Source organism: Paroedura picta, chromosome 6 (genome assembly GCF_049243985.1).
Source record: "Paroedura picta isolate Pp20150507F chromosome 6, Ppicta_v3.0, whole genome shotgun sequence".
Taxonomy (NCBI): Eukaryota; Metazoa; Chordata; class Lepidosauria; order Squamata; family Gekkonidae; genus Paroedura; species Paroedura picta.
The window spans coordinates 50,967,922-51,040,010 of NC_135374.1; the positions used below are offsets into that span (position 1 = coordinate 50,967,922).

Genomic DNA, 72,089 nt, shown 5'->3' on the forward strand with positions numbered 1-72,089 from the left:
GACCTGTTCCTTTCGAGCCATAGCTGCAGGACAATGTCGCTAGGCACTAACCATGTGCTCCCTTTTAATTGTTGAGAGTCCTGCTGTGAAAGTAGGCAAAAGTAAAAGCACACCATGGGCAAACAAACAATAGCCATGTGCTCGCCGGGGATTGTTTAAATTCTTGGCAGGAAAACACGGGGACAAAAAAGAACACCATGTCCACCATGGTGTGTTTTGACTTTATTGATGTTACTAACAGTTTTGTTTCTCATTTTTTGCCAACAGAGGTTCTTTCAGATGAGGAGGAGGAACCACCCCTGGCTCCAGGCAGCCCACCACCTAGAGGTGCGCTCCCAGCAGAGGAGAGGCTTACGAGGGAACGCGGCAGGCTGAGGCGCGTCTCCGTCTTGACAAGCGTGGGAGAGAGGCTCCTTGAGCACTGCTATGAGGAGTCACGGCGTGCCGCTGCCGCTGACCAAGCCATGCTCACACTCATTGCCCAGGAGGGGAGAAAATTGAGGGCAGTCCTTAGAGAGACAAACCAAATCCTACGCGAAGGCGTGGAGGAGGTGCGACTGATAAGGAGACTCATGGAGAGGGCTGTAGTGGTCATGGAAAGGGCCTACCCTCCACAAATCGCCCCCGCCCCCCCACCACCACCCCCACCACCACCCCCACCACCACCCACACCAACACCACCACTTCCAGCACCCACCCCACCGACTCCCTCTCAGAATGCCTCCACCCAAACACGAAGGAGGACTATTCTCGGAAAGAGAAAAATAAAACCAGCAGACAAGTACTCCCCCTCCTAGTTTTGCCCACTTTTTCTATTTCATGTTATCTGTGTTTTGTTGTTTGTTGAATAAAGTTTATATTTTTGACTCTGTCTCTGTGTACCCTACTGTAGAATCTGCAAGGCCGAAAGCGGCCTCTCTAGTGATTGTCTATATTGTGGTACTGCTGTGTGGGTTGGAGGTTGGAGGGGTGTTAGTTCAAGGAGTTTTAGGAGTGTGGTGTGGGGTTAAATATGTGCGAGTTTAAGAAGTCACACTGGAGTCTTGTTATAAAATTTGCAATAACATTTTATTTTAAAAAACATTTTAACAGGGGAAAAACATTAGGGAATGAAACTTGGAGCCCCACCAGCACCACCACCCCCCACCCCCCTGGAAAACCTATTTTTTTTAACAAAAGTATACATTTAACAGGGGAAAAACATTAGGGAATGAAACTTGGAGCCCCCCCCCCAACCCCTACCCCAAAACACAAACAGGAAACAAAACTCAGGTCCCACTGCTCCCCTGCCCAGCCCCTTCCATCTCCCTCACTCTCCTGCTCAACCTTCCCACGGACCCCCGGACTTTGCGGCGGAAGAGGTCCTCATCCTCCTTCTTCTTAACTGTGTGGGGAGGGAGAAAAAGTACACATTAGTGCCACACATATTTTCAAATTTCTTTAGTTTACATGCATACACTTTTAAGTGGCCTTAGCCACAGTGTGAGAAGAGTTGGGCAGTGGGGAACATAACCTACGTTCTTCCGCCTCCCTCTGTTGCCTTTGCTGCTCAATCTCCCCTTTCAGCTCTGCCACTTGAGCCTCCAGGGAAGTAACTCTGGCCTCCATCGCACGCAGCCTTGCCTCCACAGTTTCAGCTATAGGAATCAAACAAAGAATTTGATCACACTCCAAAAGGAAGCATCACATCAGGCTCCCATATGGCTCCATGGGGGTACACACACATGGGTCTCCCTCACAGACATAAAACTCTCACCTGCAGCCTGTCCCGAGGTGGAAGGTCCCTCTTCCTCCCCCTCCTCACGCTCAGGTGCTGTTGCCAGCTTGGATGGTGATTGTGTGGCTGGGCAAAGAAAAAGACAAATCATAATTAAAAGCACACAAAACAGAGATGAAACACAGCTGGTGGACACACCACAGTTAGAGTCTAAGCGCATAACCAAAGTGGTTCTACAGTACTGGCTGGCTAAGTCTGAGGGGGTTGACAGCATCTAAATACTTTCTCGAATTTCATTGGGGACAGTAGGGGAAAGAGGCAGCTAGTCATTCCATGCATGTTTAAGGGTAAAACACCAAAGTGGTTCTACAGTACTGGAGGGCTAAGTCAGAGGGGGTTGACAGCATCTAAATACTTTCTCGAATTTCATTGGGGACAGTAGGGGAAAGAGGCAGCTAGTCATTCCATGCATGTTTAAGGGCAAAACACAACGAGGGCAGCACTCACCCATATGCCTCCTCATGTCCAGGGGGGGCTTCCCAGCCTTCTCCCATATTTTTACCATCTGGTCGTGGAAGACCGTCCTCCCACTTGGCTGCGGGATCCCCCCCCACTGTTCCAGACTGTTTAGGAAGTCCAGCTTAAGGCGCTTGAATTTTGTCCGGACCTGCTCCCAGGTCCGGACGTAGCCCCTCTCCCTCAGCTTTGAAGCCAACACCAGGTAAGCACCCTTGGTGTGGCAGTGGGTGCTGGCCATAAGGCGGCCAACACTTTTCGATTGGAGCACAAGCTCCAGAAGTGCCTCAGCCTCGGCGCGCTGCCAGAAGGAGCCCTTCCGTGGCTTCGGCATCTTCGGAATGACGGTTAGGGAACGAACGTGCGTTGCTCCGATAGACCACCCCGTTTTTTAAATGTATCAAAGCTGCCCACCAATAAAATTATTCATTGGAACATAAGTGGATTGATCCTCCGGTTTGACAGGGGTCGCCAATACTTCCTGGCTACCCGCCTCCCCGAACTTTCCCCATTCAGCGCTTCCGTATTGTGTTTGTCAATTTCAGTTGGGAGTTAGCATTTAGGGCTGTCAAAGTGCTTTTGGACCAGAGAATCCCCGTTTTTTTGCTGGCAAAGTACACAAACCGCACAAGACAAGGTTAAACAAATAACACAAAACTTTATTCACCAACAAGAGAGTGGGAAAAACAATTAAACACGCCTCCTGTTTCTGTAGATGTGGGTGGCTATGGCGTCCCGAACCTTGCACCCCTCTGCATAGATTCTTCTTCTCCTTGCTTCAGGGATGTCTTGTGTGTCCTCAAGGACAACAGGATCAGGTTCATCCACAGGGAAGGGGATGTTATGTCCCTTGTCCTCGCATATGTTGTGCAAAATGACACACGCGATGATCAGCGGAGTCACATTGTCTATATGCACGTGTAGTCGGGACATCAGGCAACGGAACCGGGACTTCAAACGTCCAAAGGCACGCTCCACTACATTCCTTGCCCGGGAGTGAGTGAGGTTGTAGTGGCTATGCACGTCTGTCCTTGGCCGCTTTGTAGGGAGTCATGAGCCAGCGTCGTATTGGGTAGGCTCCGTCCCCGAGCACCAACGGCGGCACACGCACGCCCTCAATGGTGGCGGTGGGGTTTCCTGGAACAAAGACCCCTTCGTCCATGGCTTTCCTGAGGTTGGATTCCCTGAAAACAAGGGCATCATGCCTCCTGCCACTCCACCCCACCTCGGCATCGATAAACCGGCCGGAGAAGTCCACTGTTCCTTGCAGGAGAACAGAGCAAAAGTCCTTCCTGTTCCCGTACTCTTTTATGCTTCCCCCGGGGGCACGGATAGGGATGTGGCTTCCATCGACGGCCGCAAAACAATGCGGGAATCCAAGCCTGGCAAACCCGTCCATACTCTGGAATAAGGGAAAGAAAAGAATATAAGCCATTGCATGTCAGCGTGGGGTGTATCGCGTCTTCGTTGCTGACCTGTCAAACAAGAAAAAAAATTTAAAGGGCAAAGGGGATAGAATGACACTCACCGCTCCAAGCCGGTCTCCGAGGCACACGACTTTGCTGAACAATTCCGCCTCCATGGCGAGGCAGAACTCCTTAAGGATATCGCCAACCGTAGTGACTCCGAGTCCGAATTGCTGGGCTACTGTCCGGAAGTACTGAGGGGTGGCCAAGTACCACAATGCGGCAGCCACCCTTTTTTCAACTGGAACGGGGCGCCGCATGCCAGTGACTTGCCTCTCCATGCGTCCACGTAGAGCCTCCACGAGTTCAAAAAATGTCCCCCTCGACATCCTGAAGTTGGCAATCCAGTGGTCATCATCCCAGCGAGTCCACACAAAATTCTCCCACCAGTCAGAGGATCGTTCGTCCACCCAGAACTGTCTGGGGAACCGGACCTCTGCCAGAGCTTGCCAGCGTTTCTTGGCCGCCATGGTTACCCTTACAGAACGTCTTCTGCTGCTGGTCAGCGTTCCGGGCACCCGTTCTCGGTACTCCGCGATAGCAGACGTCCGACGCGACAAGGCGGTATTCATGCGCTGGAGCACCGCGAGCATGTGAGCCAGCAATTGAAAAATAAGCCTCACCATTGCAACGTTGACCTGTGCTGCGGGCAGTAGGCTACGCAAACAAAAGAGTGAGGCCGACCGCGTGTCTGCCCAGGTGCATATAAGCAGGTAACCTGTGGGCGTGTACTGTGGGCGGGGATTAACCAATCAAACATGTCAATGCATCTGGTTCCTAGAAAACAATAGAAAACACGTTCCAAGGGCGCCAATGATCGGACGATAACGCGTTGCTACGGGGTTTCCTGGGTTTTTTTAAAAAAAAGGGAACCCCGACAAGTTCGGCTTTAGGGTCGAGGTCAAAGGTGTGCCTGCAGTTTGATTGACGGGCACGGGAGGCCAGAAGCGCTAAAAAGGGACCTCCTTTGTAGCGATAAGACGGAGAACCGGAAGCCTGTGGGTTACGAAAGTGGCGAGAAGTGAAAGTGCCAAATTCCGCAAAAACCGCAGCTGTGCGTTACGGGCACGGCTAGTTACATTTCGCTACTTGAAGTAGCGCTTTCACAAACGGCAACCAAATAGCAACTTTGAGCTCTGTGCGAAATGGCCCTCAGTTCTTCATACCCTCCCAAACTTTTTGATAATCTTTAAGGTGTCACTGAACTCTTGTTCTTTTCTTCTGCTAAAGACAGACTAACATGGCTGCCCATCTTGATCTGTCAACCTGTGTGAATTAGACTTTCTTAAGTGCTGGCTTTTGAACAACAGGACACTGGTCATTATTTTGCATAGTGATTAATCCACCAGGGTTTTATTTAAACAGGAAAATATAAAAGAGAAAGATGAAGATTTTCATGAAGAACAAAAAATCTCCTGAGCAATCCCTTATTATGAGGGCCTCTTCTTTTGCCTGGCTGTTGACTTCGTATTGGATCCATGGCATGGCATTACCGCCCCCAATACCGCCCCCAATATAACATGAAAAATGGGCAAAGGAGAACAAGATGCAATTTAATAAAGTTCTACATCTGGGTCAGAAAAATGAAAAGCATGCCTACTGGATGGGGGATACGCTTCTAGGTAACACTGTGTGTGAACGAGACCTTGGGGTACTTGTGGATTGTAAACTAAACATGAGCAGGCAGTGTGATGCAGCGGTAAAAAAGGCAAATGCCATTTTGGGCTGTATCAACAGGGGCATCACACCAAAATCACAAGTTGTCATAGTCCCATTGCATACGGCGCTGGTCAGACCACACCTGGAGTACTGTCTGCAGTTCTGGAGGCCTCACTTCAAGAAGGACGTAGATAAAATTGAAAGGGTACAGAGGAGAGCAACGAGGATGATCTGGGGCCAAGGGACCAAGCCCTATGAAGATAGGTTGAGAGTGTTCAGCCTGGAGAAAAGGAGGTTGAGAGGGGACATGATAGCCTTCTTTAAGTATTTGAAAGGTTGTCACTTGAAGGAGGGCAGGATGCTGTTCCTGTTGGCTGCAGAGGAGAGGACACGCGGTGTGGGGTAAACTACAAGCACAACAATATAAACTAGATGTCAGGAAAAAAAATTTCACAGTCAAGAATAGTTCAGCAGTGGAATAGGCTGCCTAAGGAGGTGGTGAGCTCCCCCTCACTGGCAGTCTTCAAGCAAAGGTTGGATACACACTTTTCTTGGATCCTTTAGGATGCTTTGGGCTGATCCTGCGTTGAGCAGGGGGTTGGACTAGATGGCCTGTATTGCCCTTTCCAACTCTATGATTCTATTATTCTAATTCCCTGTTCCTGGGAGGTTCCTCTCTCCCAATGACAAGATCTTAGAGGTCAGTTTGGCCTGCTACTGGAAAGGAAATTATTTGTACACCCTGTGGTGAGAAACCTTTGTACCTTCAGAAACATCTAGTCTGCATCCAAGCCTTTGCTTTGTGACAAACCATAACATAATGCAGGATATACTGACATGATTAAGTCATTGAGAATAAGTTTAAGTTTAAATAAGTTTAAAAGAATGATTTGGCATACTACTTACCTGCCATATATCTATGCTAGATAAAATGCTTTTTGTGTCATCATTTACATAAGAATGTCATGGCAGCCTGCTGAAGAGTCCCTCCAAACAGTAAATGCAATCTCTGCCTGGTCAAAAGTCATCAGGAGGTTTGATTTTCTGTCAGCCTCATGCTGTTTTATGAAGGCCCACTGAGGTTATTAGAGAGCAATTTACCATATCAGGTAGTCACATCATGCAAATAAATAAATAAGCATTAAGAAATATACTGGAGGTTTCCAAGAGAAGAACATATGTGAGTAGCAATGGCTGCAAATGCCTGATATGTTTATTGAATGTATATTTCTAAGTTTCCAATTTATGCACTAAGGTTCACGTTATTTGCCAATCACTGTATGTTGAACACCATGTTTTTCTCAGTTATTAACTCTGTTCTCACAAACTAGCCTAGAAGAGTCTCTGTGAACAGCTTGTTTTGAATATATAAAGTCCCCCTTCCCCAGGCAGTCACTCTATCATACAAGCCTCTACCTACAATCTAAATTAGTAAGTTCCACATAGATTCCACTGTCTTATCGATTGACTAGTAAATAAGCCCGCTGCAGTCTGAATACAGCGGGCGCTAGCGGGGCTCGGGAGCGTCAGGGGCCAGCTCTGCAGGCATGCTGGGGCAGGGGCCAGAGCCGAGGGCGGTCATGGGGCGGTTTATGCGGCGGATCTGGCTTGTCCGCCCTCCCCCCGCCAGGTGTGGCCTGGCCTACCAAAGTGTGAACGTTGCCGGTGGAGCTGAGGCCACTGGCGCCGCAATGTCAGGTGCGGCAGGGGCTGCAGCCCTGCAGAGAGGTGGCGATAGTCGTCCAGTGATCGGGTGGCTGGTCGGTGTGGCGTGTGAGGAGTTCAGTGAGGGAGTGAGTGGGGGGTGGCTTCGGCGTCACCCGCATTCGCCGCCGACACGGCCTCCCTCGGTGAGTGGCATTGTGGGGCGCTGCTGGCTGTGCAGGGCGGGGGACGAGTTCTTGAGGTGCCGGCGGGGGCTGGAGGCGGCAGCGGGGCCAGGGCTGGGGGCGGCGGGCCATCCGGGGAAAGAGATTGCAGTACCTGGAGGCATCATGTGAAGAGTGAAGAAGTCAGTTTGGCAGGAACCGTGCCTCGGCGAGTGGAGTTGCGGGCTGCTGGTGGCTGTGCAGGCTGGGGGGCCATCCGGGTGGTGTGGCAAGGGGGTGGTCTCATTGTGGCGGCGGCTCTCTTGGGTGGCAGCTGTCAGAGGTGGCGGCCTGACGCGGTGAGAGGCACGAAGCACCTCTCACCATGTCAGGCCGCCGGGGGTTCCCTCGGGCGGCGGCCTAACGCAGTGAGAGGCGCGAAGCGACTCTCGCCGCATCAGGCCGGGATGCCTCATCCCAGACACATCCCGCCCCAGAAGCCCTTATCACTTTATTTAGTCCGTGGCGCCCGCGGCATCACGGGCGGTGTTAAGATAAGATTGTGAGATCTAAACTAATAACTAAACTGGCTGAAATTGCACTCAATGCAAACCTTTACTTGACTCACCATACTCTGAATGGACAGTGAAACAAGTAAAGGACATCAGCATAAATTCAGCAGCAGCATGCATTGGCTTGATTCAGCAGTTGCAGAGCTGGTTCCAAGTTTTATTTTATTTGTTTGTTTATTTATGCTTGTATTTATCAACTGCCACTCCTGAATAGTCAGCTCGTGGTTTCACAATGAGACCCACAAAAACCATAATAATAAGATGCTCGGGGCAGAGAGAACTCAAGAGAGAACCCTATGGCCACCACTAGGTCCCCCTTCTGGCTCACCCACCCATGTACCCCCACTTGCATGTCCTTCATATGCCCACTCACAAGCTCTCCTGACACTTCTGGTCACATCTGCCCCCCCACACACACACTTTCCTTGATGGTTCTAGGCACCATATGCAGCTGAGAGCCCTGGTGACCAAGCACTAACCAAACAAGCAGTGGAAGGGGGTCTGAATTCAGAGGAGATACATGAATAGGGAAAAGCAGCAGTGGGTTCCATCATAAGTCATTGATTCTGAAATTGATCCTCAGCTATTGTGATGTTCATATGCAAAAGATCATCTGACCATCACTTCAAACCAGGCCCCTTACAACCTGGGAAAATGAAACTGTTTGTTATTTGAAGCTTTGTTAGAATCTTTACTGATAGCATCACTTATTGTTGTGCAGAAGCATCTAACTACATTGTGTGTTAGCTTCATCAGTATTGCTGTTCAGTCAAATAGATTCAGGTGGGTAGCCATGTTAGTTGGAAGCAGCAGGAGAAAGTGAATACAATGGCAACTTTATGACCAAGAACCTTTTATTTAAGGTATAAGCTTTCATGTGCAAATGCACTGAAGAACATATGTTTTGGTCCAGTGTCACCTTTAGGACCAACACCTTTAACTCTGTGGACTATTGTTTTGTTTTCCATATTTATTGGTATATTTTTGTTGATGGACTCTATTCCAGTAGTTTGGAATAGCTTTATTGATATCCCATCCTGTCCTGGTGGTTTGCTTCTCCCTATTACTCTCAGTGCAACTTTCACTTCACTTTCTAGGTTCTTCTTCAAAAGTTTCTTCACTGAAGAAATCTGATATCCTTTTACCTTTTAGTTCTTCAGTCCCTATCTTGTCTTTATTTTTCCTGTTCAGTTATAGTAGTCTCATGTTGATCTTTCAGTATGCCTAACTGTGCTCTAAAATTCCCTTTGATTTTTTGGATCTTGTGGCACAGATCTCTTGTACTTCCTTTTTGTTATTCTCTTCTGTTTCTTTACACTAGTTATCGCAATAGTTTTTTTTTTTTTTGCTCTGGAAAACTGCATTTAGACTTCTGATTCTGTCCCCATTTATTTTTGCTTCTTATCTATCTTTAGAAAAAGAGTACCTATCTTGCCAACCCCCTCCCCCAAGAATTATTAATTTGTTTCTTTGTTTAATAAATCAATCAATGCTCTAGCAGTGTAACCATGATACCTGGCTGTATTATGCAGGATCTGGACAAAACGTAACACCGTTTTGATAAGGCTGTCAAAACACCTAGAAACAGCTGTATTTCTTTATTCAATGAACGTGACAAACAACTAAAAATATTATTTTAGCTCATTGCTACTGATGTAAGACTAATCCTGCCAGATCAGACCAATAGTTGATGTATTTCACTGTTCATATTGCTCAGAAGCCAGTCAGCAACCCTGAAATCCTTTCCCTGTTGTTCTGCCATGCAACAGCTTTCTGCCTCAACTTGTTTCTATATCAATTCAGGTGGTAGCCAGGTTGGTCTGAAGCAGCAGAACAAAGTCTGAGTCAATTTAAGAACAGTTTTATTCAAGGTATAGGCTTCTTCAGACAGAATGAAGTATGTATGCACATAGAAGCTTATCCTTTGAATAAAACTTTGTAGGTCTTAAATGTGCCATGGGACTCAAACTGTCTTTTGGTGTTATCTAGTAATCAAAGCTCCCTTCAAGGATCGCTGCCTTGTTGTGGCAAGGGGGCTTGCGTAGTTCAGTGAAGCTATGAGCTATGCCGTGCAGGGCCACCCAAGACGGACAGGTCATAGCTGAGAGCTCTGACAAAAGGTGATCCACTGGAGAAGGAAATGGCAAACCACTCCAGTATCTTTGCCATGAAAACTCTATGGACAGTTCCAATAGGCATAACGATATGACGCCGGAAGATGAGCCCCTCAGGTCGGAAGGTGTCCAATATGCTACTGGGGATGAGCAGACGGCTAGTACGAGTAGCACCAGAATGAATGAAGCGGCTGGGCCAAAGCCGAAAGGACGCTCAGTTGTGGAAGTAACTGGTGGCGAAAAGACAGTCCGATGCTGTAAAGATTTTTATTCCATAGGAACCTGGAATGTCAGATCCATGAATCAAGGCAAGCTGGACGTGGTTAAACAAGAAATGAGAAGACTGAACATCGACATTTTAGGAATCAGTGAACTAAAATGGACAGGAATGGGTGAATTTAATTCAGATGACCATCAGGTATACTACTGTGGACAAGAATCTCGCAGAAGAAATGGAGTAGCCTTCATAATCAATAAGAGAGTAGGAAAAGCAGTCTTGGGATACAATCCCCAAAATGACAGAATGATCTCAGTTCGAATCCAAGGCAAACCATTCAACATCACAGTGATCCAGGTCTATGCCCCAACCACTGCTGCTGAAGAGGATGAAGTTGATCAGTTCTATGAAGCCCTACAACACCTTCTAGAAGCAACGCCAAAAAATGATGTGCTTATCATCATGGGGGATTGGAATGCTAAAGTAGGAAGCCAAAAGATAACTGGGATAACAGGCAAGTTTGGCCTTGGAGTACAAAATGAAGCAGGGCACAGGCTGGTAGAATTTTGTCAAGAGAATACAATGGTCATAGCAAACACTCTTTTCCAACAACCCAAGAGACGACTCTACACATGGACATCACCAGACGGTCAACACAGAAATCAGATTGACTATGTACTCTGCAGCCAAAGATGGAAAAGTTCTATACAGGCAATAAAAACAAGACCAGGAGCTGATTGTGGTTCAGATCATGAGCTTCTTGTTGCAAAATTTAGGCTTAAATTGAAGAAAGTAGGGAAAAGCACTAGGCCACTCAGGTACGAACTAAATCATATCCCCGACGAATATACAGTAGAGGTGACAAATAGATTTAAGGAATTAGATCTGATAGACAGAGTGCCTGAAGAACTATGGACGGAGGTTCGCGACATTGTACAAGAGGTAGCAACTAAAACCATCCCAAAGAAAAAGAAATGCAAGAAATCAAAATGGCTGTCTGAGGAAGCTTTACAAATAGCTAAGGAGAGAAGGGAAGTGAAAGGCAAGGGAGAAAGAGAAAGATACACCCAATTGAATGCAGAATTCCAGAGAAAAGCTAGAAGAGATAAGAATGCCTTCTTAAATGAACAGTGCAAACAAATAGAAGAAAACAATAGAATGGGGAGGACCAGAGATCTTTTCAAGAAAATTGGAGATATGAAGAGAACGTTTCATGCAAAGATGGGTATGATAAGGGACCAAAATGGTAGGGACCTCACAGAAGCAGAAGAGATTAAGCAAAGGTGGCAAAATTATACAGAAGAACTATACAAGAGCGAGCTTAACATCCCTGATGACCACATTGGGGTAGTTACTGACCTGGAGCCAGACATCCTGGAATGTGAAGTCAAATGGGCCTTAGGAAGTCTGAGCAACAATAAAGCTAGTGGTGGTGACAGCATTCCAGTTGAACTATTCAAAATCTTAAAGGACGATGCAGTAAAAGTGCTACACTCAATATGCCAGCAAATTTGGAAAACTCAGCAATGGCCACAGGATTGGAAAAGGTCAGTTTACATTCCAATCCCAAAGAAGGGCAATGCCAAAGAATGTTCAAACTACCGCACCATTGCACTCATTTCTCATGCTAGCAAAGTTATGCTCAAAATCCTACAAGCTAGGCTCCAGCAATATGTGGACCGAGAACTTCCAGAAGTACAGGCAGGATTTCGAAGAGGTAGAGGAACTAGAGATCAAATTGCCAACATACGCTGGATCATGGAAAAAGCTAGGGAGTTCCAGAAGAACGTCTACTTCTGCTTCATTGACTATGCTAAAGCCTTTGATTGTGTGGAGCACAACAAATTGTGGCAAGTTCTTAAAGAGATGGGAATACCAGAGCATCTTATTTGTCTCTTGAGAAATTTATATGCAGGTCAAGAAGCAACAGTGAGAACTGAACATGGAATCACGGATTGGTTCAAAATTGAGAAAGGAGTTCGGCAAGGCTGTATACTGTCGCCTTGCCTATTTAACTTGTATGCAGAGCACATCATGAGAAAGGCGGGATTAGATGAGTCACAAATTGGGATCAAGATTGCAGGGAGAAATATCAACAACCTCAGATATGCAGATGATACCACTCTAATGGCAGAAAGTGAAGAGGAACTAAAGAGCCTGTTGATGCGGGTGAAGGAGGAGAGTGCAAAAGTTGGCTTGAAACTCAACATCAAGAAAACAAAGATCATGGCAGCCGGCCCTCTCAATTCCTGGCAAATAGATGGGGAAGAAATGGAGATAGTGACAGATTTTATTTTCCTCGGCTCCAAGATCACTGCAGATGGGGACTGCAGCAAAGAAATTAAAAGACGCTTGCTCCTAGGGAGGAAAGCTATGGCAAATCTAGACAGCATCCTAAAAAGCAGAGACATCACCCTACCAACAAAAGTGCGTTTAGTCAAGGCTATGGTATTCCCAGTTGCAATGTATGGCTGCGAAAGTTGGACCATAAGGAAGGCCGAGCGTCAAAGAATTGAGGCTTTTGAACTCTGGTGCTGGAGAAGACTCTTGCGAGTCCCTTGGACTGCAAGGCGAACAAACCGGTCAGTCCTAGAGGAGATAAGGCCGGACTGCTCCTTAGAAGGCCAGATCCTGAAGATGAAACTCAAATACTTTGGCCACCTCATGAGAAGGAAGGACTCCCTGGAGAAGAGCCTAATGCTGGGAGTGATCGAGGGCAAAAGAAGAAGGGGACGACAGAGAATGAGGTGGATGGATGGAGTCACTGAAGCAGTAGGTGCAAACTTAAAAGGACTCCAGGGAATGGTAGAGGACAGGAAGGCCTGGAGGATCATTGTCCATGGGGTCGCGATGGGTCGGACACGACTTCGCACATAACAACAACAACAAAGTAATCAAAGCTAGAAACCATTGGTGATCCTAGCCTCCATGAGATAATCTTATCTCCTTGTGAAGCCTTCTACATAAGTAACACATCACCTTTGGAAATGTGACATTTTTTAAAAGCATCTGCAAAAGGTGGTAAACAATATTCTTAAAAGATACAGGAGATTTTGTTTTGTGCCCGCCTCCTTCCCAGTTTCTACACACAAAATTTGCTACTGCCCTACTGCTGATCTTTTCATGCCCCCATTTTAACTTCCCTTTTGTTTATAAGAAGAAAAATTAAACATTTATTTTCTTCTTTTACGATGAGTGGTACTTGGCTGTAATTCTTTTCCCATTTGAAGAAGTGGTTTAAAAACTTCTTATATGTTTGATAATCTAATCCTTGCAATATTCAGCTGGTAATCTGAGAGGAACATAATGCTCCAGGAGATATACTTCTGGAGTTCAGTAAAATGCTATGGCACTCACCCAACCAATCAAACAAAACTTTTGAAGAAGCCATGTTGCTGGCATGTGGATGAATAGCATTAAGCTAGATAAGAGAGGAAAAAACATGATTGCATTTGAGTAATTCTGAAAGGGTACATAGCTTTAAATTTCCTCCCTCTTTGAAAATACCAGGTGGAAGTTTGGCAGAAGCGTATTAAAAGCAAGTTTATCTAGCACAGCCATAATTTACTAAGTCAAGAGCCCTGCTGATTGCTCATTTTTAAAAGATGAATAGAGATAATCTGCTTGGGTCAAAATGGTATATTTTGGGAATGGCATAAATTGCTTTGTTTCTCATTCTCTAAGGTGCAGAAGTTATATAAATAAATAGATATGAGTGATGTGATTGTTATCTTACACCTGTGATTATCTGAAGGAGTGTCTTTGAAGTTAGTGAACAATATTCCCTATTTACATACATATGTTTATTTTCTTGTGTCCCAATGACTCATTTAGTGACTGGAAAGATACCCACATCTACCTCCTTCCTCCAAAAGCAGCACTGTTTGAAAGGTCATACCAATCATAGTCAACTATGGTTGCCATGGCTGAGGCTTTGGCCCTAGGTTGACAACTCTGACTTGGGAAATTCCTGGAGATTTGGAGGTAGAGCTTTGGGAAGCAGCATGTGAGGAGAGGAGGGACTTCAGCAGAGCATCATGTCATAAAGTACTCTCCAAAGCAACCATAAGCAACAATTTCCAGGGGAATTGATCTATGTATCCTGAAGATCAGTTATAATTCTGAGAGATCTCCTAGCCCCACCTGGAGGTTGGCAACCCTGTAAACCATCATGTTCAGCTGAATTTTGATTTAGTTAAAGTTTTACTAATTATGGTAAATTTTGTCCATAGATATTCACATAAAGGCTTCCGAGGCATTCCTGCGACTAGTGCTAAAGATAAAGTTTCTAATCAACTTGTGAATATACTTCAATTCATGACTAAAAGCAGAGAAACACTTGAATGTTAAAATGGGAGGCACAAATGAGACATGCTCATTTGATTTCTTGATATTATAGTTTTTGGAGCCATTGGTGAAAATATGCTTACAAAAAGAACCAGTATGGACTGAGTCTGTAAGATTGCCTGTATAATAAGAGATGTACCTCTTTTTGGATCAGAACTGGCAGCTGAGAAGATGCTAGGTTTCTTCAAGAGTTATTCTTATTCTCTAGGAAAGTAGACTAGAAAGGACTAAAGGTAAAAAGGTAAAGGTATCCCCTGTGCAAGCACTGGGTCATTCTGACCCTTGGGGTGACGCCCTCCAGCGTTTTCATGGGAGACTCAATACGGGGTGGTTTGCCAGTGCCTTCCCCAGTCATTACCGTTTACCCCCCAACAAGCTGGGTACTCATTTTACCGACCTCGGAAGGATGGAAGGCTGAGTCAACCTTGAGCCGGCTGTTGGGATTGAACTCCCAGCCTCATGGGCAGACAGCTTCAGACAGCATTTCTGCTGCCTTACCATCCTGCGCCATAAGAGGCTCTAGAAAGGACTAGAAGGCAGATCCCCCCACTGGGGGATCTTTTTAATGGGATTATTTAATGGGATTATTATTGATGTTTTTATGTGGGGTTTTATCTAGACGGCTTGCCAGGAGTGGCGGGATGCAAATGTTATCTAGGAAGGAGGGTTGATTTTCAGCCCAGGATTGTTATGTTTGCCCTGTTTGTTATTGTCATTTTTTAAGTCAAAATAACTGATTCCCAAAGTGATCTTCAAATATTAAATATAATACAAATATAATTTAAATGATAGTGAAAGGGGGTTGTTTGTGAGGTCTAATTCAGAGCATGAAGATGGCATGTCTGGCTGCTGCCTTGACTTTTTCTGGCCTGGTAGCTGGGAAGAGGCAGGTGTCACTTGAAGTGCATCAAGGCTTGATGGAAGCTGAGAACTAACTCTTTCCCTCGATGGTGTCCTTCAATTTAAAGCCTTTGTTCCAAAAACTTGCAGTTAGTTCTGTGGGGGAAACAAGACAGGTGGATGTTAGGCCAGGGGATTTAAATGGCGGGGAGGACAGGGGGTTAAACACACTCTCCCACTGTGACCATCCTTTATTATCAAAACAGCTAATTAAAAAAAATAAAATATTAGAGATCCTAATAATAATATTCAGCAATAATTTTAGTTTTATGCTTAATCTGTGCTTAACGGGGAATGCCTACTATGGTTTTTAAAGGATAAAATGCGCAACAACTAGAAACAGATTTGTAAACTGAACAGGAAACACTCTGTGTCTCACACATTACTTACTGAAAATATAATGCACATTTCAGCAACTGCCAATCATTTAAAAACTAAACATGTATAACAGATTGAAAGATATTCACCTCAAGTCTTTTATGGCAGGTAGCATTAACAATGTAAATTTTCATATGGGCCATTTGTCTTTACTGTCTCTGATCAAATTATTAACATGCTGATGAGTGGCAAAGAGAGCAGCAAGGAAGGAGAAGGAGAGACTAAGTTTAGATATACAAATGGAGTCTATAATTATGTTGCTGCTGAAATATTGATACAAAGAATGCAGTTCTCTTAGTTAGTGTGCAAGACTTATTGGTATGCGTATGTCCTCATTTTTTAAAGAATGTTAAGGAATCCATGTTTAATTAAAAGTGATACATAAATCATAATGTTTGCTTAGAGCTATTGACTATGCTGCTCCCATTCTGCCAAACTTAATATAAAATTAATTGTTAATTCTCAAACCAGTGGCTTGTCCTCCAATGACACGTGTGCTGATAGTTTAGGTCATGATCAATGAAATATTAACTTTCTATGCAGTTCGTGTCCATATTATATCAGAGATGTTCTTCCATAGCACCATCTCATTGTCCTCAATTACACATTAGCCCTTGGGCTGCTAGAAGTCAAGCTAATAAAGAAGTTGAAGGATCCTTAAACATGGAGCCAGTGTGGTCCCCAACCTTTTTATCACCAGGGATCGGTCAACGCTTAACAATTTTACTGAAGCCCCCGGGGGGGGTAGTCTTTTGCCGAGGGATGTTGCTGCCTGAGCCCCTGCTCCACTTGCTTTTCCACCGAAGCACCTGACTTCCTGCTGCCCGCTGGGGGTGCTGCCAGCAGCAGCTCCACAGTGCCATGGCGGACGCTGCAGAGCACCAAAGGTGAGCCGGTGGCAGAGTGGTAGGGCAGCCCCCACCAGGGAAGAGGACGAAGAGGAGCCACGGCCCAGTACCAACTGATCCACGGACCGGCACCTGTCTCTGGACGAGGGGTTGGGGACCACTGGTGTAGTATATAAAGTGTCCAACTAGGCCTTTGACTCTATATTATGCTGTAAAATTCACTTGGGCTTTTACTCTCTTCCAGCCTGCCTTATCTCATATGATGGTGAAATGTGAAATGGTAGAATCATATATGGCACACTGGGTTCCTTGGATGAAGGAAGGAGTTAGATGCTGTAGATATATGAACCTAGGACTTTGAACTGACAAGATCCATTCAGTTGTCTACAGTTCTCATCAGTATTAATGCTGCAAACTTCAAAAATGAGATTCTTGTAACACACCTTCTTTTCCTCAAAATATCCTTTCTATTAGCATGGGGTTAATTGCCCTTTCTCTCAAATTCTAAACTGGCTTTCTCAACTAGGGTTTATGAAACCCTGGGGTTTCTTGAACTTAAATGGACTCCGGGGAATGGTAGAGGACAGGAAGGCTTGGAGGATCATTGTCCATGGGGTCGCAATAGGTCTGACATGACTTTGCACCTAACAACAACAACAACAACAACATTAACAACATAATCATATATGGTCATGTCAACCCACCTACTCCTCCCTAAATGGCCAAGGACGGGCCTGGAATGGGTGGGAAGGGGAGGAACCCTGGGTAGGCATGTACGCAGCTATGCTTCCCAACCATATTCTACACAACTGCAACACTTCTAGGGTTACCTGAAGGCTGAAGAATGTTTCAAGAGTTTCTCAATGGTCAAAAAGTTGAGAAAGGCTGAGTTAGAATCATATGCATTTTGATTTTATGTGCGGCTTGTTAGTATCTGCATGGTTAGTATTTCTCAAATTAGGCAGGCAGCTTGTAGGAATCATTGGCACATGCTCAGAACATGGTTCCTTTAACATTTTAGAAACTTGGAAAACTCTCCTGCATTGAGAGTTTTTGCTCCTAATATTGTCTTAACATATTTTAAAAATCATAGTACAATTTATAGAATAATACAATTCGGTGGATTCTAGCTAGCACGAATAGAGTAGAGATCGTAGAAACACGTTTTTCCTTTCCTATTGCAGCTTGCTGTGCTTCCTCAAACTTTGCTTTCAGTCAGCAGACCTCCATGACCCCCCCCCCCAATAAAGCATGCTCACAAGTTAGAATTAATGCTTATAAATTATGCATGCGAGAGTCAATATATGTTCACTTTACAAATTAATCTTGTGAACCAGGCTATTCTCTGTCTGCTGGTCTGTCTCTCTATATGTCTGTAGGTAATGGAAGGGGTTTTCAAAAGGGGAAACAGGGGGAAATAGTTCCTTTTCCCATTGACAGAATATCTATCAATAGTGGAGAACATGCTTAGGCTCCAACCCAATGAACAGTCACACCTACTCCAAGGCATCATATAAATAAATATATGGCATCCTTTAAAATCCTTTCTTTTGCATTAGCCCATAGGTGGTGGTTTGATGAAATAAATCTGTCCCAAGTGCTGACATCATTGTGAGATTATAAATAGAAACATAATATTATTGGGTATTATCTGAAGAAAAACAACAAATGAACTTGAACTCCAATGCTAGTAAAGTTATGTATGCATTTCCCCTCCTTGTACTCTTCCACTGTGTAGCATGCACAAAATATTTGCAATCTAGTTTAGCACTCTTGATTTTAAAAAATGTTCAAAGGTGTGTTTTATAAAAATTGGAGTATGAAAGTCATCATCTTGCATTTCTGGAGAACTGTGCAGGAAGCTAGCAAAAAGCATAGAGGAAGAACAGGCATGAATGAAAGAGCCAAATGGGGGCAGAGAAGAGCAAATGTACTCTGGTCATAGAGGAAATCGGGTCACAGACCACAAGGTTTCTTTCATTCAGAAGATTATTTGACTTTCTGACACCTAGCAAGGGAAAGATAGTTTTAAAAACTCCTAGACAAGTGTCTTAAATAATAATTGGGATGGATGCAAAGCTTTTCTAGAATGAAGGCCTTATAATAGTGTAGGCTTCTTTTGAAACTGAGGTCACTCTGACCTTGCATAAATGAATCTCACATTTCACCAGTTTCTCACATGCTTGTTCTGTCTTAGACAAAACTTCAGAATCAAATAGCCACCCGCTCTGCAGTAGATGATGATTAACTTAGGGAGTTCTTGGCTTCATCTTCAAGAAGGTTAAGCTGACCTTAAATGACAGAAGAATATTATTGATATGTATTGTTGCATTTCATGCAGGATTTTCATATAATGGATTCATTGGTGAGTGTATTCTTCTAAAGAGAAGATTGTTCCCCTTCCTGCCAAAATAGATTCCAGTCTTAATCCAAATTGTGGGTTGATTATTTCCTCCTACAATGTGATTCTGGCTTCCACTATATACATTTCCCATCAATACCTGTTAAGGATAAACTTCAAAAATGCTGTTTTTCTTTCCCTGTCATGGTTGTCTATATCAAGTTAAATACCTCACTTGGAAACAGGGAAATGAAACACCATAGAAAGGTTCTTCTCAATTGCAGCATGAAATCCTTTATTTCCAATATGAAATTCCAAAACTCTGACATAAAATCTCATTGTTCTCTATAATAGAACAGAATTTGACTTTTTAAATGAATATAGGAAATGTGACAGAACCCAATCTATTAAATTGTGCTTGAAGAGCTTGAAGGAGTTTTAATGAGTTGATGTTCTGCTCTAATACAAGCAACACAAAAGGTTCAGCTCTGTACTAAAATGCCTGCATAACTAATGTATCTAAGACCTAGACCCAATGTCTTCACTGCAATCATTCATTTCTTGCCATCAATAAATAAACCCAAATTTTGAGCTTTGTCTCAATCAGGTAGTGTGCAGGGCTCCCACCAAACTATGGCAGTTTCAGAAAGAAGAAATATCATGGCATGGATAATCCAGCTAGTGTGAGGAGAAGAACCTGTCATTCACCTGAAATATCAGTATAGCACCATCAAAATTTGTCTTTACAACATTCCCTTATAGAAAGATTTTGTTAAACTTCTCACCCCTAACCAAAGCATTCTTTCCAGCTAGAACTCCAAAGGTTGATTGTGACAAATTGCCATTGTAGTTTTCAGGGAAAAGATTCTATTCAATACTTCCAGAAAATGCACTTACTAAAAGATGTTAACAAATACACATGCTGGATTCAGAGAAATGTTGACGCCATTGTAAGTTTTGGGAAATGCAAGCAAATACCAATTTCAATATCCCTCTGAATGGCCCACTCTAGTAGTTGCTTGTCACATCTCCATTAGCCCCTGTGGTGCTCAGCCAGGGTCAAAGATTGCAGTATCACAATGACAGACAATGACGAATATTTAAAATGCTGCCGATATTGCCATACTGTGGCTGTACTAAGTATAGATTGTGGTAGACTCTGTAGCAGGAAGGTTCTTCCAGGCATTCAGGGCATGCAGCTTCTGTTCCTTATGTCAACTCTCATTTCACTACAGATATAAGTAGGGAAAAGAGAGGTTTTTTTAAAGTCTGAAATGTCTTTACATGGGTCTTGTTGGTCCATGAATATGGTCCCAGAAAAGGTGCATGCTAATAAGGCTTAGGCTACAGTGATTATTCTCACATCACATGATAAGAGAAGAGTAACCATATTCTCCAGAGAGTTGAAATGCAGTTGTTTACGTTAGATTTGATTTATGGGGGAATGCCTAAACTCTGCCTGCAGTAAAGCTAGGCAGTTGCAGTGTTCCATTGCCTGTGCAGCTTTTGATAGTTCTGACATATTCATTAAAATAGCTAGACCCTGCTAGGCTAGGCTTCTACTGTGTTGTCAGATTTCACCAACAGGTCCCTCCATAGTTCAGCCATGATTCCCCCTGCCCCTCCCTCCCACCGATTCTGTCTGTACCTTGCTCCCTTTCCACAAATTTTCTAGGATTTGTCACTGATTTGCTAAGGTCTGTTTTGGCCTTATTGATCCTACCTCTATCAGTTTCTCTTTGCTTCCCTACCCTTCCCCTGAAGATTGCCAATCCTGTTGAAAACTGAGGCTAGTAACACTAACAAAGTCTATGTGTCTGAAAATGCCAACCTAAGCTTAGACCCTTCTACGGCCATTAATTCCAATGGATTCAGAATGGACTCTGTTTAGGATTGCTCTGTGAGATTAGGCACATCTATTCTGTGTCTTAAAATACATAACTTCCATCTAAAGCAGAGGGCAGCTGGCAGAAACACTAAGCAGAACATTTTTCAGATGCAGGCAGATGGACGATTTCTGATGGTGTAGTGACATTATGGTTTAGTGAAATAGTGTCCACAGCAACCTCTGAACTAAGTGAGAGATGAAGGAAATGTCTGGGACAATGAGGAGATAAAAAAGGGAATCTTTTCTTTTTGCTTCCCATGAAGACAGCAGTAATGTATTTAAAATCTGTTATTCAGTTTTATTTTTGTATCTTGCTCTGAGATATAGTTGAACGTTACCTGACAATAAATATCCAAATAAGTGAGCGGGCAATATGAATAACTGTGTGGATTTGTATGTCCAAGTTGCCAGGACAATATGATATAACCTACCATGATTTGTGTGCCAAAACTAGCTTCAGATTAAACAATAGATGCCAAGGTCTCCCGCAGAGATCAGGACAATGACACAGAGAACTGGAAGTTAACCCTAAAGAAGGTGCCGGTAGCACTGGCCATGATTTTGTTAGTGAGATCACAGTCTGGTAGTCTTTCAGGAAGGAAATGCAGGAGTTTATCCTGGTACTGTACAGTTTGGATTGGGTTGTATTGAAAGCAAAGAGACCTGAAACAGGAATGGGCTTGCTGGGCACAAAGCAATGGTGATAAAAACACTGAATCTTGCTGGCAACAGAATGTTAGAACGGGTCAGGAGGATCTTTGCAGAGAATCTTCAGCTGACTGGAAGGGAAATGGTTAAGTGAAATGGATCCATTTATACTTTCCATAAAACTGTTGAAGGACTTCTGGAGATCTTTCCAAAATTTGCCTTATATACCGATTAGCTGTAACTAAAAGCACAATCATTGTATCACAGGTAGATCACTGATATAACTATTAATACAAAATATCCCCTAAAGGCAATGCTTCTGCCCTGCAAGGACAAAGACAGGGTGACTGAATAATTGGTGGATGTTTTCACATGGTTTCAATACAACATTTTATACAGCCTTAATCCAGAAGAGAAGCAATCTCACTTGGCAAATGCTTTGTTTATTAAGTGCATTTGCGGGAAGTATTCACAGGACACTTTCCTGAAAACATTACTGGAGGGGGGGGGGATCAGTTCATTCAGTGTGTGTGCTTCAACTTCAGCGGAGACCTTCAAGGAGGTGGAGACCCTGAAGTATTATTCCATGCAAATATCTTTAAATAAGCTTCCAATTCACTCTTTTTAAAAAGAAATATTTAAAAAGAGTTCAAATGAAACCCTTTTTGGCTGAAACAATTAGAGCCTGAAAGGCAGGATTGAATGCTGTCAAAAAGAAAATACTGCTATCAAATGTTTAGACTACTGAACTAAACATTAGCAAGCTTCACCACATTATTCTTTCTATCAACCTCACAGGACTGCTGTTATCTAAAGCTTTTCACAATTTCAGCTTTGCTTCCCCTTTAAATTATGGCATATGCTATTCTGCAGCATTTTCAAATGCTATGATCCAAGTACCTGGTATTTGGCACTGATCCTGACAGTCCAGAATTTTCACTGACTGTTCAGGAGGAGAAAATCCTGGAAAAATACACTTAAATGTTCTCCCTCCCCACCCCAGGTTTTTTTTAAATAGTCAGTGAAAATACTAGACTGCCCAGGTCAGTTTCCAACATCAGCAAGCCCAACTGGTGAACTGCTTGACCTTGGAGGAAGTGGTGCAAAGCCCAACTCCAAAGCTGGGCAGCAGCCATTGCTACTTCATGCTAACGGCGGGTGCTTTTCCTAGCACCAAGAGCAGTTTTCACATTGTTTGCACTGGGGGAGGGCAGTACAAAGCCTCAGTGTGTCCAGTATTTTTTTAAATCTGGCAAACCCTAGCTGTGATCAAGGGAAACAATTTTTAAAGGTGGCTTGATTTCTCAGTTTCCTCGGAATTTGGCAAGTCACTTCAAAATGCCCACTGTATTTTTTAAAAACTGTCCATTCCTTCCAAGCAAGGATCATGGCAGATCAACTCCTAAATCAAACACTGTTATTTTTAATCTGGGTCCATCCTGACACTGGGCTCTATGCCTCTTCACTTCCTGTAGGCTGCTGTTGAAGTGTGGTTTTGTGAGAAATGTCAGGAGCATGCTCAGGAAGGAAGCATTTCCTGCTGAAAGGATAGTGTAGGCTTACAGGTTGTAAGCAACTAGCACAGTCTTTATGCCAGGAGGTAGTTTCTTAAAAGGAAAGAATGGAGGGGTTGAGGAAGTAGTCTTGCCTTGCAGTTTTTTTCAACAAAGCTTGATTAAAGTCTCCAAATGTTTTCCTAACACTTTAAAAGAACATCCATCAATCATGAATAGTTCAAGAGGAATTGCTTGTGCCTTAGGAGTAGCCAAAAACATCACATTCATAGATCGTTGAATGTGTGTTGAAAAGTACACCTTTCTTACATGATGCATCTTCCAGGAAGATATTTTATTTCAAAAGTTTAACTCTCATGATAACTTTTCTTCCCCAGAACCTTTCTGCTATGGAGAGGCCCAGAATGATACAAATTTGGGAGAGAGAAGAAGGAAAATTCAAACTCAAGTCCTTTTTCAGAGTGCGTGGCAATGAGCGACTGGCTTTCTCTCAGCTTAATCTACCACAGTGTTTTATGAAATGAAACAGCTGCCCTGATACCTTGTGAAACGAAGTTATTCAATAGTTAATAGACATGAGAATGAAGTCTGAGTCCAGTGGCACCTCCAAGACAAAGAAATTTTTGTTCTTGGAGGTGCCACTGGACTCAAAATTGAATAGCTTGTTTTTCACAACAAAGATAGGCATGGTTATACCACTTCCTTTTATTGGACAGCATATCCACCATCCCCTAATAGCACAGCCAATAAGAGTATTATAATGGGGAAGTCAAAAACCGATAAATGAAAGGTGGAAAAAGAGTCCAATAGCAATAAAATGAGGCTAAATTAAAATCTCATAGTCCTAGCAATGACCTTGAATAGGAAAAAATGCCTTTTGATCAGATTGTTTTATATTATGATTGTGGAGCTAAGCACAGCAACTCTCAATTTCCCCTGAAATCAAAGGGACTTCCTTCTAAGTAAACTTATTTTGAGTTGAAGTGTTAATATATTACTGCAATCAGCAAACAAATGAAAAAAGTCAACCTTGTTTTTTATCAAATAAATCCCATTCCTTGTCTTTGTGGAAAGCAAATTATTTCAAAATAAATTAAAGCCATGTTGTTTACACAAAGAGAAAAAGAAGTTACTTTAAAGGAAAATGGTTGACAATAAGATCATTTGCAGACATGCATTTATAATTGAAAATCCAAATGAGTGACTGTTCAATTAAATACTGTCTCTCATGGTGATGGAGGAATGAGGTGAGAAGACATGCTTAGCTATGAAGGAAAATAGAAGCAAAATATTCATAAATATTATGAACTTGGATTTGTTTGTGATCTCCTCTTATTAGTTTTAAATCCAATTTATTTGGCTCTGGCCCGGGTTAGCTGAGCAGTTCATTGCTAAATGGCTAATCCTAAATACCGGCAAATTTAGAAAGTTTGGATTGTAATAGACATGGACTAATATTGATCAAAACTGGTGTTTGAGCTCTCTGGTCAATCACCTTAAATTAACAATGTAATCCTGTGTTCTTGCTATGCAATCCAGGGAACTATAGGAGCCTGGCTTACAGTGCTATCCTAAACTGTATAAGCAGATGTATCAGAATCTAGGGCTCTATGTGTCAGCATATTGTTTTAGTTACATGGATGTAATTTTATACTAGGAGTTGTCTGACTGGCTACTATAATCTGCCAGAGGGGGTCCAGCTGAATGGATGGCCTACACCATCAGCTTCTTCAGAGGCCATGACAAAATCATAAGGAAACCATAGGTTTCCAAGAAACTACTGTATGGTCTCCATTGTATGGCAAGTTTCCACTATGTTTCTTAGCCTTTTCGGTCCTGGCCCCTACCTGGTGGAATAGGTTCCTGGGTGAGCTGTGGGCCCTGTGGGATTTGCCAGCTTTCTGCAGGGCCTGTAAAATGGAGCTCTTCCACCAGGTCTATAGTTGAGGCTGGGGTCAGTGAATCAGGGACATCAACCCCCCCCCCGGGAGTTAGGAAGTGTACATCGCTCCCTTCCATTATCTTCGTTATTTAGTAGGGGGGAGGGTTGGGGGTTTTCTGCCGCCATGTTGGTATTTTTCAAAGTCTTTTAATGGGCATTTTAATGGGGTTGAGACTACTGTGACCCCCCTCGAGCCTATAGGGAGAGGCGAGAAATAAATCTAATTAATTTTTTTTTTTTTGGCAGGAACAGGATTTTGGGCAACATGTTAGGCTGCTGCAGGAAGAGCAGTTCTGTGGCTAAAAGGAGTCATGCTAATGGAAACATTAATGTAGACCTACTGCATGGTGCTGTTTTCTGTATATAGAGTGGGGTTCGTCAAATCCCGGGCCATGGCCTGGTACTGGGCCGCAAAAGCCTTGGCACCGGGCTGGCGGCAGCCGCGTCTCCCTCTCCCCCCACCACAGTGAGAAGCTCGGTGGGCATTGAGTGAATCGGCCGCTTTGGTGGCCCATTCGCTTGCGGCCCAGCGAGCTTCTCACTGCGGGGGGGGGGGAGAGAAAGATGCGGCTGCCGGAACACCGGCAGGTGCAAACGTGAGTGCGTGGAAATGCAAATGCAAGTGCATGGCAGCTCTGCGGCTGCGCGTTTGCGTGGCAGCTCCGTGCATTCATGTTTGCACAGAGCTACCGCGCATGCACGGCGCCTGGGCTGCCGTCTTCCCCCCACCTCCACAGGCGGTCCCCAACCTTACAAAGGTTGGGGGGCCACTGATGTAGAGGAAACCTTCAGTGTATGCTGTTTTAGGACTCTTGATAATGTTCAGATGACAAAAGCGTTTTATTGGAAATTCTTATTATTTCAAAACTATCCCCTTAAGTTTTCATAGTGAAACTGTTTAGACAGTATGAAATTCCAGGAATTAACATCACACCATGTATCCAGATTAAGTTTTAACGATATAAAAAGCTGTAATGTGCATAGAACTGCCTTAACTGATGAACCTTGAGTAACCTGTTCAATGAACAGGCCAGAACAGAATCATTCAAGTTGTTGGCATTTTGCTATAAACACTAAAATAATATGCTTAATATATAGTGAACTGGTGAATGGTGGACAAAGCAGTAATGTCAGAGTTGGGATCATATAACCCACAAGGACAAAGGCTCATGGGATGGGGCTGCAGGGAGGAGGGGAATTAGGTGAAATTGTGCAGAATATCAAATACCATCCCACTTGTTTTTAATTTGCGCATTTCACTTCTATTTAATATTGTGATGGTGGATTGTCTGTCTGAAATTCTGTATCAGTTTGACAGAAGAATAATAGCTATCTAAAATATAGTTATAATCTCATATTTTCACCCTTAATCCTCAGACCCATATATTTTTGTTCATATACAAGAACAGAATTCCATAGCTTCTTTCAAGCTTTATATCCATCAATCCCAAAAGAAAAGACTCTGGCTTCATTTGTAACTTAGTTTTTAAAAATCGTCTGGATTAGTACAGATATTTGTGAGCCTGCCCTGCATTCCTTTATGTTCCCTTTCATTCAATGAACTAATGCTAAAAATGCATGCATGAAATCTGAACCACAAAGATTTAAATGGAAAGTGTTTGCTAGACACTACTGGGCAGCTGTGATAGGGCAACTGTGTAATTTTTTAATTTTAAAAACTTTGAATGCTACCCCCAACATGTAACAAGTGAAGTTCCACCCTGATTAAGAAAAGCATTGTATTTGGGTGTTTTAAAATTTTATTGTAGCTACAGAATAAATACACTGGAAGAAAAAGAACATTGCATAAGGCAAACACAGAATCCAAAATGAAGATTAAAAGGCTTACTGCAGTAAGATGTGCATGCATAATGGGCCCTAGTCTGCTAAACTTGATTCCATGTAATAAGTTGACCTACAGGAGCTTTCCTTCTCTCCACAAAAGCATGATCCCTGCACGGCTTTCAGGTCCTTTGTCATGAATTGTGATTCAGTGGCTTGCATCCAAAGAACAGTGAGCAGAAGGAAAATAGTGGCCAATGTTCTTTGTCAAATGCTTGTGCTAAAATCCATTCAGTGTTATAACAGACTAGAATTAAAGCCCGTTGTAGCTGATACAATGGGGGCAAGCAGGAGGGAGGAGGAAAATACGACATGTTGTTTACTACCAAAAGAATTCACAAAGCGGTTTACAAATACATTTTCCCTTCATCTCCCCACAATAGACAACCAGTGAGAGATGTGGAGCTGTGAGAGGTCAGAGAGAACTGGGAATGGCCCTGAGTCACCCAGCAGGCTTCAGGTTTCTCTAAGCAGTTTAAAATCGCCTTCCTTTCCTCTCCCCATAATAGTTAAAATCGCCTTCCCTTCCTCTCCCCATAACAGTCACCCTGTGAGGGAAATGGGTCTGAGAACTCTAAGAGAACTGGGAATGCCCCACAGTAACCCAGCAGCCTCAGATGTCTCTAAGCAGTTTAAAAGTGGAAGAACATTGCCCCCCTGGGGGGTTTGAAGTAGTCATCATTACCCTCCATCCCCCAATGCCCTTGTTCGGATAGGGGAGAGTGGTATTTTCCGCCGTGTTGGGTATTTTTATAGTCTTTTAACAGGGGTTTTAATGGGGGATTTTGAGACTGTTGTTACCCGCCACGAGCCTGTGGGGAGTGGTGGGAAATAAATTGAATAATAATAATAATAATAAAATAAAAGTGACTTCCCTTCCTCTCCCCATAATATGAGGGAAGTGGGGATGAGAGCTCTGAGGGAACTGGGAATGGCCCACAGTCACCCAGCAGGCCTCAGGTGTCTCTAAGCAGTTTAATATCACCTTCCCGTCCTCTCCCCATAACAGTCACCCTCTCAGGGAAATGGGGCTGAGAGCTCTGAGGGAACTCGAAATGGGTCACAGTCACCTAGCAGGCCTCAGGAGTCTCTAAGCAGTTTAAAATGGCCTTCCTTTCCTCTCCCCATAATAGGGCCCTTGTGAGGGAAGTGAGCGTAGGGGTCGGCCCAGTTAGGAACCATGGATAAGGATAGGTTCTATAGCAGGTCTTTGTGCTTCTTCTTCTTTGAATTCCCCCCCCCCCCCTTCCTTGAGCAATCTTCTAGAGCAGGGTATAAAATTTAAATCAACCCCTCCAGCCTGAGGAAAGGCACCTTTGGATTCATCCAATATTGCAGTGCTACATCCAATATTGCAGTGCTACAGTATTGCAGGCACTTTGTATGGGCTAGACCTTCCAAAAAGGAAATGTTTTCTATTCATTTCTCTCTATCACTCATTGACCTGTAATTATAATGTATTGTTGTATACACAATAGTATGCAGATATTTCTGTTTTCTGTTGTACCACACCTTTTAAAATCATCTTATAGCCAGAACTTTGCAAAACAATGGTTTTATTTCCCAACAGTATAGTAACTGCATTAACCACAGTATATTAACCACAATGGTGCATTGTTTTGTAATGTATAGAAATGTCTAGCTGTTTAATGCAATACTATATTAAATTACACAACACTATATGGCATGTCAATATAACTCTTGTATATTGATGCTCCTTGGGCATTTTCCAACTGCTTTTTAGTCTTTTTTATGTTGTTGCAACAGCCCTCCACAAACATATTAGTTGACATTTATTCTTAGGCTTATGATCATAAATTGAACTGCTTATCAGCTGCTTAAGCACCAGCAAGGGATGATGTGCTGGGGCTTTTTTGTCCACCAACCACTCTTCAAACAGAAGTCGATTTCAGAAGTTTCCACATGTTATGTCTGTCAACATGGAGATAAAACTCAGAAGAACCTGTTCTCTCACAAGTTACCACATCAAATTTTCTATTAGAAGATTGGTGTAACACACAGGCTATTCAGTGAATGGTGACACACCACATAAACACCCGTGGAATCCTTCTCCAACATATGTTGCTTTTCCACTGGAGAGTCATATGTTGGAGAGAGTTAGTGATTATACATCATTGGTTTCTTTAAAGTCTTTTTTTCTACTTTGTTTCCAAAACAGGTCATATGCACTGAGTGCTAAAAGTTCAACAAGGCATCTAGGGTACTACAGGAATGAAGATTCTAGTCAATATGTGGATGACACCAAATTGGGAGGACTGGCAAATACTCCAGAAGATAGAGACAGAGTTCAACGAGATCTGAACACAATGGGAAAATGAGCAAATGAGAACAAGATGCATTTTATTAAGATAAGTGTAAAGTTCTGCATCTGGGTCAGAAAAATGAAAAGCATGCCTACTGGAGGGGGGATGCGCTTCTAGGTAACACTGTGTGTGAACGAGACCTTGGGGTACTTGTGGATTGTAAGCTAAACATGAGCAGGCAATGTGATGCAGCGGTAAAAAAGGTGAATGCCACTTTGGGCTGTATCAACAGAGGCATCACATCAAAATCACAAGATGTCATAGTCCCTTTGTGTACGGCACTGGTCAGACCACACCTGGAGTACTGTGTGCAGTTCTGGCGGCCTCACTTCAAGAAGGACGTAGATAAAATTGAAAGGGTACAGAGGAGGGCGACGAAGATGATCTGGGGCCAAGGGACCAAGCCCTATGAGGATAGGTTGAGGGACTTGGGAATGTTCAGCCTGGAGAAAAGGAGGTTGAGAGGGGACACGATAGCCTTCTTTAAGTATTTGAAAGGTTAGAATAATAGAATCATAGAGTTGGAAGGGGCCATACAGGCCATCTAGTCCAACCCCCTGCTCAACGCAGGATCAGCCCAAAGCATCCTAAAGCATCCAAGAAAAGTGTGTATCCAACCTCTGCTTGAAGACTGCCAGTGAGGGGGAGCTCACCACCTCCTTAGGCAGCCTATTCCACTGTTAAACTACTCTGACTGTGAAAAATTTATTCCTGATATCTAGCCTATATCGTTGTACTTGTAGCTTAAACCCATTACTGCATATCCTTTCCTCTGCAGCCAATGGGAACAGCATCCTGCCCTCCTCCAAATGACAACCTTTCAAATACTTAAAGAGGGCTATCATGTCCCCTCTCAACACTTCTGCATTGCCATGGAGAAATGCCACAATGTTAAAGCATTCCTTCTTCTTTTGGGGGTTCTTGTTGCTATGGTCTCTAATTATGTTTGGGTAGATTTGTGAGAGGCTGCGCATGGTAACTGGACCACGATGAGTGATTGTGTTTGAACAGTAAGGCTTAAAAACAAAGAGTATGGATGCCCAGCTGATTGGGATATGGCTGCTTCAACACGCATCTCCCCCCCCTTACCTGTTAAAACCCAAATGGCACAAATGGAAATGTCTCTTGGCTGCCCGATCACAAAACTGCTGAGGACAATTAACAGAACATTTTATTTTAACTTAGGGAATGTTGCTTTGTGGTCCCGCAGGAATGTGGATCATGCGATTTCTTTTTTAAAAGAAATCTAAATCAGGAAATGGAGACTGGCGGGTGAGTGCAAAGGCAGACAAAATGCTGTAGAAACTATTGCATGTTCCTCCCTCCATACAGGCTTGCCCCTAGTTGCTCCCAATGTGAAGTGTGACGTGAAGTTTTGGCGATTTTACTCATTGTAAGGCAAATTTGGCCAAAATCTGGCCAAAACTAATGCCAGCCCCTGCACAGCCTTGGGTTGCTGCTGACACCATGTGGAAGCAGGACTAAAACCCACCAGCAATGAGTGGCTGTCTAGGGGCAAATTCCTCATGCGGACAGGGAGCTAGATTATTTGAATTCTTTATCCCCTTCAGCTCTGTGTTTAAAATCCTTCTTTAAATATGAATGTACTGCATGGCTAGGGCAAATCACCATTGTTCTTAGAGTTTATATATAAAAACTCTCAGAGCCATGTTTGTGTGTGTGTGTATGTGTGTGTGTGTAATATTGTCTACCCAAACTGCATCTTTCCATATAATAAAATGTGTACTGTGTTGGTAGACAACACACTTCTTTAAAAAAAAAAAGGTGATTTGTACAGAGGAGAGGCAGGGCATGGGGGATGGTTGCCACCAGAGTTTGAAGACTTGCCTCTTCTGACAGTTGCTGGGATAACAGCTTCTGGGCCACTGCATTATTCTACACAAGGGGCAGAAAGGATACTACCTGCCATATTAGTTGAGGGACTGGAGGAGGAGGAGGAGGAGGAGGAGGAGGGGAGGGTATGTGGGGCTAAGTGGTCATGAGGAATAGCACTGAAGAGTTGATAGGCTTAAAAGTAGCAAAACCTTTAGAGAGATTACAAGAAAGCCAGGTGAAATATATGCCCATGTGGCGTGGGGGTTGTTGTCCTTCATAACTGGATTTGTCAGAGTGGGAGACCACAGAGTACATCTAAACTACTCTACATGTGGCATCCCTGTAATTAAACAGAATTATGATCAGTAGTGTCAAATCAGTGTTCCAGTTGGGATTGAACTATGGGACACATTTAATGATCAGCTTTCCTTCCAGTTATTATAATGTATGTTTAATCTGGCTTCTGAAAACAGCCTTTTCATTTGATATTGCTGACTAAAACATGACACAATTTGTTTTCCTTTTTCCTTTTTTCCTTTTTTGTGTAGCAGACAATGTGCTCCTATATGGCAGGTTAACACGACCTTGGCTTTGGTTATATCATGTCATATCTACAACAGGGCCTATCAGTCTCTTCTGCTTTTTAATTTGAAATGTGAAGTAATATATGCCTGAGTAGGCCATAACACTTCAGGATGAGGTAAAAAGGAAATTATAAATAAATCACAGAGGCTCTCCATGTGCAAGAGGCGCACAACATTGCCCTTCCGATCAGTGACCACATTGCTAAGGCCTGCTCTGGATCATTTTGCTGCCGCTGCTGCTGCTCCTGCCAGCATTCCATTCCAACCAACCACCTTAGAATGGCAGGGAGCAGCCAAAGACTATGCAGTCAGTGAAGGCAATGTATTTGCAATGGAAAATCCAATGAGGTACAGCCCAGAGTGCATAATGTAAAGGCATGAACATGACAAAGATAATACAGATGTGCCATGTTTCTATGCTGTACTACTAGGTCTAGTTTCCTATAGGACTTTTTTTTTCTACATGGGCATCAGGAATTCCTACAACAAATGGAATTGTCCAAACAGTTGTGTGCCCAGTGTAAGAATCACTCATTCAGCTACAGTCCTCCCTTATATCTTGTTATTTATGACTAGTAGTAAAGCCCGCTGAAACCAAAATTCAGCGGGCGCTAGGGGCCTGGGAACTTCTTTCCTCCCCCCCCCCCCCCGATCTGGGAAAAAGCTCCCACGGCCCGGGGAAGGTGATCCACGGCTCGCCTTCCCTGGGGCTTGGGGAGCTTTTTTCCTCCTCCCCCCGATCTTGAAAAAATCTCTCCAGGCCCCGGGGAAGCTTTTTACCTCCCCCCCCCGATCTGGAAAAAAGCTCTCCAGGCCCCGGGGAAGGCGATCCGCGGCTCGCGGAGCCTCGGATCGCCTTCCCCGGAGCTTGGGGAGATTTTTTCCTCCCCCCCCGATCTGGAAAAATCCCTGATCTCCCCCCCGATCTTCAAAACGCTCCCCAGGCCCCGGGGAAGGCGCTGGGCTGCTCAACGAGCCAGCCAGCGGCCTCCCCGGGGTCTGGGGAGCCGTTGTTGGGTAGAGGGCAGGGGCCAGAGAGTATACCTTTGCTCTTGGCGGGCAGCAAAGCAATGGCCGCCGTGGAGCGAAGGTAAGGTCTGGTGGGGGGTTGGGCGGGTTGGGAGGCGCTTCACGCCTCCCAATTGGTTGTAGTCCGGGAAAACAGCCAATCAGCAGCCACGTTGTGCGCGGCTGCTGATTGGCATTTTGGGGCTGGACTGAAAAGCGGAGGGCCCAATCGAGAGGCGCAAAGCACCTCCCGATTGGGCTCTCTGCTTGTCAGTCCAGGGGAAGGGGCCTATTGACACCCTTCCTCATCCCGGACAGGGCCTGCCCTCGGGGCCCTTACTGTTTTATTTCTTCCGCTCCACTAGGAGTGGTTAAAGATGATTTATTTACAAAATTTGCATGCCACCTTTCTGTCCTGTGAGCCACTAAGGTGGTGAGTGGAACAAAACCTTATTGAACATATCTTTAAAATATGCCACCAATGAAAGGCCTTCGCTTGCAGCTCACTATCCATTCTGGCTTTGAGTTGCTGAGGCAGCGGGCACAAGGGGTAACAACTATGTGGTCAGAGCTTCTGTAGCGGTGCTGATGGAGGGGGTAGTGTCGCAGAGCAAGGTGGATCTTGCGAGACGCGGAGTTAACAAAGCAGTAGGCGCTAATTGGGGGTGGAGTAATTAGCCACTCAGACATTTTGCATATACTTCCGCCACTATATGCTAGTGATGGCATTCACCTTTCAGATTGGGACAATGACTTATGGCTGCATGCACTGCGAGCTAGCTTGGTGAATTGGCTTTCTGATTAGGAGCATTGGCAGGAATGAGGCTTCATTCTGTCTCAATCTGTGGCGGTTTTGAGCCCAAGGAGAGTCTTTTTGAGCAGTCCGGGTCTGCAAGCAGTCCGACTCAGCTAATGGAGGAGAGCCTCCATAAGAGGCTGTGGTGATGCTGGGACACTGAACCTCCCCGGCTGGGGGGGGAGGCAAGCTCACATCACCAGGCAGCTGGGGGGATCCAATCAGAGGCTCACGCCCATTGGAACCCCTATTGCAATGGCTTCTCTCCCTGCGCTGATCCCAGTTGTTATGGGGTGTCGAGGGCTCGGCAACCATGGTCTTGTCTCTGGGGTCTGGGTTCCTCATGGTTGGCTGACTATGAGGTAGCCCAGAGTCTTCCTGGGTTGCGCCACCTCTCCGGCTGTTAAATAAAGCTGTGGCCAATTCAATGCCCCCCAAATATCTATTTTGCTGTGTGTGCGCGTCTTCCTTGCCAGCCCAAATTTGCCCTCCTGCCAAGCAACTCCAGACAAAAAAGTCTTTATCAGCTGCCAATCATCAGAGCTACCTCACCACCAGGGAAAACAAAGACTTTCTTTTCTCCAGCTCAAACAACAAACTGTCAGTGGTTGTGAGTGGAATATCTTTCTAGATGATCTTCCCATAGCTACTTCCTCCTCTCTCTTTTAGCCCCTTCAAGGCTCAAATCCCCCTTTCCTTTTGGAGACATACAATAGCATTAAAGTGTAGTTCAACAAAGAAAGAAAAAAGTAGAGGCAAGGGCGAGAGAGTGTCTGGGCTCCTGTCTGTCCTTCAAAAGTGTCATTACATCTGCATTTTTGCACAAGTCTCATAGAGAAAGGGGGGAGGAATTGAGTGGGAGAAGGGGCAGGTGCAGCACCTTGACTGCTTCCACACAAGGGATTTGGCTGGCCTCACTGCCAGTTTGCACATAGGGCTAATTCCTATTTCCTCACAGAATCAGGCACAATCTGGGGTGGTCCCAGCGTGTCACTTCCATCCTCAAATTCACCCATGACACCCATGTTATTTTTAAAGGCTGTGATCACATTACAGTGTAATTCCAGTATAATGAAATCCCGCCCCCCAGTTTCCTTCTCCCCCCCCCCCCGGGCAAATGATATGATAGAACTCTGATGGCTACCATGTTACAAGGATGAATAGCCTGACCTTTCCAAAGCACTTTTTGTTGACACCACAAACTCTGGCTCTGGTTTCTGACTTGGTACTGCCAAAGGGAGCTCTGCTGAGCTGAGGCTCCCGACCTAGGATTGGCAAGGAGGGGTGGGGGCACTGGGGCCGGCTCACCTGCACAAAGCACTGACTGCTTTCTGATGCCCCCTTACTCAGGACATATATATGGACATCACTAGAAGCCAAAGGTCTCAAACAAAAAATGTCTTGATATTTATTTGTTTATTTATTAATGATTTTATTTTACCCCACCATTCCCCAGATGGGTTCAGGGCTGGTGGCCTGTTATCAAGGTAACTGGTGGTGTAGAAGATCTCCATTAGGGTACCATATTGTGCTTTGTGTTATATATTAGATTGTGTTAACCTTGCCAGCTATTGATTTTAGTCTTGTAGAATTTGTACAGAGACATCTATTTGTGCATTCCCACTGAAGTGTCACCCCCTATAGTCTCTGCTGGAGATTCAGCTGATTATTAATGTGGGGAACTGATGCTGAAATATCTGCCATTTAGCTGCAATCTTTATGTGACTGACTGGAAGCAAATCCCATTTATTTAATGGAATTTACTTCTAAATAACTTTGGTGAGGCCAGAGCCCTAATTTGAAAATGTCTTCCTGGCACCCTGTGCAGCAACTAGAACTGAATAATGAAGCTTCTTAACAACAAACATTTGCTTGTTTAAGCTTTGTAGATTCACTTTTAAAAATCTGTGCCGTGTGCTACTTTGAGGGGAAAAAATACATTTTTGTTTACCAAATGTTAGCTAAATAATCCATAAAAATCAGCCTAAGCAGATAAATTATGCATTCAAATTTATTGTCTGAATTATTTAATTATAGTGTACAATTGCACATATTAGGGTATTACAGGATATTGCAGTACCAGAATTATTTAGCTCCTGGATTTTTCTGGGTGGAAAGGAAAATCCTGGAGGTGACGCATTGATGTGTGAATCCGGTCTATGTGGATATTAGGTCATTTTATCATAGTTAGTATAGGGTAACATAGCATAGCAGTTTTCTGTGCAACAGGAACACAGTATGGTCAGGGTTTGCTGTGGTATTTCTTGAACAGTACTTCTGTGCAAGTGCAACTGTTTTTACCTGATAATGTGATCTTATTGATGCAGCAGTCCTTTGAAAACAGAGAAGCTCCACATCTCTGATAAAGTCTGAAATTCCCTCCTGCTATAATTCAATGGCTTGTTTTGTGCCACTCCACCAAGCAAAATTCTTCCTCCAGCATAAGTGGCTCTTCTTCCTATTGTAGGGAGAAACTTCCTCCAGAATAAGGGAGCATTAAAACATACCACACATCTCTGTATCTGAGGGCAAAGGCCTTAAAGTATAAAGGGGGCAGGCAGTGTTGATGGACACTCATGTAGAGATATAAGGATTCTTTTGTTAAAGGAACAGTGCTCAAGTATTCCGTGGGGACTGAAAAACGTCATGGTTGTGATGCTCACCACATTTGGCAAGGAGATCTCAGGTCAGAGAGCACCCTTTAAGCTGAACTTCAGCCGACATGAGATGTAGGGAAGGTACTGAAGGACTCTTAGAGACACTGATGAATGTTATGGTGTGGAAATTCAGTCATAAGAACTAATGACTGTCTCACTGATAGTAAAACTCTGAAATTTAAGAGCATTATTTCAAGTTTATTGCAGAGGATCCAAACAATAAATCACCAGCCCCCTGTTTTTAGAATGGGTATGCTTTTACCTGATAGATGAAGAACATCTTTGAGGTTTATGCACCTTTTCAAACCTATCATTATATGAGGGGTTATAAAAAGGGATTGAATTGTGCTGTGATTTCAATTTCAATATTTATTAAAAAGTACTCTTTCACAAAATGTGTATGGATGCACACAAACAATATCTGTTGTAAAGGAAAACTTAAAATCGGTATGAACAACATATGTAACATTTCTATGTCAACATACTTTAAATATCATTATTTATTTTAATTAGTTTTCAGTTTTCAAAGGCATCCCCAACTTTTATGAAGGGCAAGGAGGATAGAACTTGGGTGTTAGTGGTGGGATCCCTTTGGGTTTCAAACATTTTTCCTTGCCAAATTTTATTACATTGAAAATTAAAAATGCCATTGTGATACCCCCACAGATGAGTGACTTAGCAATGTTATACACAGGTTTAGTGATGTATGAACCATTTTAACATCCACTCTCAATGATGAACCTGCTGAACAGCAGCATCCTTGATTTATTGTGGAGTTCTGAAATGTAATTTTTAATAAGTAAAGATAGATCATAATCCTGTGTTTGGGTATTGTCTGTTGCATAGAACTCAGTATGTTAAGGAACATCTTAATGTTTATGCCAGAAGATTACTATGCCTGCATTATGCCACCTGGTGAGGACTAGAGACAAAGGGAGCAAATAACACAAAAATGCAAAGTTTTGTGCTCTCCTTAGTTTTCTTTGTGTCTGGTCCTCCCCAGGAAATGGCAGACTTATCCAAGTGGAGGCAGGGAGAGAGAGAGAGGGGTGGGGGGTCTTGTTTTTCTGAAGATTTGGAAAAGATTGTCCAGGCCTTTGTCATCATTTTCTATAAAGTTATTTGAAATTATGTATTGTGTATAATGACATAAGAACGTTTAATGAGTAAATGAGGGAAATTTAGATTTAGTGTAATTTGTATTATTGTTATAATGTCACTACAAATAGTGAATTACTATATAGTACTATGTTGTTCAGTCGGTGGGAACTACTGTACTTTTATTGTGCAAGAAGAATAAAATGGGGAAAATACAGCACCTTAGTAGATTGGAAGAAAAAGTGAACTTGGCCCACTACAAGGTTTTATGAGTAAGAACTGATTTGTTGTTGTTAGGTGTGAAGTCTTGTCCGACCCATTGCAACCCCATGGACAATGATCCTCCAGGTCTTCCTGTCCTCTACCATTCCCTGAAGTCCATTTAAGTTCGCACCGACTGCTTCAGTGTCTCCATCCATCCACCTCATTCTCTGTCGTCCCCTTCTTCTTTTGCCCTCAATCGCTCCCAGCATTAGGCTCTTCTCCAGGGAGTCCTTCCTTCTCATGAGATGGCCAAAGTATTTGAGTTTCATCTTCAGGATCTGGCCTTCTAAGGAGCAGTCAGGGCTGATCTCCTCTAGGACTGACCGGTTTGTTTGCCTTGCAATCCAAGGGACTTGGAAGAGTCTTCTCCAGCACCAGAGTTCAAAGCCTCAATTCTTTGACGCTCCGCTTTCCTTATGGTCCAACTTTCACATCCATAAATTGCAACTGGGAAGACCATGGCCTTGACCAGACGCACTTTCGTTGGCAGGGTGATGTCTCTGCTTTTTAGGATGCTGTCTAGATTTGCCATAGCTTTCCTACCTAGGAGCAAGCGTCTTTTAATTTCTTTTCTGCAGTCCCCATCTGCAGTGATCTTGGAACCCAGGAAAATAAAATCTGTCACTACCTCCATTTCTTCCCCATCTATTTGCCAGGAATTGAGAGGGCCAGAGCCATAATCTTCGTTTTCTTGATGCTGATTACTTAAATGAAATTAGAGAGTATTGGTTGCATGTTTCCGTTCACCCTTACACATATCTTTAGCTATAGGAAACTTGGTTCTGTATCATGAAGGGGTTGAGCTAAATAAATTCTGCTGCTGTAAATTTGTATTGCAAGGGCTTTTTTTTTTCTTTTCTGATTTAGCCCCAGAGAACCCAAGCAGACACAGCTTATACCTGTAGGTTGCAGCTCAGGGAACTTAGCACTGGAAGTAAAGCAAAGTGTACTCTGCAAGCATATTTTATTACTTTCATGAAAGTTCTCTGACCTGATTTCTCTAAGTTTAAATAGACACTGATATACATTGTGCTAATTCTTAAACTAGTCCATGTGACTGTAGGCAGGGCTGAAGGCAAGACCAGAGCATTTTAATGCACCAAAATGATTATTTGTGTGTGTGTGTATGTGGGGGGATTGTGCTTGACTTTTAGTATTCCGATGAGTGGGCTGCGATCAGAGAAAACTTGTGTTGGGAAGGGAGTGGGACTGTTCCTCCAGGTCCAGTCATCCCCTTCCAGTCGCACCATCAGCAAGGAGTGACTCGTGCAAGGCCAAGACCAAGGCAGCCCAGTCAAGTCCCCATTCCCAGGATAATTTGTCTTCCTTCCCATGGCTGCTTGCTCTACGCAGGCCACCCCGGCCTCTCACCTCCATCCCCTTTCAGCCACACTACTCTCAGGGTGACTGGTTGCAGGACCCACTATCCATTCCTCTCTTGTCCTGTGCCTGGGCTTTGGTCTTTTGTTGTTGTAGCAGTGCACTAGGGCACAGTCACCATTGCTCCCCACAAGGTGATTGCTAGGATTGCATGGCCAAGATATCTGCCAGGGGCTTGTTCTGAAGTTTCTGTGGCTTCTCCATTTCCTTTTCTTTCCCTCTTTTCTCTTTGTTGTCTTCGGGCCCTGACTCTCAGCCACCTCCCTTTGTGTAATGAGTGACTCCTGCTTGCCAGCAGCCTGCAACTTTCACAGGCAGGGCACTTACCAGGTCCAGACTATTGACTGCTGTCAAGTACATGCAGTGCAGGAGTCACAGCACCTTCAGGAGTGGGGCACTGTGGCACCCTAGTCTGCAATGGCCAGGGGACTTCATGGAACACAGCACCACCATATGTCTCCCTGCTGGCAAGGTAATTATGAGTCATGGGCAAATCCTTCTGGGGTATTGGAGTAGGATCAGGCTGCATTGCAGAACCAACACATAGCATTGCTTGGGCAATGTTAGGGCACATCACTTAGCCAACTAAGGTCATCCTGCTGTCAGGGTGTTTATGGGGCAATGTCTCAAAAATTCAAGATCGCTGATGGCAGTAGGTTTGAGCTGGAGCCCCCCTTGCAGTTGTGATTTATTCTCTGAATGACAGCCAACTGCCACTGCCCATAAAAAAAGGCAAGGCAGCAAATGGGAACTAAACATCTGTGAAAGCTTTGTCATCAGAGGAATAGTGGACCTGGGGACACAGGATCCAGGTGGGTGGCTTCTGGACCCTTGGTAGGGTGGGGAGGTTGGCTTGCAATACTAAAATTCCACATGACCTGTATTTATTATTGCTGTATTCTTCTTAGTCTGGGAATAAAAAGCTAAGATCCTTGAAGGAGATGTATGGGAACAGTAATAATAATGACCAAGCAACCAAAAGAAAGTATGTTAATATCCCATGTCAAGCCTTTCATATGAAATAAGTGGTTCTTTCTGAGATAAACCTGCACTCGGGTTCTGATTTTAGTCTGAGTTTAACTGAATAGCACTATAATTAGTATGTCATAGTATCTGGCTAGCTTAGGAGTACTGTCAAGGAGTGTCTATCACAATTGCTATTTCCCTTTGTTTCTTATGACATATTTGCTGCATTTTAGCAATGGGTGTACATCTTAGCTACACATAGGTATTAGTCTTATAAAGTGGTATTGGGGTAGGGTAGCCACCTCCAGCTTGGGACATTGCTGGACATTTGGGGGTAGAGCTTGGGGATAACAAAGTTTGGGGAGTGGAGGGAGCTCAGTGAAAATGTGATGCCATAGTGGCTACCCTCTGAAGACGCTATTTCCTACTGGGATATTGATCTCTGTAGTGTTGAGATCAGTTGGAATTCCTCCCTACACTGAAACCTTATGTAGGGATACTATTGTCGGAGACCCGCTTGCTAACTGAAAAAACAGGGTGCCCCTTTGAAGAAAACGTCACGCCAGGCCTGGTGAACGATACAACAGGAACAAGCTTTATTTTCAGCAACGTGGAGTCCGCTGGTATGGAGTAAGAGCTTCCACCGAACTCCAGGTGGAAGCTCCCTTTTATACAAAACCCACCTCCTTAGGCTGTATTGCCCCACCCAGTACTTGCGGAGGGAACATGCTGATACAATCATGACTCATGCACATATGCGAGGTTTTCCGGGGTTCCTGATGGCCCATTTTCCTGGAACAAAGGGCCATCTCCGGGCCCTTGTCAAAAGGTGGAGGGGGACATTGAGGTTCTTTAGCGGCCATTGCCACCTCAACGATCGGGTGGGGCGCCCAGCTGCCGGCTTGCCTATGATCACCATGCCCTACCTCCGTGATCGCGGGCGCCTCTGATGGCGGGGTTCGGTCCGGTTCCCAAGCCACCAAGGACCGAACCACGACATTCTGCCCCCCCAAAGGTCCATTCTCCAACCCCCCGGGACGGCCAGGATACCGCTTGTGGAAACGTTCAGTGAGTCGGGGCGCAAGGACGTCCGCTGCCCAGACCCATTCCCGGTCCCCCAAAGCGAAGTCCTTCCATTCCACGAGGTACTGCAACTTCCCCCTGTGGAGTCTAGAGTCCAGGATATCCGCAACCTCGTGGTGCTCCCCCCCCGGCAGGACCTCGGGCGCTGGCGGGGAAAACACGGGGTGCCAAACGTCACCGTCCGGAGTTTTTTTTAGAAGGCTCACGTGAAAGACGGGATGGATGTGCCGGAGGTTCTTGGGGAGCTTGAGCTTGACCGAAACTTCGTTGATCGGGGCCAAGACCTCGAAAGGCCCCAAAAACCGAGGGCCTAGCTTCTTGCTGGGCAAATTCAACCGTAGGTTCCGGGTGGAAAGGTAAACTCGATCCCCCGGTCGGATCTCCTCAGCTGGTCGTCTCTTCCGGTCGGCGTCCTCTTTCTGCGCTGCCTTGACTTTGTGGAGCTGCTCCTGCAGCGACTTCCAGCAGCTCCCGGCACGCTTCCCCCACTCGCGAAGGTCGGCCGATTCCCGGGCGGGGACCTCTCCAAGCTCCGGGAAGTGTCTCAGGTCTGTCCCGTAGACGACGGCAAAAGGCGACATCTCCGTGCTGCTGTGGTCTGCGTTGTTGTACGCGAACTCGGCCAGGGGGAGCAGGGGCACCCAGGTGTCTTGATGATAGGAACCGAAACACCGCAAGTACTGCTCCAGTACTTGATTAACCCGCTCGGTCTGCCCGTCCGTCTGGGGGTGGTAAGCGGAGCTCAGCCCTTGCTCGATGTCTAACAGGCGCAGGAAAGCTTGCCAAAACCGGGACACGAATTGTGAGCCCCGATCGGAAATCACCTTGTCCGGCAGCCCGTGCAGTCGGAACACGTGATCCAGGAACATCCGAGCCAACTGTGAAGCACTGGGGAAACTGGCGCAAGGAATGAAATGGGCCTGTTTGGAAAATAGATCTACCACCACCCAGATCACCGTTTTCCCCTTGCTGGGAGGCAAGTCTGTTATAAAGTCCATGGAGATCACTGACCACGGCCGGGTCGGGACCTCGAGCGGGTGCAGCAGACCTTTCGGCTTGCCAACCCCCGGCTTGCAGGTCAGGCAGACAGGACAACCACTGACGTAAGCTTTTGTGTCCCGCCGCAGACTGGGCCACCAAAACCGCCGCCGGGCCAACTTCCAGGATTTTACGAAACCGAAGTGCCCGGCGGTCTTAGCATCGTGGCAGAGGCTGAGGGCTTCCCGTCGTAGCCCTTCCGGGACGTAGACAGCCTCCCCCCTCCGCCAGAGACCGGAGTCCAAAATCAAAGAGTCCCGGAGCTCAGCCAGCTCCTCGTCTGTCCCGTAGGCTGCCACTAGGCGGTCTCGGAGCGGGGCGGTCGCCGGGTCGGGCTCCCATTCCTCCCTGGCCCGACGCCTAGTGACGACCCCCCGTCCCAGCTGCTCCTCACCAAACACGGACCTGGTGCAGGGAGCGTACCCCTCCCCATAATGCGGCAGACGGGAGAGGGCGTCCGCGAGGAAATTTTCTTTGCCGGGGATGTGACCAAGCTTGAAATTGTACCGCGAAAAGAACTCCGCCCACCTCATCTGCTTGGCGTTCAGGGATCGCGGTTGCCGGAGCGCCTCCAGATTCTTGTGATCTGTCCAGACCTCGAACGGCTCCTCTGTTTCCTCCAGCCAATGCCGCCATTCGGTGAGGGCGAACTTAATCGCAAACGCCTCCTTCTCCCAGGTAGACCAGTTCCGCTCCGTTTCGGCGAATTTTCGTGAGAGGTAGGCCGCCGGCCTCAGCTGTCCCGCCTTGTCTCGCTGCAGGAGAACCGCCCCGGCTGCTGCGTCGCTGGCGTCGACTTGTACCACCATCGGCTGGGTTGGGTCGACGTGCAGTAGCGTGGGCTCAGACGCGAAAGCTTGCTTGAGGGCCAGGAACGCTGCCTCCGATTTCTCATTCCAGCCGAGCGCTGCGCTGGGCCGCGTGGCGCGAGGACCTCTCCCCTTGGTACCTAGCAAGTCCGTGAGGGGAGCCACTACGGAGGAGTATCTGGGGATGAAGCCTCTAAAAAAGTTAGCAAACCCCAGGAAGCTTTGTAGCTGTTTCCGGGTGCGGGGCCTTTCCCAGGCCAGCACCGCCTGCACCTTCTCGGGGTCCATAGCTATGCCCTGGGCTGAGATGCGGTAGCCCAAATAGTCCAGGGAGGGACGGTGGAATTCGCACTTAGCCAGCTTCACGTATAGGTGGTTTGCCAGCAGGCGCTTTAACACCTCCCTCACCAGGGTCACGTGCTCTTGGGGATCTTGGCTGTAGATCAGGACGTCATCCAAATAAACAACCACCCCCTGAAACAGAAGGTCCTGCAACACCTCATTAATTAGACTCATGAAAACCCCAGGTGCCCCGCTTAAACCGAACGGCATCACTTTAAATTCGAATTGTCCCAATTGACAGTTAAACGCTGTTTTCCACTCATCCCCCTCCCGGATGCGTACCCGGTAGTACGCCTCCCTTAGGTCCAGCTTAGTGAACAGAGTCCCTTTGCCCAGCCGGGCCAGCAAATCCGGGATCAGCGGGAGGGGGTAAGCGTTCCCCGCTGCGATGGCGTTGAGGCCCCGGTAGTCCTGGCACAGCCGTCGGGACCCATCCTTTTTCCGGACGAACAAGACTGGAGCTCCCATGGGACTGGAAGCGGGCCGGATGAAACCTCGGGCCAGATTTTTACCCAAAAACTCCCGGAGGTCCTTGAGCTCACCCTCACTCATCTTGTAGATGCGCCCTTTGGGTAGTACCGCCCCCTCTGGGATGTTGATAGCGCAGTCCGTGCGGCGGTGTGGGGGTAGCTCGTCCGCTTCCCGCTCGCTGAAAACGGCTGCGAGGTCTCGGTACTCTGGCGGGACCTCGGGCTCTGGTTTCTCCTGCTGCGCCGCCGCCGCTCCCCTGGGACGCGCCGCCGTCCTCTTGTGGCTGGAATTCTCGTGGGGGACCCGATGCCGTGCACCCACCGTCAAGTCGAACTTCAGGGTCCCCGCCCGCCAGTCCACCACGGGGTTGTGTTCTTTTAGCCAATCCAGGCCCAACACCGCCCGATATCCCGCTACGGGGACCTGGATCAGCCACCGCAGCTCTTGGTGGTCCCCTATGTGGATGGCGATAGGACCCACCTCCTCCCCGAAAGGTCCCCCCTGAATCGGGCTGCCGTCCATCTGGACGAAAACCAGGGGAACCTTCCGAATGCGCTTCGGTAGCCCCAAAGCCCGGGCTATCTGGGGGTGGACCATGCTGTGGTCGCATCCAGAGTCCAAAAGAGCCTCCCCCACCCAACTTAGTCCGTTCTCCGGGTTCCGGAGCTCTAAAATTACCACGTTCGGAGGTCGCGCCTCATGCTGTAGGGGTTTTCCCTCGCACCGCGGGACCTGCTGCCCGGCGCCGTCTACAGCAGGTCCTGGCCGTTTCCCGTCGCCTGGGCGCTTCCCGGTTCGTTGCGGAGGTCCTCCGCCCGGCGTGCCTGCTGGGGGCGTGTCGCACCTCCCCCCTGGGAGAGCCCGCGGTCCTCCCCCCCTTGCCGTTGGCACGCTGCTGCGAAATGTCCTGACCCCCCGCATTTCAGGCACAGACCTTCCCGGCGTCTCCTTTCCCGCTCGGGGTTCGGGGGTCGTTTGGGGCGAGAGTTGTCGGGGCCCGGTCTCGGCGCCTCGGCTGACCCGCCTTTGGCCTCCCGGGGGGGTGCGGCGGCCCAACCCAGGCTGGCTTCCAGCTTGGCGACCACAAAACACCACCCCTCCAGTGTAGACAGATCTTCTTCCGTCCCCTTGATCACGGCCCATTCCCTGAGCTTCGGGTTAAGGCCCTCCCGGAAGTACTCGATTTGGGTCTCCTCGTTCCAGGAGAACACCTTGCCTGCTTCCCTCCGGAAAATGTCTATATAGTCCATAACCCCCCTAGTACCCTGTCGAAGTCCCTTGATCCGACTCTTTGCCTTGTCCTCAGCCTGGGGGTCCTGGAATCGTCGGCGGAGCGCGACCACGAAGTCCTGCAGGTCCCGAGTTGCCGGGTCGCCGCGCTCGGCCAACCCTAGGTACCACTGACCCGCCTTGCCCTGGAGACACGAGGCCACCCCCCAGACCAAGTCCTCGGAGTCCTCATACCGGTCTCCATACCTCCGGGCATGCGTCAGCGCGTGGAGGAGGAACTGCGGGAGGTCGTCCGGCGTCCCGTCGAAACGCGCCTTAAGCTCTGGGGGGGAACGTTTTGGAGAGTAGTCCGACCCCCTCCGGATCCGGGATTCTCGGCGTCCGCCGTCTCGTCCTGCTCCGCTCCACCGGCTACCAACTTGCCCAACGACGCCGTGCCGCTCCCTGCCTTGCACGTCGCTCCTGCGTTGGTCCGGCTCTCGCCGCCCCGTCGGCTCACCCGCTCCCCCGAGATCCTCTGCTGTCTCGCCTCTCCGCTGGCCGTCTCGCCTACTCGGGACTGAAAACTGCTCCGGGTCGGGGTCCGGGGCCCGCTCACCAGTGCCGGGCTCGTCCTCGTCGCTGGAGACGTCCTCACTCGACGCGATCCCCTCCGCCGTTGTATTACCAGTCCCTCCGGGCCCGGCCCGAGCTTGCTCACGGGCTTCAGCTGCCTGCAAGCGCCTGGCCAAGTCCGCCATGGCCCGCCGCAGGTCCTCTAGGGATTCCTCAGGTCTTACCGGGCGAAGCGCCTGCCTCAGCTGGGTGTCCCAGGTTGGGGCCAACCCCCCAGACCTCGGCGCGCTCCCCGCCGTGCTTGGGAACCCCATGGCCCGGCGCCTTCCCTTGGCCGCCGCTGCCGAGGGTCTCGGGGTCCCGGACAGCTGCTCCTGGCCCCCCGATTTTCGGAGGAAATCTCCCGGGGACATTAAACTCATGTTCCCGGGGTTCGTGGGGGTCGAGACCGCCCCGTTGCTTGAAAACGCCATCTCTGGATCCGTCCCGATAAGCGCTCGGATGCGATGCCGACCCTGGAGTTCGGTGGGAAGCTCTTACGATGTCGGAGACCCGCTTGCTAACTGAAAAAACAGGGTGCCCCTTTGAAGAAAACGTCACGCCAGGCCTGGTGAACGATACAACAGGAACAAGCTTTATTTTCAGCAACGTGGAGTCCGCTGGTATGGAGTAAGAGCTTCCACCGAACTCCAGGTGGAAGCTCCCTTTTATACAAAACCCACCTCCTTAGGCTGTATTGCCCCACCCAGTACTTGCGGAGGGAACATGCTGATACAATCATGACTCATGCACATATGCGAGGTTTTCCGGGGTTCCTGATGGCCCATTTTCCTGGAACAAAGGGCCATCTCCGGGCCCTTGTCAAAAGGTGGAGGGGGACATTGAGGTTCTTTAGCGGCCATTGCCACCTCAACGATCGGGTGGGGCGCCCAGCTGCCGGCTTGCCTATGATCACCATGCCCTACCTCCGTGATCGCGGGCGCCTCTGATGGCGGGGTTCGGTCCGGTTCCCAAGCCACCAAGGACCGAACCACGACAACTATGGGATTGGCCTGTCCATCAATTTATGTACACTCCAACAGTATAACATATATGATTTAATGGGGCACAAATAATAGAGTAACTGATGAAATCATAAAAGTAAGCTCTTCCCATCTGAACATGTAACTGCACTCCAGAACACTCTCCTGGGGATTCAGAAGCACATTTTGTGAAGTGCTAAGCCTCATCTTTTCTGCTTCAGTTATTTTTGAGAAGGCAAGCACTTTGATGCTGGCAAGCAAGAAGATTGCATTTCTTAATATTAAAGACTAGTGCCCAATTTGTGTCCCCTTACGAGAAACCAAGCCACCTCAGAAATTATGCTTTGTTTCCATTTGGCACAGTCAAGAAGAAAAGGGATTCTCAAATGCTCAGTGGTAACTGGGACACTATGAAATATCTCCGATTAGTGATTCCAGCCATTTCTTCAGATTTTTTTTCAAAAAAGCTTTAATTAATGAATGACATGTGACATAGGTTGTGGACTTTGACCTTCGATTCTAGCCTTCAGGCTGGGCATAAAACCCAGCTAATATTTATGAAACACCTATACTATAAAGGTTTATTGTATATAACAGACACTGCTCAAAGAAAAATAAGCCCAAGCATACTAACATGAATAGAAAAAGAAAAAAAATCTTGTAATTGGCAGGAGAAAGAGTTCATAGAAACAAACTCCTTGAACCACATATTCCTGGGTAATCCTTACATGAAAGATGCATCTCTAGTATGTCACCACTGTGGTCTTTAGGGGAAACTCAACTAAGTAGCAGACCCTTCGCTTTAATTATCATACAGCTGAGCTACATGTCATGGAAGTCCTCAGACTACGACCAGGTATAATATAAGGGCTCTTAGTCTTAGTCATGTGAGGGTTTGTTTGTTTTTTGCCACATACTCAGTCCTGGGCATGCAAGAGCCTAATTTTGATTGGGACAGTTTGTGTGGAGAGATGTTACTTAGATCCCCCAGTCACTGGCTGCTGTTGGGTGACCATAGGATTGCTAGCTCTAGTTTGGGAGATTTCTGGAGATTTAAGGGTGGAGCCTGGGAAGGAAAGGTACTTCCATGGGGTACAATGCTATAAAGTACACCCTCCACAGCATCCATTTTCACCAGGTAAATTGATATATGTTGTCTGGAGATAAGCTGTAATTCAGGGGGATCCGCAGGCCCCACCTGGATGCTGGCCTGCCTATTTATGTTTTACCCTCATTCTATTTTCCTGGCCTGAAAACAGCCCTGGCCATCTCCATGAGCCCCTACTGGTACAATTAGGTTCCCCCAGGGGTGAATTAGAGCCTTCTCATGGCTGTTTCAGGTCAGGAAAACAGGATGGGGAAAAGGCATAAAACTCGGACCTGTGCACCACATTCCTGATCGAAGTTGTGTCCTTGTGCACCTGGGAACTGAGTTCCCAGCTGGGAATTAACAGTACATGTATCTGAAAGTCATCATGGCAGATAAGACATGATCCAAAGACATTGTAAAGTATTGTCAGCCCTCATCATTCTGTGGCCTACAAGAACAAAAAAAAATGAAATCCTCATGTGCTGCTGGAGCTTTACTGAACCTTATCAGTTTGGAAATATTTCACAGTAAGTCCCCATGCTTCATCCTTGTTACAGTATGTTTCTTTGGGCTTTTCCTTCCGAGGTCCTTCATTGTTGAGCTTCAATCATGTATTGCTCCTTGTACATTAGTGATATACTAGAAAGATTAGCACAGGAACTGTAAAGACAAAAGCCATACCTGAGAGGAATATCTGCCTTATCACGTGGCAGTCAGCAAATGCATGCATTCCAGACTATTGTTCCATGCAGTGTATTTGAAGACTACAATGTTCTTTCTGATGAAAGGGACACTACGTTATTCTGTATCTCTATAATAAGGTGCTGCCTTTCTAAGGACAAATTCTGAAAGCAGAGCCTTAATCATGTCTGTGTTAAGGAGAGACTGTACTAACTGGTATGTGGACCTTTCCAAGCTGGTACAGACCTAACATCATGCTATACAGTCCTGAACAAGCAATTGTGATATTGATGCCAGTGAACAGCTCATGCTGCATACTGGTTGTTTTCCAGCTGTGAGAAGCCAGTTAGCCCAAGTCACACCTTCTGAGCATTGAACAGTTGTGACATACCCAGGAGAGAAAACTGCTGTGGCACAATGAGTCAGTTTTCTGGAATTCTCTGGGAGATAAATCAGACAATATTAAGGTAAGTTCAGAGAGTGGGAGCTTATTGTAAAATATGAGATCTGTGCTGAAATTGTTCTTAAAAATATGTAGGTCACAGTCTAGCATACAGTTAAGCACCTTTGTGGATGTTTAATCCTATAGCAATAAATGACACTCAGAAGGTTCTAACTCTGGATAACCTCCAGATTGGGACAACCTCCAGTTGAGACCTGGAGTTTTCCTGGAATTACAAATGAACTCCACACTACAGTAACTGGAGGAAATGGCAGCTTTGGCATGTGAGCTCTATAGTATTACACCCCTGCTGAGTGCCATTCCCTCCCCAGATTCTGCCTTTCCCAGCTCCAAAGCTCTATGAATATCCCAAATTAGAGTTGGAAACTCTAATCTAATTACATTGGATGGTAACCTCTTTTTTTTTTGTTCTCCCCCTCAACAGCTCCCACATTTTTCCTGATTTCTAATCTGTTGGTTTGTAAAGTTTCAAGTAACTCACTTAGGAAAGCAATTACTAATAAGAACAGTGTACATTGTTCTATATTAGAACAAAGTTAGAGTCCAGTGGCACCTTTAAGACCAACAAAGTTTTAGCTTTCGTGTGCATACACACTTCCCCAGATACAATGAAATGAGAATTTTCCAATCCACACACACACATATATAGGCATGGTGTGAGTATTAAATCAGTAAACAATACAAGAGAAAGATGAAGCTCCTTGTCCACCTGTGTTATGATTCAAACTAGGCACCCTGCATATGAGGACTATTAAATCCATGGGTTCAGTAAGACATAGACACGCAGCTCCAACAACCAGAACTCAAGAATGTATATAGTCATAACTCCTGCCAAGATGTGCAATTTGCCATTAACGGAGATCACTGCACTGATTGGCTGCAAACTGGGAACCAGTGAATCCCAAAGATAGATTTAGAATCTCATTCTCTGTTCCCAAGTTCCCAGTCTCTAAATGTCCACAGACACAACAAGAACAGCCTCTCATATGTAACTGATACACAGGATGACACAAATGGATTAACCACTGGGCTTAGAATTGCAAACTAGATGCAAAATATTTACCAGCCCACTTGTCCTGGGTCAAGTCTGCACTGGGGTTTTTATCTTCACCAAGCCCAAATAAACCTCTCCCCTCTGCACTCTATTCAACTTACATTTTGATTTTGGGCGCTTTTAATTTGCAACATCCCTGATCAAGTCCATGGTGACACTACATTTTCTGCGCGATATTAAGGAGTGGATATAATAGCTACGTCTGAGAAAAGCACTCTGAAAACCCCAGTATTACAAGTGTAGATGTTGGCATTTTGCTGGATTAACTTCCTTCCCCTTCTCCATGCCTCCAACGCTGACATTTCGTGGTAGTCTGTTGATGATTGGTCAGGGCATCAATTCAAAGACTGCAGGAAAACTGGTGTTCCTGGTTGGCATTCCCTTGCAAATTTAATTTTTGCACTCATTTTTAGGATTGTTTTTAAGTGACTGCTCTCCAAAAACTCATTTTTCCATAGCAGAAATTTTCCTTTTGTAGTTTCATCTCCCCCTTCTCTCCTGACACTGACGCTCCAACCCCCCCCCCCACGCAAGCAGAAGAAAACGAAAAAAGAAACAAGCAGCTTTGTGCTCCACTTGCCCCTCCCCCAGCTTCCTCTGGCTGCGTCAGGAGACAAAAGGCAGGAAATAAAGCACTCTCTAGACTTGTGGTCCCTCAATACCAGCTGGAGCATCACACAACCAATGGTCCCCCCCCCCCAATCAAGTGAAAAGGAGACAGGACACCAGCAATTGGGACAAAATACAGTGCAGGAGCCATGGACTTAGTGGGACCTGTTTTGGGGTAGGAAAAATGAAGGCTGCAGATATGTTGGAAGATCCAGCTTCAAATAGATTAGAATTCAGAAGGATCGAGAACAGAGAAATATATGAATGCAGAAGAGGCCCTTCTCTCCACATTCTCTGCATGTAAGAGTGCCTTGAAAATCTTGTGCAAATGTAAGTCTTAGCAGCATGGAAAGCAAGTGCCACAGCAGAAGACAACCTCTATTGTGGCTGGAGAGAAACACAAGGGGAATGGGCTTCAAAGCAGTAGTTCCTGAGATTTTTGACCTGTATCTTTCCCTCCATGTTCTCAATTTTTACCTCTTACATTTTCATTCTAAAAATTTGAGGACCAAAAAATAATTTTTTCCAACTATTTGTAGTACCACTCACCCTTAAGACAAGCGACAAAATGGAAAATAAATCCTATTTAGGGAAGCAGAAAAATAATTTATGTTATGTAGACTAAAATAAAATATTATTGTTTGAAGGAACTACTTTCTGATACCATATGATACATTAAGCTTCCAATGATTACATTTTCTAATTTAAAAGTTATACAAAAATAGAGTACTTAAGGTTAATTAGAAAAATTTCAAAATTTCCAAATGAATAGTTTCAAATCATGCTGAATACATTAAAATAATAGTCTAAGAATTTATTGATGGTTCAGTCATGAAATGTTTAAAACCATTCAGTGCAAAGGTACCCTTTACATACACAAACATACACAATCAATGTCTTTAAAAAATACGTTAATTCAAATGGATATAATCGGTGTTATAAAGGGTCATGGAAGATATATTCCTATAATGGTTTCCCATGACAAATATTTAACAAGAAACTTATTTTTCTTTACAAAAGCATCTTTATAATAAAAAAGAAACCGTGCCATGATTATAATAATTTCAAATATAATTTGTATTGTTTAGTTTAAAACTCTTGGAGTTAATTCAGGCTTAGTGAAAAACTGTCAGTGGATCTCAGTAAAAAAAAGTAGGCTAACTGGAACAGAAATCCCGTTAGGTTCCTTGGACCAAAACCAAATATGTTTTAAAGGTCAAAACAGGAACCTTGAATTAAGCCTGAAAATAATTTGATAATTACTGCTGATGAGGGCTGATCAATGAACACTCTTTTGTAATGTACTTCTTCCTGCTTATACCCAACAACCTTTGGGCTGCTTCACTGAATCAATGGAAGTTTCTAAACTACTTCAAAGACAACCCTATGTAGACAGCCTTTCTAGCCTAAAATAGAGTGATATCTCAAGTCCAACAGATCATAAATAAAACAGTAAAATTACAATATAAAAGCCCCTAAAACCCCCATACAACAAACAGACAGATGGCATCATGATCTGAATTTCTGGCCTCCTCAGAAACCTCTTAATCCTCAGCCTCATCACTTGGCCCCTGGGCCTATGCAGTTATCCAGAAATGCTGGGAGCCAGGAGTCTGGTCTTACAAAGCGGGGTGGGTTCTGCAGAAGACAACTCCAATTCCCCATCCCAGCCTCAACCAAATGCCTGGCAGAAGAACTCTTGTCTTACAGGCCCTGCAAACCCAGAGAGTTCAATCAGGGCTCTTAGCTCTGCCGGGAGCTCATTCCACCAGGTTGGGGCCAGGGCTGAAAAGGTCCTGGTCCTGGTCAAGGCCAGGCGGATATCTTGGGGGCCCAGAACAACCAGAAAATGCATACCTACAGAATGAAGAGTCTTGCAGGGAGTATAGGCAGATAAGCAGTCCCTCCGATAGGTAGGACCAAGACGTGTATAGCCATAAAAGTCAAAAACAATACCTTGAACTTGATCCAGAACCAGACCGGTAACTAGTGCAGTTGTCACAGTGCAGTTGCTGGATATGGGCCTTCCAAGATAACCTTCATAGCCACATTTTGCACCAGCTGTAATTTCTGGATCAAAGACAAGGGCAGGCCCACATAGAGCGAGTTACAGAAGTCTAATCTGGAAGTGACCATTGTATGGATCATTGTGGCCAAGTATTCTGAGGACAAATAGGGCACTAGTAGCCAACCCTGGCACAGATGCCATCTAGGCTACTTTTGTGACTTGATTCTCCATTGATAGGGAGACATCAAAAATCACCCCCAAATTCTTGGAGGCTGGCAGAGGTGTCAGTTGTACCCCATCCAGGCAGAGAAGGTGCGCTTCCTGATCCAGTCCCCTTCTGCGCAGCCACAGGACCTCTGTCTTGGAGGGGTTGAGTTTCAGATGACTCTGCCTGAGCCATCCAGTCACTGCTTCCAAACAGATAGCAAATGTATCCGGGGGGAGTCTGGCTGGCCATCCATTAGGACATAAAACTGGGTGTCATCTACAGATTGGTGACAACCCAGCCCATGGCCCTGGACCAGTTGGGCTAGAGGGCAGATATAGATGTTAAAAAGTGTGAGGGAAAGTATTGCTAATGTAGAACTCCCCATGGGAGCTCAAAGGGGTGAAAAACGCCTCCCCCACCGCAACCCTCTGCATCCGGTTCCAGAGGTAGGAGACCAGCCATTGCAGTGCAGCCCCCCTAATACCAATCCCAGAAAGGTGGTGGTCCATCAACTCATGGTTGACCACATCAAATGCAGCCGAAGGGTCTATGGCCAAAGTTTCTTCCAAGAATGCTAATCACCGAATCATAGAGTTGGAAGGGGCCATACAGGCCATCTAGTCCAACCCCCTGCTCAACACAGGATCAGCCCTAAGCATCCAAGAAAAGTGTGTATCCAACCTTTGCTTGAAGACTGCCAGTGAGGGGGAGCTCACCACCTCCTTAGTCAGCCTATTCCGATGCTTGAAGACTGCCAGTGAGGGGGAGCTCACCACTGTGAAAAATAGCAGTCTTGATTTTTATTTTAAAATGTGTCTGTGTTGTGACATTACCACATAGCAACTCAGAAGTGCCTCTTAAAAAAAATTATTTTGGGGGCTGGGGGGGAAGTTTCATTCCACGAGACAACTGCTGTGCTTGTGATTGGTAGTTTGCTGTGATTGAGAAGCCAAGGAGAGAGAATTTCAGCTTGTTTTCCCTTGCAGCCTCGTCAGGAGACAAAAAGCCATGACAGGGTAGGGGGGAAATGCAGGAGGGGTCTCCCCATGATAAGGGCTGCAAACATGAGATTTACCATCCTGCATTTGCAAGCAGGAAGCCACTCGCATTTTACCCCTCCATGTGGAAATTGTCTAAGTGTTTATGTACTAACCCAACAGTGATCTTAGGCCACCACTTCCATCCCTCCTCATGTGAAATGATTTTGCCATGTTGAGCATGATTCTAAGGAGAAGTAGGAATTGAGCAGTTCATACTGAGCGTTAGCTTTTCTAACACTCTCCCTACAAGCATTGGTTGTTTGTTTATATTCTTCCCAGGGCCGGATTTTCCTATAGGCTAACTAGACTTCAGCCTAGGGCCTCAAGATCAAGAGGGGCCTATATTTCACATTTTTATAAAGGTTAGTACCAATCACAACATATTTCATTTAACATATTGATCTATGTCACAGTAATGATATATTTTATTATCTGTCATGTAATTTACAAACTTAAAAATGGGGGGTGAAAGGGCCACATAAGTGGAATAGCCTAGAGCCTCTTTTCATGTAAATCCAGCCCTGATTCTTCCTTGGTTATAAAGTCCTCCCTCTGTTTCCCAAATGTCTTTTTTATTATTCTTTTTAGAGTATAAAGACATTAAAAATGTCTTTTTTATTACTCAGTTCTTTCAAAAGTTGGTTATGGAGCCACCCTGGTTTCTTTAGATTCCTCCCAGTTTTCTTTCTCAAGGGAATTGTCTGCGATTATGCCTTTAGTGTTTCACTTTTGAAAAACTCCAAACTTTGGCAATCCATCTCCTTAAATTTTTCTGACCACGGGATTCTACCCAATATAACTTCAAGTTTATTAAATTTTGGTCTCCTGAAGTCCAGCCTATACGTACAGCTTTTCTCTTCCCCAAGATCAAGTCCAAATTCACATGGTCACTATTATCAAGCATGCTACAATGTTTACTTTGTCAACCAGTTCGTCCCTATAAGGTCACAACCTCTATCTTGGAGAGCTCCAGTAGCTAATTCTCCTTGCCTTCTCTTTCCAAGCCCTCTATATTGAACTTTTAGATATATCATGAGAGCTCTTCTTTTTATAATAGTATTATTTAAGTTGCCTAAGCAACCATAGTAATCAGTAAGGTAGCCAAGGGCAACCAAAATGATTTACTTATTATTTTATGTATTTAAAACATTTCTGTGCAGCCTTTTCATCTAAACTGCGTCTGCAAGGGGGTGAACATTTTTTCATTTCATGTCATTGTTAAAACATTTTAAAGTATATTTATAGTAATTCAATACAAATATATAGACATAACACAAAAAAACAGGGAGGAGGCCAATATTATTTATTGAGGGTATGCTGATTAGAACAAGAATTCTATACCCACTGGCATAAGAAAACACTAGAGAAAGATGGTCTTGTATTTGTATGGTGACACTCTTGTGTGAAGATAAAATCTCATTAGAACTTGGTAAGCATTGTAAACATGGCTTTTTAAGGGGTTAGGGAAGGATACATTGACAATCTGAGAAAGTGATACCACATTACTCGCAGAAAAATAATGAGGACTTGAAATGATGCCTGAACTAGCTTAAAGCTGAAAATGCAAAATCAGGGTTACTGCTGAACATCAAGAAGACCCTGGCCCTGTGGAATGCTCTCCTGAAGGAGATTAGGGCCCTTCAGGACCTTAATCAGTTCTGCAGGGTCTGCAAGATGGAGCTGTTCCACCAAGTTTATGGTCAGAACCCAAAATAACCACCAAGAAATGCTGGTCTCACTGGGAGATGGAAAGACCAGCTCCTCATGTTAAAACCCCCTTGTCTGGCATATTGGTTGGAGGATTTTAGATAGTTGTGTATTTTAACATAGTTTTTACCATGTTGTTTAGCTGCTCTAAGAAGCACTGGAAGGGCAGGCTAGAAAAATAATTTATTTATTTATTTCATAGAATCATAGAGCTGGAAGGGTCCTCCAGGGCAATCTATTCCAACTCTCTCCAGAATGCAGGAAACTCACAAGCCCCTGCCCACCCAAGTTAGCCTAATTCCATGGCCAGATCATTCCCTCCCCCCCCCCACCAAAAAAAAAAACACAATCCCTGGACAGTCTAGCTTGGAAGAAATTCACTTCCTCACCCCCACGTGGCATCCCTAGCCATGCAAGAAAAGGCCACAAGAGCCAAGCACTTTCTATAGCCTTGTCATTTGACCACATAAATACAATATTAAGGCATAGACTTCAAAATTCACAAAAAGTAAAAATAAGCTGCAGTTTCCACAGCAACTGTCACAGCAGCATGCACAGTTACAGACAATACTGTCTGCTTTTTCAATGCAGCATTAATGGTGAATATAGTGCTGCATATTTATAAATCTGAATAATAACATGAAGGCAAAAGTTAGATAGTGCTAAAGGGTATAACAGATAAAGAGCGAAGAGAAAATTATCAGCTCTATGTATGCTGCCTCCAATTACTGTTTCCCATTACTCAGAATATACACTGTATACAGTACTACATTTCCCCCCATAGTCATTTATATAATTACAACCTTGTCTCTTTTTTCACCTTCAAAGTCGAATATATTGTAATTCATGCTAATTTCAGCCTGCTTCCCTGCTGCTTCATGAGGAATACTTTGGATTTTTTTCTGCACTGCTAACAGTTTTAAAGCTGCAATTGCATTTTTAATGATTTCTAGGAAGATCCATGAAGCCTAGTTAGTGGAGCCAAACAATTAAATGTTGATATGCCTCATTGTCTCCAAAATCCTGTTTCTGCATATAGTTGGTGAATCCAGAATCTAGTTGCACTTTACTTAAAACAAATTAGTATGTTTTTAAAAATACTGGAACTTATCAGATTAGACCTCATGCCATCAGTAGTAAAGGAATAGCAGAGGATTTTGAGATACTTAAACGGGGAGGGCGGTATATAAATCTAAATAAATAAATAAATAAATAAATAAATAAAGATGAAGTTGGAAACCAGAGTACAGAGATCATTTCCGGATGCTTTCACTGAAATACATATCTGGGTAAAACACTGGCTGTATCTAAAATGTCACTGGGTTCCATCAGGTCCTATGGATTTCCTCTTGTCAGTAATACACGGCTTCAAAATAGCACAATGGTTGCTAATTGGAAACGCTACTAATTTGCCATAACCCACGACGTCGTAGACAATCTGCAACAATCCTGAAACCGACCCGCAAAAAGCGCTTCGTTGTAGCGCTTTCAGGGGAATCCAGAAAAGTGGATTCACCCTCCGGATAGCGATACACTCCTGCAACCAATCTGCAACAGTAGCGCTAAAGACCTGTGCGTTACCATTGTTGCTGGTTCTTCACCTTTAGTCACTAAGCACAAACCACATAAAAGCCCGTTTGCTGAAATAAAGTCCCTTTATTTTTTACACATAAATTCAGCCGAAAATCGGGCCCGTGAGAGGGGGGGGGGTTTATCACTCGAGGCAGCGTGCAAACGATCATACAATCAAACGACAGCTCACATTAGGCAGCTGGATGGGTCTCTCTGGGTCGGTTTTTTTTTTTTAAAAACCTTTCTTAAAGGGAAAGGGGCTGTTTGGGAGCATGCTAACGGCTGCCCATTGGCTGCTTGACGGCCAGGGGCGGGACGAGCTTGGCAATAGCGCTTCCTTTCTAGCGATTTCTGCCGAGACCGGAAGCCTGTGGGAAACGCTAAAAACCGCAACTGATTCCACTACAAAGGCAGGTATGCATAACGACGAATTCCACTATTTTAAATGGCGATTTTTCATTCCGCAAACAATTTGCAACAAAGATCCCCGTGCGAAAAGGCCCTACTAATTGACAAGCAAAAGAAAAAAGAAAAAAAATACCAATTGGAAGTTTCCACTTCCTGACCATCGACTACCTCATGTTGGTGGAAAAATCCAGGGTGGACAAGGGTAAAGCAGGCCAAAAACTCCCCATGGAGTTGTGGGAAAAAATCAGGACAGCTATACTGAGGCAAAACATCAGGGGACAGCATGGCACAACATCTGGGTGGAAAAGGTCCTACTGAGTACCACTGCATGTACAAAAGGTCCTACTGTGTACCACTGACTTTGAAATGGCATTCTTAACCTTAGTTAAATCAGAGTTGTGTGCTGTGAAAAGCATTTTGGGCACACACTGCTGTGGGAAATCTGTGTCTCTGTATTCTGATGGTGGCTATGATTCAGCAAAGTCACTAATACATCTACAAACTGAACCTAGGCAGTGAGGAAATAAGTCCAATAAAGTTTATTCCAAATAAAGTGTTTTTTTTAAGACTTATATCTCACATTCCCATTGAAAAATGCACAAAAATTATGCAAATAATAACAAAAAATATGCAAATAATAACAAGAAGCAAATCAGCGAAAAATTAAAGATGTTTCAGAAAGGCTGCCCAAACTCCTCAAATCTACGGATCGCTACCCATTTGTGATGGTCCATGTGGGAACGAATGACATGTCCCTGAATACCATCGCTCCTATTAAAAAAGACTATCAAGATCTGGGGAGGAAGCTCAAGCAAATGGGGGCACAAGTGGTATTCTCTTCAATCTTGCCTGTCAAGGGAAGAGGAATGCATCGGGAGAGGAAGATAATGGAGGTGAATCACTGGCTGCGTAGTTGGTGCCGGCAGGAGAGATTTGGTTTCTGGGACCATGGGATAGGCTTTCTTGAGGAAGGCCTACTAGCACCTGATGGACTGCACTTATCGAAACTGGGGAAGAATGTGTTTGGCAGGAACCTGGGGAGATTCATCAGGAGAGCTTTAAACTAAAGCCACTAGGGGAAGGAGACGATCAACATAGGGAGTGTATGGAAGGAAAACGATCGGAGGCAGCCCAACCGGCAAGGCCAGCTCATAGGGAACCAAAAGTAAAAGGATTCAGTTGTCTTTATACTAACGCCCGAAACATGGGCAATAAAAAGGAAGAGCTGGAACTTCTCATGCTGATGGAAAGGTATGATCTAGTAGGCATCACAGAAACTTGGTGGAATGATTCTCATGACTGGAATGTAATGGTGGATGGATATGAACTGTTCAGAAAAAACAGAATAGATCGAAGAGGTGGAGGAGTGGCACTGTATGTGAGGAAAGGGCTTACCTGTCAGGAAATGCTAGTGAAGGAGAGCATATCTGCAGTGGAAAGCATCTGGGTGAAAATAAGCGAGGGGAAAACAAACAGTGTGGTGGTTGGTGTCTGCTACCAACGCCTGACCAACGAGAGGATGTGGATGCTGCACTTTGTGAGCAGCTTGAGAAAATATCCAAACAGCAGGACCTTGTCATCATGGGTGACTTCAATTTCCCAGATGTGTGCTGGGAAACTAACTCTGCGAAGCGTCCTCAGTCATGCAAGTTTCTGACCTGCCTGGCTGACAATTTCATTTATCAAATGGTAGATGAACCCACAAGAGGTTCAGCCATACTGGACTTAATACTGACCAACAGGCAAGAGTTGGTGGATGAGGTGAAGGAGGTGGGGACCCTAGGGGGAAGTGACCATGTCCTCATAGAATTCCTTTTGAGATGGGGAGCCAAGGAAGCTTGTAGCCAGACGTGGATGTTGGATTTTCGTAGGGCAAACCTTAATAAACTCAGAGACATGATGAGTGTCATACCATGGACGAGAATGCTGGAAGGGAAGGGAGCATGTGAAGGGTGGGCGCTACTCAAACAAGAGCTATTGCATGCTCAATCAATGACTATTCCAGAAATACGAAAACACTGCAGGAGCTCTAAGAAGCCTATTTGGATGAACAGAGAACTTCAAGAGGAACTAAGAAAGAAAAGGAAAATGTTCAGGAAATGGAAGGAAGGACAGAGCTCTAAAGAAGAGTACCTACAGGTTACTAGGCACTGTAGATCAATCATCAGAAAGGCCAAAGCTGAGAGTGAGCTAAGATTGGCCAGGGAAGCCCATTGTAACAAGAAAAGATTTTTCAGTTATGTGAGGAGCAAACGTAAAGTCAAGGAGGCAATAGGCCCACTGTTGGGTGCAGATGGACAAACTCTAACGAAAGATGCAGAGAAAGCAGAAAGGCTTAGTGCCTATTTTACATCAGTTTTTTCCCACAGGTCAAAGTGTTTAGGCACATCTAGAGATGGCTGTAGCCAAAGGATAGTGTCTGGGTGGCAGGTTAACATGGATAGAGAGGTTGTCGAGAGGCATTTAGCTGCACTGGATGAGTTCAAATCCCCTGGTCCAGATGAAATGCACCCGAGAGTACTCAAAGAACTTTCCAGAGAACTTGCACAGCCCTTGTCCATCATCTTTGGAACCTCTTTAAGGACTGGAGATGTCCCGGAGGACTGGAAAAGAGCAAACGTTATTCCGATCTTCAAAAAAGGGAGGAAGGATGACCCAGGAAACTACAGACCAGTGAGTCTGACCTCTGTTGTGGGGAAGATAATGGAGCAGATATTAAAGGGAGCGATCTGCAAACATCTGGAGGACAATTTGGTGATCCAAGGAAGTCAGCATGGATTTGTCTCCAACAGGTCCTGCCAGACCAACCTAGTTTCTTTTTTTGACCAAGTAACAGGTTTGCTGGATCGGGGAAATTCAGTTGATGTCATTTACTTGGATTTTAGTAAAGCTTTTGACAAGGTTCCCCATGATGTTCTGATGGATAAGTTGAAGGACTGCAATCTGGATTTTCAGATAGTTAGGTGGATAGGGAATTGGTTAGAGAACCGCACTCAAAGAGTTGTTGTCAATGGTGTTTCATCAGACTGGAGAGAGGTGAGTAGCGGGGTACCTCAGGGCTCGGTGCTCGGCCCGGTACTTTTTAACATATTTATTAATGATCTAGATGAGGGGGTGGAGGGACTACTCATCAAGTTTGCAGATGACACCAAATTGGGAGGACTGGCAAATACTCCGGAAGATAGAGACAGAGTTCAACGAGATCTGAACACAATGGAAAAATGGGCAAATGAGAACAAGATGCAATTCAATAAAGATAAGTGTAAAGTTCTGCATCTGGGTCAGAAAAATGAAAAGCTTGCCTACTGGATGGGGGATACGCTTCTAGGTAGCACTGTGTGTGAACGAGACCTTGGGGTACTTGTGGATTGTAAACTAAACATGAGCAGGCAGTGTGATGCAGCGGTAAAAAAGGCAAATGCCATTTTGGGCTGTATCAACAGAGGCATCACATCAAAATCACAAGATGTCATAGTCCCATTGTATACGGCACTGGTCAGACCACACCTGGAGTACTGTGTGCAGTTCTGGAGGCCTCACTTCAAGAAGGACGTAGATAAAATTGAAAGGGTTCAGAGGAGAGCGACGAAGATGATCTGGGGCCAAGGGACCAAGCCCTATGAAGATAGGTTGAGGGACTTGGGAATGTTCAGCCTGGAGAAAAGGAGGTTGAGAGGGGACATGATAGACCTCTTTAAGTATTTGAAAGGTTGTCACTTGGAGGAGGGCAGGATGCTGTTTCTGCTGGCTGCAGAGGAGAGGACACGCAGTAATGGGTTTAAACTTCAAGTACAACGATATAGGCTAGATATCAGGAAAAAGTTTTTCACAGTCAGAGTAGTTCAGCAGTGGAATAGGCTGCCTAAGGAGGTGGTGAGCTCCCCCTCACTGGAAGTCTTGGATGCTTTAGGATGCTTAGGGCTAATCTTGGATGCTTTAGGATGCTTAGGGCTAATCCTGCGTTGAGCAGGGGGTTGGACTAGATGGCCTGTATGGCCCCTTCCAACTCTATGATTCTAATGATCCTATGATTCTAATACCAAGTAAAACAAAAACATAATTAAGAATGCTCAAAAACCAAAAGTATTTCCAGATTCTTGAAGGAGGCTTAGAAAGAGACAAAATATCTCCTACAGGAAAACATTCCATCATTTAGGCTCAGCATCTTAGAAAATCCCTCCTGAATATCCCCAATAACCAGATCTCTGCAACTTCAGACACTACAGGAAAATGTTTCTTCTGACTGTCTCTGGGTTCTGGCTAGTTTGTATTGATGTAGGAGGTCTTTCAGTTTCTTTCAGAGGAAATACAAAACAAAGAGTAGCCAGCCTGCTGCCAAGAGTGGGGAATTCCTTGTCCCCAGCCACTGCCACCAGTAAGCTGGCTGGAGGAGTGAAATGCCATGGGAAAACATGGGGGTGCCAATACTGTGATAGCACCTGGAGCATTCAAGAACTGACATCACTGTGTCACTGCCAGTGTCACCATGGCACCAGCCCAGGTCTCTCTCTCTAAGACTTCCTGCACCCAGTTGCAGAGCATGACCTCACAACCCCAACTAAACACCAGTTCCAACTTTTACTCCCAATCCACTTCTGTATTATTTCAATTCAATTTCACTTTGTTTGCTGGAATAAACACTCCAGGGATGTTTCCCCACAGTTTGGTTCATGTAGACCTTAAATAGAATGGAAGTCAAGATGAAACACTGCAGAACCCTAGATAACAAAGGCCACAGGTAAGCAAGTTCCCTCCGACATTTCCTTATGTATGTTACTTTCCAGAATATGCTATGCCATTGAGAGGGTCAAGAAAACTATTGGGGGAACTCCTTGTCAATAGACTTATGTATCAGTAGCACTGCAACAGTCTCATTGACTAGAGATATAAGAATGGTGTAACTCTATTTAGGGTTGCACTGCTAGCCAGTGAAATTTAGAAATTAATCCTTGATTTCTGCTAAATAAAACAAGTATTCTCAATATCCAAGGCTATCCAGCTGACACATCTCTTTACTGGCAGTACACATGTACACACTGCCTGTTCCCCAAAGCTCTATGATCCTAAGCCTTCATGGTTCAATCAGGTAGAGAAAGTCACGTACAAAAAGGTTTATACTTCATGCTAGGAGTGGGGTCTTGCTTGTGCAGATTTGTGTCTTCTTTTTACTAACTTTTTACTTACTTTTTACTTCTTTTTACTGTGAATGGCCCAAGGGCACCCAGCTGACTGCATGTGGAGGAGGAGTGGGGAATCAAACCCAGTTCTTCAGATTAGAGGCCACTGCACAATCACTACACCAAGCAAGGCTACTTTTCATCACCTTGCTTCAAAAATATTCGAATGTTGCAAGTGTAGAAGTCCATCTAGAAATGAAGTCTAAGCTTAGGGGCCTTCTTTGGGACACCATCAAGCTGCACATGTCCATGGTGCTTGGTTTATGTTACTTCAAGTATCCTGATATCCTTTTTTTCAGATCTGAGTCATGAATGAAAATGTGAGAGTTTCTCATTCTAACATTCATTCATGCACACTCCTAGTACCCAGATGCAATTAGTCACAGTAACTGTTCTCTGCCAAAAGTGTATGCTGGAACTACAATAACAAGGGTGTTATAGGTCAAGATTAAAGTGCATTGACAGATCTGCAAGGGGAAGTTATAGCACCTGCTTGAATTTTGATTTACTCAGCCTCCAATATTAGACCTTCAATTTCACAAGCACCCAGGTCATTTGGCAGGCTAGTGCCATGGAATGCAAGCCTTTAAAAATAACCTCAAGTGCCTAAAGCCATTGACTCCGATTCAAAAGCAACCAGAGTTCTCTGTGGTTTTCTTCACTGCCTGCCCTTTAACTAGGTCAGCTGCTGGGAGTGAAGACACTTTTCTCAGTTCTGAAATTTGATGCTTTCTTGCCTCCCAGCTATTCTAACTGATGTCTTTTCTGCTGATATTATATATCTGGGGAGCTTCTTCGATGTAGTTCCCATTGCAATAGAGCAGCACAGAGATTTATGTGGAAGCCATGAATGCCACCAGTTCAACTGTTATAGATTTGAAATTGTTGTTCTGTTCTATGATGTCCCCATTGATCAGCCCAGTTTTCCTTTGTTAAATCAAATACAGCAGGAAGGAACAATTGGTTAATGTCAAGTACAGCTGACAGCATCAAATATCTTTATCGCCATATGTGAAGTTATCTTTCTTCTCTGTAGCCTCTGAATCAAGAAGATGGCATTTGCATGAGCTGTACTAATGAGTAATCAGCTCGTTAAATTCAGGGCAGACATAACTTGCTCAACTGGAATGGTTGTCACCTACTTTTTTAGATAGCATATGAACTCAGCATGGGGATGCTATTTGTATGAAAGGTATAGAGGAATATTAAATTATATCTATTTGAAAATGGTCTAGGTAGATAGGACTGTTCTTTGTGTCAAAAAAAAAAAAAGATACCATGAACCCCCTAACCTTTTTTTAGTGCAGTACTCTAGCTTGTAGCATTAAGGAGTAGCATGAACACTGGCTTAGTTGTACATGGTTCCACCACATTCAAGGATAAGTAAATGGCTGTGTTGTCCCCTGCTCCAATGAACTGCAGGGAAGCTGTGCTCACTGGGGCTAGGCTGGAACTCATTGCTGAGTTTACCCCATTGATTCTGGATTTGGCAATGGGAGGAGGCCCTGTCCACTGCCCTTATGCATTGGGGTGGTAACGTAATGCTTGGGCAGCTGCTTTGTGTGTTCCATACAGCCATCATTCAAAAACTTACCATAGGGGAAGGCCCTCTTCACCACATCCACAGGGCAGGTGCATGGAAATGGTACAGTGGTTGCCAAGGCTGCTGCTTGTCATGACACTATTTCTCTCAGATCATGTGATGGGGAAAGGCCCCAACTGCCTGCTTTCTGGGTGCATCAGCATGCATGTTGTGGTGCCCAGGTCTGACATGGGTTGTGACCAGTTCCACAAAGCTCTGAGACGGCTGGCTTAGCACCCCTCTATCTCAGGTATATCCTGATCATATCCCTCCCTTCAGAAAACCCAATACTATTACAGAGTCTCCAGAATGGTTTGGGGAGTCTTTCATTCACCACCACTCAGATAGCACCATAATTTTGTCTTTAATTATATGTTTGTATTTGGATATGCATTAAACACTGTTAAAATAGTAGAAATATTCTACTGCAAAGTCTAGTTTTCTGCTTTTTAAAAAAACTAATCAACCTAGATCTGAGCAGCTAAATATTCTTTATTTAGTGGTTTTTAACATTTCCACTAAAATTTGAGCTAGTGGTTAGGCCCCTTAAAGCATCACCTTGGTTCTATTGGAGCAGCTACAGCAAATGTTCTGTCTTGGCTATTCTGATGATAATGGATGAATTCAGATACAGCTCCCCACCACAGTTCTGTACCAAAGTCATGCTGTACTGGGAACTAGAATGTCTGGTGATGAAATGGAAAGGAGCCACATGAACAATTCCTCCCAGATGGCTTGGAGCATCTGCCTTTACTAGAATAACCTAGGGATACTATACGTGCTAGGTGCAAACTTAAATGGACTCCGGGGAATGGTAGAGGACAGGAAGGCCTGGAGGATCATTGTCCATGGGGTTGCGATGGGTCGGACACGACTTCGCACATAACAACAACAACAACTATACGTGCTTCTGAGACATCAGTACCAATAAGGAAGCCAATTTTTGTATGTTGCCTGTTGAATGCTAACTAAATATAATCCTCCAAAGTTCAATAAAAGAAGGAATAAAGGAACAACCTTCAGTTTGCAAAACCTGAACAAAGTTGTCAACAATAGGATATTTGGAGGTCATTCATTCATAAGGTCACCAAAAGTCAGAAGTGATCTGATAGCATATAATACGCACAAAATATTGGCTTGGATTAAGAAACAAATGCATTAGCAACACAACCATTCTTGGCATATTTCATATGTTTGCATTTTATAGTGAAGAACCTTCATCTTTATTCAGATATATAGTAGGTGAGCAGAAAATCAGCAAAATTGATGAGAAGGAACGTATAATGCACCCTTTTAGGTTTCATTATAGAGCAATGGGTCTATGAAAGCATGATTCCACCTGTTCCTATCAAGTTAGAGGACATCTATTTCAACAAGCAATAAGCATAAGGAGAACATAATTGAATTAATATACAAGAAATTTGTATTTCTTGAAATTTGTACATTTCTAATGATCCACTAATAAACACATATATAACACAGCATCAGGGCATGAATATATGCTGAACAAGCACCTAGAGGACACCACTAAATGAAAGGAAGCTGAAAGGTCACTTGAGGTCATTGTTTTCACATACCTTTGAATAATGAGAGCCTCACACTCTGCCAGAAGAGAACAAAATGTCACATTCTCTAGCTAAAGGTCATCACTGGTCATAGGTCAGTGAAGGGAGGCCAGGAAACAACCTAAAGGGTTAGGATGAGTGCACAAAGAAAGAGCAACACAAGTCAATGAAAGCATGCAGCTGTTTTGAGATGAAACAATGGAGGCAACCTTTGTGCTGATACAGACTAAAAAATAATGTATATGCCTTTGCGGCCTTTAAAAAAATCTGGCAGGTTTATAGGGCATTGACATTAATGTACACAACTTAAATTAGCCTTTTGCAGAGCAACAGTTTGGAAGTTCAGAATGAGTGTGTTCTGAAGAATCATAAACGTGACATATTTATTTCAAATGATTTACCGTACGAGGGACTTGGAGCACTGCTTTCAGATTTCAGCCTTAGCCAATATCTTTACCTAGATTGATAATAATCAGAAACAAATATAAGTGACACTCAACATTGCTCCAAGAATTTCTAAAATGGCTTATCCTTTGCTGATACGAGAAAAGTCACAGTACGCTGAAGTTGCATTTTTCCAGTTGTTGTAAAGAGCTTTCCATGTAATTAATCTACCATTCTTTTGCTGGTAATCTGCAATTTTCCAAAAATGTATTAAAATCATGAATATTAGTTGAAAAATTAATGTATATAAATATGATACTATTAAATAACAATAGTCAATTCTGGGCTAAAAGGAAGGGTTCCGAAAGGGTCAAAATGGCTGTTGAAACATCCAGTTCTATGTTTTCTCTAAAACAAGGTAATTAAAGTTTTAAAAAAACCAGACCATTAACTGAATTTGAAGAATTAATTCTAAATATAGATAAGGAGGATGGGAAATTAATTACTAAAATATATAGGATATTACTAATGCAGGGATAAGCTCCAGTACAGATGATTTAAAAGAACTGGGAAATAGAATTAAATACTAAATTTAATAACAAGAATGGAAAACGAATACTTCACCCATTTATCTTTAAATCAATTTAAAGAGGTTTACAAGAGCACACATTAAAGATATTTCAAAGCTGGTATCTTACTCCAGTTAGGATAGCCCATGTAATGAAAACAGAGAACAAAAATTGTTGGGGAAGATCTGGTGAATTATTTATGTTTCAGTTTTTATTTGGTCCTTTCCCAAAAAGGGACTTGATGCATATGTGGTGATCCTGTCCAGTTATATAAATTTATTTTGAAATCAATATTTACAAAGATTGTTAAAATAAACTGGAAACAAATACATCCGCCTGTTGATTTAGCCCTGCTCAAAGTATTTATCAATGAAAATTGCCAATATATACACTTATTAATTTTCTTTTAGATCCAGCTGGGCTGTATATTGCCCAATAGAGATTTTCTTGGATAGGTGGCATGCCAAATTAAGGAATATAGTAGCAATCGAGAAATTAACAAATCAGACTAGATGAATTTCAGGGGAGAAAAAAGATATATTAAGATTATTTGGGATAGTTTATTTAATGGAATTTCAAGACTGTTGCTAATTTTAAATTGTTCTTTAATTTGAACAATTATTTGAAAATTGAACAATTTTATTAAATTATGTAAAATTATAGACAACCTGAATGGCAGCTTCCCCCTGTCAATCTTGCTTCTATTTTCCTTTTTTCTTGTTTTAGGTTTATATATTTTCATGTTTATTGTGTTTTATGGGTTGGAATCACACCATAATATGATGGCATTATTTCAATATTAGGTTATCAGATGGTTTTGTTTTGTTGTCTTTTGCTGCTGTGCCTTTGTTTTTTCTGTGTATATATTTGTAGGTACACAGAAACAAAGTAGCCCTGGGCATGAGAGGCATTTTCCCATGGCTGCCATAGGCATTACAAGGCACAACACTAACAGAAATAGGGCTAGAAAGAAGACTTGGTACATTTGATTGCTATTGCCATCAGAACTACTGAGGATCAGAGACCAGTGAGACTCAAAATATTATCCAGATTGGAAGTATTTGACATTAGTTGGGGAAATTAGCTTAGCAAGATGAGGTAACAGTGGAATCTTCATCTACATGTTCCAGGAGGTTCCCTTGATAAACCCTTAAATAAACCAGTCTGGAGCAAACTGGAAAGTTGTTTTTATTAAAGGAAAACTTTAAAGCATACAAAAGCATATAACCATACACACTGAAATTATCTAATGAAAAAGCATGGTTTAATAGGAATAGCTTTAGGAAGAGGAAAACAATACTTACCATCATGAAATGGAGAAGAAGCAAGTAGGCAGTGTATGCAGTGCAATAGGAGAACATACACACACACACACAGACTGGTGGTGGGTTTTCTATTTTTATAGAAAAAATGTACTCTCAGGCTGTGGCTAATTTGCTAGCCCCTAAAACAATGACTTTTTGGATATGATAAAGAAACTAGAAGGCATGTAATGGGTTTTCTACATAGTGAGGACAATTTAACGGTGTATAAAAGGTTTCCCATGAAGTAGACAATACCCCTAATCACTCTTCTGGATTTCTTGATGACTCTTAGATTGCTGGATGGGAAACTGTCAAAGTGTGGCAGGTTGTTTGTGATTTCTAATAAAATTCTGTGGGTGTTTGAGGAAGGAGACATTCAGAATTTATGAGATGAATTCCACATTCTCAGGGAGCCTATTGTCCCATTCCTATTCTGGGTGGGGAAGAAAGCCCTTCAGTCTCACATAATTCAATATAAGTGTCCAGGTTAGTCCTGAAGATATGACACCTGGCTGGCATCCATGTTTCGTGCTTGGGAACAGAGAGTGCATTCTGTCTATTTAGATGGAACTTTCATTTAACCCAGTGTCCATTCCAGCCAGAGAGTGTGCTATAAATAAAATTTGGGATATTATGGATGGGTATTTATTTTGCTAACTATAAATCATCCCTCAAGATGATGAGGGGTATGGCCACTGAGCCCACTATGGGTTAAGAGCATGAAGGATATATTTTTGAAAACCCAGAAATAAATATTGGTAACAAACCACAAACATATACCCTAGACTTAACTATAGTGGAGGATAATCCATGTTAGAAAACTGATAACAGAAGATAGCATTTATTTGTTGAGCATCAGTACCTACATACTAAGAAATTTCTGGGGAAGCAAATGTGAAATAATTCCTGTGGGAAGCAGTATCACAAAAAAATTGATGTGGTTCTTGCCTCTGTATTATGCAAGATCTGTAGTGTGCATGATTCAACAACATGTGAAGAATATCCTACAGTGGGCATTAAGGGAGATGTAAGCAGATTTAGATTAGGAATTTCCTGGTATTTTCAAATACCTCCTGTGTCTTGGCTCAAATTGAGAATTCATTCTCCTTTGAGTATATTTCCTCTTCATTTTCTCCACGACAGTTAGTCTGTTAGGACTAGCTCTCTCCTCCATTCTTTACAGAGTTTTCTCTTCTTAATAAAACTATTTTTTTCTTAAGGCAGACAATGCTTTTCTCCTCCTTTGCATCTTTCAACTCTGCCAACATGAACAGCAAGTTTACCACAATCCAACCACATCTATATTAAAATTCCTTATTTAAAAAGCCATTTATAATGAAAGGCTATATGCCTTGCCATGGAGAAACTGAAGGATTGACTGCTCTACTGAGCATGTAAAACCACCTATATACAGAATGGGATTCCTGGGTTTGTACAACTATAGTAATGCAAACACCGAGAAACATTCTTAGTTTTTACAAAATGAATTCCCATTTGACATCATCTTATTCCAACTGTCCTTTGGATTGTATTTTAAACTTGCACCAGCTTTTCTCAACATTTTTACAGTTGAGAAACCCCTGAGACATTCTTCAGGCTTCAAGAAACCCCAGAAGTGGAGCAATCATGCATTGAGAAGCATAGCTGTATACATGTCTACCTGGGCCCCCTCCCCTTCCCATCCACTCCAGGCCCATGACTGGACATTTGGGGAGGGGGTTGGGTGGATGTTGCCATGGTCATATCGCCTGATTAAATGTTTAACAATTAAAAAAAAATATAAGATGAATTAAGTCCAACCAATTCAGGAAACCCTTCCAAGGGCATCAAGAAACCCAAGTGTTTCACAAAGCCTTGGTTGAGAAAGCCTGCTATAGACCAATATGATACATTAAAGCCTAGAAAAGGCCTGTTTATTTATCTCCAAACTAATGTGGATTACTTAAAGGGTTGTTTGTGTTAGTTTAGTTTGCTCCTCCATAGAAATTAGTCATGACATATTCATACCACTTACTTGGTGAGTTTAATGGATCTCTGAATGATGGAGAGCAATGCAACAACAAAAGCCCTGAGAGAGACTATGTTCTCCACTGACAGTCGTGTAATAATGAAGAGTCTGTCCTGCTGATTTTATTCCTGGGGTGTCTGATAGGCTGCTGAGATGAAACCAGGCTGCAGCAAATCCCATAAGATAAACAAAGGCATGTGAAGGGCATATCCTAAGAGCACCAGAGAGAGAGAGAGGATAAGGAAGTCTGATCACAAACCAAACTCCAGTTGCCCAACAACAAAAGAAAGGAGAAAGGCTTTGTAATAGATTGAATTACTACACACCATCTCTAAGAATTTCTCTGATGGCTAGTGTGTGCATGGTTTATTGTTTACAATGAGTAAATCTTCTAACTCATTCTCATGTTGGATACATGATTTTTAAAATAGCTTGGGACTCCTGCAGAATCATAAGAAGGGGGAATAATTCCACTCAGTTTCTCAGAGAATTATCTGAACTTTCAGAAAGTTGAGCAGGTTCATTTTTCCTCCTCCCCTTTCCTTTAACTGATAATCAATATGTCATCTCTAATGGAGCATATTTAGTCCTGAGCCATTTTTCAAGGATATTCTCCCATATTTTTCTGCATAATTTTCCTTGATATGATACTGCCTTTTTAAATTCCCTTTTACTCTGTCTGAAACATTCTAGTTATTGACTACATGGAGGAATTGAATGGTCTTTACATAGAGGCACAGATTTTACAAGGTGTTTAACCCTTTCCAATAATAAACTTGATGATGAATTCTCAGGTTCCTACCCATAGTACTGTGGCGACTTCTAAAGGAAACATTTTGTGCCTTCTTTTTGGCTGCCTGATTCTGTGAGGTGACATGAATAAATTGCCCTGTGGTGGTGAAAAATGCTGTTAAGACACAGCTGGGCGGTCAAGTCAATAGATGTTGTGAGGTGGCTTACCATAGCTGCCTCCACATCATGACCCTGCCATTCCTCAAAGATCTCCTATCCAAATACTAGAAGAATAATTGGTTTTTATACCCTGCTTTTCTCTACCTGAAGTAATTGCCTTCCCTTCTTCTCCCCACAGCAGACAACCCACGAGGTAGGTGAGGGTGAAAGAGCATCTGACAGGACTGCTTAACAGCTTTATCAGGGTCGTGATGAGCCCAAAGTCACCCAATTAGCTGCATATGGAGGAGTGGGGAATCAAACTACCTCAGCAGATTAGAATCCACTGCTCTTAACCATTAACATCAAGCTGGCCCCTGTTTAGCTTCTAAGATTTGACAATATTCAGCTAGCCTGGGTTATTTAGATCAGGTTGTCCCAGTCATTGGTTTATTTATCCATTCATTTATTTCAGTACTTCTACATTGCCATTACTCATAGATCAAAGTGACTTATACAAAATATAATCAAAACATTATACTTTAAAATTCAATAGAATAAAAGCCCAGATACTCCACCCACATAAACAGCAAAAGATTCCTACAGTTTATGCATGCACAGTTCACTTTTGATTAGCATTGAGGTTGAGACAGTATTGCTTTACTTCCAAAGTTGTACCTGCACTCTGCACCTTTTTCACCCTCTGATTTTTCTGTTAGGAATGGCAGAAGGTGCATAATGGGAAGAACAACCTCAACATGGCTGGAAGACATGAGAGGTTGTAAAGGCCATAACTGGCACCTTGACTTGGAAACAAACTGACTTGGAAACAAAAAGACTAAAATGACAAGAGGCTTACTCTCTAAATGCCAACTTCATATTCCACCTGATGAATAAGTCTCGAATAGTAATTGCAGTCAATGACCACTGATAGACCTACAGGGGCCAAGCCCATTGCATTGAAGAATACAATAGGCACTAGATTGGGATGGGGTTGAAGAACTCTCTGGATGGCCTCTCCCTTCCCCCCAGGACCTGAAAAGGCTGCAGGCCCCTGTGCAGAGAAGTCACCAGCAGCTGGTACCTGCAGCCTCTGAGCCTGGAAGTGAAGTAGAAGGAGGAAGGGATGGTCAGGGGTGGAGGACGGAAGGTGATTAGCTGGCTGCTGGACAGATAGGTGAGTTGGTTGGAGGAGGAGGCACTCATGGACGGGGCAACCATCCTAAGTAAGTGTTAAGCACGGAGTGGCACTTACGTTATGAGACACACTCCTCCTCCATGGCCTTACCAGAAATATATTATGTGGAGCAGATACGGATAACTTTTCCATTTAAAACTTTAAATAAAGTTCATCTACCATTGCAAATAAAGCAATCTCTGTTTAAAACCCATACCTGAAGTCATATGGAAAATAGTCAAGGGAAGATGGCATCTATAACCCCTGAAGCTGCTATGCCACACACACTCTATCATCTTTCCCAGACTGGCCTATTATTAGACAGCCCCTCCTTAGCCAATTAATGTTTTTTTTTTCCAAATAGATAGATGGATGGATGGATGGATGACTAGCCACTGCCTCTTCCTTCAAT

General features: G+C 44.3%; 1 protein-coding gene across 1 annotated transcript in view; it reads left to right on the plus strand.

The window, feature by feature from the left end:
• LOC143839834 (uncharacterized) overlaps positions 1–1,196 on the plus strand; it is a 3,955-nt gene extending 2,759 nt beyond the window's left edge. Inside the window, exon 4 of the mRNA XM_077342414.1 lies at positions 268–1,196. Coding sequence (XP_077198529.1) covers positions 268–797 — 530 coding nt within the window. The 3' untranslated portion in view covers positions 798–1,196. The remainder of the gene's footprint in view (positions 1–267) is intronic.
• Positions 1,197–72,089: the final 70,893 nt, after the last annotated feature.